Source organism: Leiobunum rupestre, chromosome 4, assembly GCF_980474605.1.
Source record: "Leiobunum rupestre chromosome 4, qqLeiRupe1.1.hap1, whole genome shotgun sequence".
Classification (NCBI taxonomy): Eukaryota; Metazoa; Arthropoda; class Arachnida; order Opiliones; family Sclerosomatidae; genus Leiobunum; species Leiobunum rupestre.
Window position 1 is genome coordinate 5,129,715 of NC_143387.1, and position 72,089 is coordinate 5,201,803.

The 72,089-nt window shown below is 36.1% G+C and overlaps 3 protein-coding genes across 4 annotated transcripts; 1 reads left to right on the top strand and 2 right to left on the bottom strand.

Annotated features, from left to right (window-relative positions):
* Window positions 1-9,097: 9,097 nt before the first annotated feature.
* On the bottom strand, window positions 9,098-11,537 carry LOC149945924 (uncharacterized). Of its 2 annotated transcripts, none has more exons than XM_090173258.1 (3): window positions 11,206-11,537; window positions 10,536-10,769; window positions 9,098-9,432 (listed from the first exon to the last, which is right to left on the bottom strand). In XM_090173258.1, exons 2-3 carry the CDS (start codon window positions 10,766-10,768, stop codon window positions 9,174-9,176), a joined length of 492 nt encoding a protein of 163 aa, XP_090029384.1. In that variant the 5' UTR covers window position 10,769; window positions 11,206-11,537; the 3' UTR covers window positions 9,098-9,173. The 2 variants fall into 2 exon arrangements, with proteins under 2 accessions (XP_090029384.1, XP_090029383.1); XM_090173257.1 differs by having other exon boundaries at window positions 10,536-10,786.
* A 4,342-nt stretch (window positions 11,538-15,879) lies between these two features.
* Window positions 15,880-47,985, bottom strand: LOC149945925 (uncharacterized). The gene is made up of 3 exons (XM_090173321.1): window positions 47,828-47,985; window positions 17,340-17,388; window positions 15,880-16,236 (listed from the first exon to the last, which is right to left on the bottom strand). Exons 1-3 carry the CDS (start codon window positions 47,953-47,955, stop codon window positions 15,880-15,882), a joined length of 534 nt encoding a protein of 177 aa, XP_090029447.1. The 5' UTR covers window positions 47,956-47,985.
* A 4,248-nt stretch (window positions 47,986-52,233) lies between these two features.
* LOC149945926 (uncharacterized) lies at window positions 52,234-55,876 on the top strand. Its single transcript, XM_090172915.1, has 3 exons — window positions 52,234-52,338; window positions 53,876-54,107; window positions 55,406-55,876. The coding sequence occupies exons 1-3, from the start codon at window positions 52,284-52,286 to the stop codon at window positions 55,617-55,619; spliced, it is 501 nt and encodes a 166-aa protein (XP_090029041.1). The 5' UTR covers window positions 52,234-52,283; the 3' UTR covers window positions 55,620-55,876.
* Window positions 55,877-72,089: the final 16,213 nt, after the last annotated feature.

A 72,089-nucleotide genomic window follows, 5' to 3' on the forward strand; every position in this document is an offset into this window, starting at 1 on the left:
GGCGAATTGCCATACTAAATGGGATGAGAATCTGCCTTTGAATCAGTTGGCCATCAATAGTGCTGTCCATCACTCAACGGGGTTTTCTCCATTTTATCTGCACCATGGTCACCTACCAACTTTGCCTTGGGACGATCGTGAGGGTGGGGATCTTCCTGAGGTGACGGAGGAGGACATTGTTGCTTATGAGCGGGGGCCTTTACTGGACTTGCAGTGCGCTCTGGATCGGGCCATCGATATTAATTTGGTGGCTAGTGAAAAACAGAAGTCGTATTATGATAAAGGATATAAGGATGGGTCTCTGGAGGTGGGGATCCTGGTTTGGAGGGTCAATCACCGGATCTCGAGGGCTGCGGATCGGATGTGTCGGAAGTTTTCTCCTCGTTGGTTGGGACCGTTCCGAGTGGAGAAGCGGTTGACTCCCCTCTCTTACGTTTTGACAGACGTGCTCACTGGCGAATCGGCAGGTACTTGGCATATTAGTCAATTGAAATTGTATTTATCGGGCTTGGACTTGGATGCGGTGGCTGGTGGGGTGGAGGTGGTTGATTTGAGTGGGACATCGGTGGGGTCGGATGGTATATTATCACCGGACCGCTCGCAGACGGAATTGGTTTCAGATGGGGTGGCTGCCGAGGGAGGTCCTTCGGGGAGTTTTGGTGGCGTATTGTTGGACTGTTCTCCGGTGTTAACGGCTCCGGGTGTTGTCTTGGTTGGTTCGGGGGTGGTATCCCTAGTTCCGGAATATTTGGCTCGAATTGATGGGGATGAGTGTGAACAGGGTTCTGGGGAGGTGTTGACCTTGCCGGGTCGTTATGGGTGGAATCGGCTGTTGGTTGCTCGGAAGGAGAGTCCTCGGCAGGACGTTTATTATATTACTCCGGGGCCGGTTCGGGAAAAGTTACGTCGCAACCTGAGGACTCGACCGCATCTGCGGGATCATCCTAGCCAGGGTCGGGTGTTGAGTTTGGATAATTTCACTTTTTCGTCTCGGCCGGTTGGGGGTCCTCCGTTTGAGACTGTTCGGGATGCCTTGTGGTGATTCGGTTGGTTTGTTTTCTTGGTCTGGGGTTTTTTTCCTCTGGTGTGTTTTTCCCGAGGCTTCCCTTTTTTGGGGAGGGGGAAGATGTAACGGGGAGCCTCGGTGGGTATTAATGAATCGGCCGGCTGAATAAAGAGTTTTTATGAGATAATTATTTGGTATTGTCGTTTTAATTCGGTTGGACTAACAAGTAACTCAGTAACCAAACCTTGGTCCCGCGTACCAATATATATGGTCCTTTTAATTGTTTGCGTTTATATATTTTACAGTTATTACCCTGTGTGAAAAGAAATTTTTGAAACACCCGTGTTTCATTTACAGCTAAAGCCATGATAGGGATCATCCTATTAGTTAAAGGGGCCAAATTCGTACTCACTGGAAATTTTAATCAAGATACTCTTGAACTTGAGCTCTCAAGGCAACGGGGAGCCAAAGGTTCCAATGAAAATCCCACAGTATACACCTTAGGGAACAATCGGGAAACTCTTCCTGTGCTTAAAAATTATAAAATTCCTGGCCATAACGTATTTGGAAACACTTCAATTGAGTCTGTGGAAGAATAATAATAAAATATATTTAGTCTCATAAAAGGTTATCACACACTATTTATTCAACCCTAACGACATTTGTTGTAGTTGCTTTCTTTGTCTGTCTTTTGCATTTGCTTTAGATTTTGCTGCTTGTCCATTGGCTATGGTATTGATGAAATTTTGAATGCAGTGATTCAACAACTTGTTTTTTCTTCTTCATTGAAATTATTCTAAAAAAACCACTCCATTTACCTAGTATGTATTCACTGCGCAACTTTAGAATATATTGCAGCAAAAAAATCGTGAGCGTCTGTTGTTAAATAAAATAGCCCTCCTCTCTCTTGGGCTTCTATCCAGGCATGTAGGTCTTGGGAGGCATTATCCTTAGTAGTGCATAATCTTTTTGATAGTGTAACACCAAAATCCAATTTCCTACTAATTGACCATAAAACAGATCCAATAACGTACATTGAAGTATCTTTTGCCTCTTCTAGTGGAATTCTGAGGTCGACTGGTTGGTTCTTTTTTGGTTCGGAACCAACTTCTACAGTTCTTCTTACCAAGGTGCTCATCGCAAACACCCTTTCTTGAATTTGCAATTCTTGGAAACCCTAGATTAGTTGAAAAAATTTTTGGTAGACTTCAACGATTTTTCAGTTTATTTATTAAGCATACAACTTATAAGCGCCCAATAAGGCAACGTTGGTAGTAGTAGTTTTGGCCTGCGGGAATGCCCCCGGGTATCGGATCCATTATGCAAGATAAAATTATCTGAAATGTTGGGGTCTAGGGTTTGTTAAAGAATTTGTGGACTCATTGTTATGTTTAGCTCCCTACTACGGATGGTACGAGGGTTCGATTTATGGAAAGAAGCTGGTTTACGAAGGGGGCTATGCCCGCACCAATAAGTTCAAGAAATACATTCCATGAATCCAAGCTGGGATGACAAGCGTTCTGGGTAGAAAAATAAAAGGTCCAATATCAGCAAATTCTACTTACTATTGTATGATTTAATGAATTGGGCAATCGCTCAATCTTCTTCCTATTTCTTATTCATTTGTTCATTTCGGTTGCAACTTTGTCCTCTATCCTTTCAGTTAAAATAACTCTTATTGCACTTTTGAGTTGAGACAGGTCTTTTAGAGGTGGCTTCAGTTTTTGACTAGGCTTTGGAATACTGCTTTTGGATATTTTCAGTAAATCCTTAACAATCCCAAATTATAATTGGAAGATTTACTTGTGTCAAGCTGCCTAAAGGGAAAAGCCGGGTGTTATTATTGATTTCTTGAAAAAAACCCATCTAATTCCTCATTAGTTAATAGTTCATCATCACTTGATACACTCATCTAAGATAAAGGAAAACATTTTAATTTTTCAAACTACATTATAAATATTATCTCAGGAGGGACGGTAGTCCCCATAGCAAGGTCCGGGAAAGTGACTAGCTTTTCGAGACCGAGATAGTTTTATCCCGAAGCAACTAAGGCCGATTTCAGCCCCTTGTATCTCCTCAATCACTCAGAGTAGCGAGAGAAGCAATATACCATGGGAAAGACCAGGCGCATACGACAAAAAAACTATAAATCTAGGGCTATTATGCTAATAATGCGACGTAGTTGAAAGATAGCCAAAATGTCAAAAACAACCTTTCCTCTTCTTCTTCTTGCAGACCGCTCTAGAGCAAATACCACTTATCCGAATTGCATAAAATTGGTGACCACCTTATCCACTTGTTATCCCCTGGTGGTGTTCCAAAGGATATGTCTCAGTGCCTAACCGTCATCGAGTTAATGAGGAAAACCTTAAGCCCCACCGCAATATTTTATGAAATTTTTTAATTGAGTCCAAACAGAACCTGTTTAATTCCGTGTTTTCGTGTCTACACTATATCTACAAATGTATTACCTAAACTATACAGTGATTTCAGTATCACGTGACACGACGTCACCTATGCTTTCTCCCATAGAGAAAAAATCCCGCACAAAAAGGCGGCCATAGCCAAAGCTACGAACTGAAACTACTCTATAGAACTCTTAAAATTAACGTGGCAAATTCCACTTAATCTGTCGACTCGGACATGACACGGGGACACTACACAAGCGTCTTGAGCAGCCAAAAATCTTGGGTACGAGTTGACGACAGTAATATCCAAAAGTGTTGGCCTGTATACTCGAAAGATCTGTATTTAATTTTTTATGAAAAAAAATATAAATATTCTCTAATAAACATAAAAAATATTATATCTATCTTCAAACTTAGTTCAGAAATTTCGTACTTTGTCCGTTAAAAAGCATGAAACAGTAATTTATTCAGACCAAAATATAATGATTATAGCTTGAAGTGTAGTTAAAACTACTTCTGTACTTATAATTATGCTTATAACTATAGTATAATTTTAGCCATAAATCTACCTGGGTGGCATAATGGTTAAGGTGGGGTGGCATAATGGTTAATAGTTCTGGAACTACAAATATATATGTAATATTTTCAAAAACTTTGAAGTTAAAATTCGCAAGGTCCTCTGCCCAACACTACGTCCTAATAACTCAGCCCATGAACGTAGTGAAATCAAACCATCTGCAAGGTCTTAAATTTTCCGTTGTCAAATCAGCAGTGGCGTAGACAAGGGTGCTTCCGTGTCAAAAACCCTCTCCTTGGATCTACCTTTAACTGTACAAAATGTTCACCAATTTTGCTACCCTCTCTTAACATTCACATACTTCGACACTCTCCTTGACGAATTTCTGGCTACGCCACTGCAAATTAGAAATATGGACTCGTTCTACATGGGCCTGTTCATAACCCTTGGTAAAGGAAAGCCCGCATATCACGCTACTTGACATAAACCCGCTAGACCTTGCACGGCCTTTTTTTATTCATGATTAAAATAGATCTTAACATTATTCCTTAAATAAATGAAATTGCAATATCACCTGAGAGTACTCTTATTTTCGCGTTTTCACGATAAGCAGACTGAACCCTGCAAATCACGTCTTCGTGTTGTGGACCCGGTGTAGAATCAAGTTACCTTTTACCCTCAAGTCATTTCTTTTATAAATTTGGTCTTTTAACTAGGAATCTAAATATTAAATCATTGCTTCAGAAAAATCCCTTCTATTCCTTATTATACACTTACTTATGCATTGCACATTTTTGTTCCTACCGATATTAACACAAGCTTTAACTAAAACCTTTCGACCCATTATGGTGTTTATTGAACAATTACAATAGCTTGTAAAGAAGTATTTTTACATTAATTTAATTTGTCTAATTAATCACTGTAACTTCGAGATGAGTTTTGTTTGCTAAGCCTAATTCTCCATTTTAAATTAAAATGACATCGCCTAAAAGTATATAACACAAAAACAGCGGCAATAACCTACTACCATCTGTATACAGTTTTTGCTGTTTTATTTAACAAATTGTTAAAAAGTAAAATAATCAAGAGAATATAGTAATTTTTGGGCAGTTCTAAAAATCCCGTTTTAGCCCCTGTAAGTTGCTTCAAAGTTCGATAGCTGAGCTGCTATATCTATCAACCAGCAATGACACAGATTCAAAGAGTTTTTCAGAAGAAACCATTCCCCAGGCAGTGGCGGATACATAAGTCTACCCAAGTCATCTGGGAACTTTTAATGCCCTTAATACAGGTGGCCGGGTTCTACTGCGTAATAGGGTGGTGATAAGTTCTTATGTCCCGCGAGCCAATAGCTCCCTACACTTAATATTGCCGTTTAACTCAACAATTTTTAACTGAGGTAGAAAACGAAGAAATCGGGGGCAAACCCTTTTAACCAGTTGGGACAGAACTTGCAACGCAGGAAAAATTGAGTTTTAATTCTGTGCCCCAAGCTGTGATCGAACAGTGCTTACCACTCCACAAGGCTAATTTGCAACCAGCAAAAATACAAAAATAATATATTTATAATAGTTCTTATGATTTATGTTTTCTAATCCGTTGAAGAGATGGTGCTCTAGACCTAAGATCAAGAAAGAACATAAAATGGATCTACGGAATAACACTGGAACAAAAACTTGAAGTTCCAGTTTTTCCTTGCGTTAATATGTTATTGTGATTTTACTAGTGAGCTAGAGGGATTGGAGGTTATGACCTCATAGAACGTCACCCAGCTAGAAAATTGTATACAAACATGGCAGCAATGGCTAAAGCTACGAAGTAAAAACGTGTGGTTGTTAACTGTATTAGCATATGTAACAATCACTCATAAGTGTCCTTCTGTTTGACATTTCCATGGATAAAACTCTCAATGAGACCTTGTTTCACACGGAATATACAATAAGCGGAATAAAAAAATTCTTCTGCAAAAAATAAAATAAATAAATAATAATAATCAGCTAGGCTAATGCCCATGTGAACACCTTAGACCTAAGCCATCAAGCGACTTTTAAAACCATTAATTCAGGTGGCTGGGTTAAAATGCGTAGAAGGTTGGTGGCAAGCCCTTTCTGTCACGCGAGCCTACAGCTTCCTACACTAATTTCCGCCTCCCGTCAGTTAAGCTGATGACGCATATTTCGTCACGCCGTTGGAAGTCACGTTATTTACGTCATATCCCGTGAACAAGGTTTAATTTAAGAAATTTTTTTATGGGTGTCTTATGAGCGATTATGTTACTTATGGTATTAGTGAGCTCACGTGGCCTGAATGACATGCGATGACCCTCCTATGCAGTATAACCCAGCCACATAAAAAATGGCATTGAAATTAAATTACTTACTTGTTTGTCCCCGAGACGATCACTATAAAATATCTATCTATCTCTTCTTGCCAGAAGTGTAATAAAGTTCTAAGTTAACATTCTTAACTAATTAAATCTTAACAGTTAAATGTTTACTGGGCGAATTCTTGGTTACAACAACTGAACTAATTTTCATTGTGAAATTCCAATATATAATATTGATAAAAACATTTAAATAAAAGGTCTTATCGTCGAATCATAAAGTTACAAATATACAAAAAAATTTACAGTGCCTTGACAGGGTGATTGTTTTTTACTAGATGTTATAGGCATGAAACATCTACCTTCGTAGACTCGCCAAAAATTTGGCGTCATCCAATGAGGTTGACTGGATATTGACAAATGGTTGACCCACGTGATAACAAAAAGAATTTGTTTTTGTTAACCGTGAGCCAAAGGCTTAGCTATGGCGTTGAAGAAAGTATCTGCATTATATTCTATTTTGAATAAATGTTTATGTAGGTTGGCGGTCTATTTAGATAATATATTTTAATGTCATTTTCTTGTTTGCTAAATATTGTAAAAAGGATAAATAAACAGACCAATGTATATAAAATAAAAAACAAATTGTAGCTCTGTGTTTTCCTTTTCTTATTACCTTCATCCAAGAGAAGAGCTATTCCAAATAACGATAACTTTCTTTTCCTATTATTATCACCCATTTTTAACCTAATCAATGAAATTCTAAAATTGAAATAGCAGACGCTTTCAAATTGGTTGCCCAAGCTCATCAAAAAACCGGACCAATAACAATTAGGCATGCGCATTTTTTTAAATTTAATTTCTTGTCGGTTAGGGTAACATGACTTAAGCCGGGAAGTGTGAGTTATATTTTGGATAACCCTGGGTACGCTTAAGCAATATTATACGTTTAGACAATGCTAAAATCTTACAAAACACGAGCTTTAGTATTAAACCAACAATTTTGGGTAATCGAGTACCCTGCTTCTGAAATATTGGAATTGATTTTATAAGCGTTCTCGATTTCTGTTAAACTAATAGCAACATTTTTTACTAAGGTAACACTGAATTTTTCAATCATTAGGTTTTGAAGCACGAAAGGTTATCCAAAATATTATTTTTAAGCAATAAAATAGTGCATGAATCACTCTTGTTATTAATGAGATTGGTTACATATATATTTGTACCGAATTACTATTATAAGCCAAAATTTTAGAAAATAATTCTCTGTTTGAAAATGAATAAAATCATTTTGTTTTTGGTAACAAAAATAATTTCAAAACTAAGCTGATAGCGATTAAAGTAAATTGAGGAATAAAATAAATTAGTAAATAAATTGAGAAAGAGCAATTTCACGAGAGAACAAAAAATGTAATTGTGTTAAATCAGTTTCTAGCTAAATATCCGATCTTGATCACACGTAAAACAATGGTCATATGATTATAAAATTAACTATTTGATATAGGTTGTTCTTCTTCTACCTAATTATCGGGCATTTACAAAGCCGAAATTGTAAGAGATGATAGAAGTGCTTCCACTGCAAACTGTGTCGTGCCTTTGAAGGTTAATTCTACATATATCTTTACAGGCTTGAAGTAGTTTGGAAAAGGAGCGATAGAAATTACATTTTTTAGCTTATATGGTTAACAGGGATATTTTAAGTAATAAAAACAACATACTGGGTACGATTACAGAATCTATGCCTGTCAAAGTTTATTAGCGAAATATGTTTTACAACTCTGGCTTTCACTTTAAACAAAACACCTGGTTTAGAAGTGGGAAATTGGTTCACGAATTTTTTTCCTGGTGAAAAAACTACCTTAGCTCGTCCTTTCTTCAAGTCTCTTAATATTTTAGGAAATAAATTGTTTTCCAAATTAAAAAACCAAAGTATCTAATTTACGATTCTGCTCCATTTCGTAAATTAAAAAAAATCCAAATGAATTTTACAAGTACACCTTAAATCAAGATTTCTCAGGTTATTTCTCTGTGCGAAGTATTTAGTGACTTCCTATATAAAGGGTGTTTTTTTTACTCGGAAAAGTGATTTTGTTATTGAGTGTACATTTTTTTAGGTGAAAATTTCCTTTTCGGTTTTCACGCTCACGATATTTCTACGTTTTCGATGACGCTCTGCAAGTTTCTAATCGATAATTAAAAAATTAAATTTTCTTAAACGTGAAAACGTTGGACAATTTCGATGAAAATTCGCTAGCAAGTGTCCATAACGTACACTTCAATTTTCAACACTCTTGAAAACACAGTTTTTGAAAAGAATCACTTTTCCATGCAAACAAAAACACCCTGTATAAGACATCAAAACTATGACTGACAAATAATAACTGGAAACTTAGCTAACATCTCAAGGCAACAATCGTTATACTTTTGTTAAGTTCATTCCTTCCCTTTTCATCCATGGGCAGCGGATATGAGTTTGTAACGCCGCTCACTGCGTTTGTATGCTCCGTATTAGCCACCCGTTTCTACCTTTCACAAGCCTTTGCTTCGTAATGGACATAATGCCTTGTGGAAACGTTGTTGTAACAATTGTTTGTTCAGACGTTTTGAGTAATTTCAAAGTTTTCGCATTTAATGTATTTTTGAATGAAAATAGTTAGGACAGGTTTTCGGTAAAAAAAGAATTTCGGTTTCATAAAATGTTTGTTAGAAAGTCGAACAAGAGGTCTTTTTAACAAATAAAATGATAACAGGTCAAGTACCTTTCGAATTTATACTTAGCGTAAACAAAAAAACCCAACAAATCAATTTTCAAAACAGTTATAGCATGAAATGACGTTCCACGAAGAAGGTACCGGGAATAACGAAAACAAATTCAAATAGATGACAATGTGGAAGATAGCGCTTATAAAAATTACAAGTTTATCGAATCCGTATTTGAACTCCTCTGATAATTTTGTGTTTCTTTCGCAATGTTTGTTTGTAGCATACTGCCGCTTCAATGCAAATGGCCATAACCGAGATAAAAACTCCAAGGACCCACAATCTGAATATTGGCCAAATAAAATGCGTCGAAGTTGCTTGCGGCGTAATCCTCAATGTCTTTGGTAGATCTTGATTTAATATTTCTCTGAGACGTTCCGTTTTAAGAAGCTGTTTAGTTTCCAGGAACCTTAAAACCCTAAGAAATATTTTTGAAATAATTAGTAATTGCGAAATGGTAATTAGTCAAATTAGAGACTGCTGTTGCAATCAGAGTTTTTCCTGACTTGATAACTAAGGGTCAAATTCTCCAAAACACCTTAAAGATATATAGCAGACCAATTCAAACTCAGGAAAAATCGTGGAAAAATAGCCAAAAGAAATTACTACATTAGGCTATAATTGAGCCCAAAACCTGACAACTAATACAGTATATTTGTCTAAAATAGCACAAATATATTTTTCCTTTCGTATGTTTTTTTATTTTTATTAAAATTTATTATTTCCCACTTTTTGGCATATTAGCCAGTAAAAGTATTATTCGCCATGTCGGTATTTACCACTTTTTGCCACATTATTTGACACCTGACATTTACCACTTCGGAACACTGAGTGACAGTCAGTGAGTTTCCTGTTCTTGGCCTAACAATGACGTTTCCGAAACAACTGTTTTGCTCAAAAAATCACTTAAACATGGCCAACACGGAAAAATACAGGCTTTGCACTTAATTCTTTCGAATACCGGAATCTCTCAAATTTTCTAACATATTTTGAATAAAGATTTCTATTTAAGCCTTGAAATGCTATAATCGATTACCGTTATTTTTTTCGAATATTGTAATTAATGAAAGCGTAGATTTATCAATTTCTTTGCCGAAGTTTATAAAATGGATCTTTTCTATTTGGATCCAAGAACGTATTGAAGTTCCTAAGTGGCGTAGCTAGGGGGTGTGGTGGGGGCCCCCCGCCATGGGTGCCACCCATTTGGGCGTGATTTGGGGGTGGCACCCGACCGTGAAAAAACAAAAACTTACTCAATCTAGAACTAGTAAGTATCACACCATGATATCTGCCCCGGGTGTCACCCATGCTAGCTACTCCATTGACATTAACATCGCGCAACAAACCGCGCATATTTATTTACAAATAAACTTAAACATTAGTTGCGATCACCTGCGTGATAAATTTCAAGAAAAATCTAGAGCAGACCAACTTTCGCTTCAAAGTATACGAGGGTAGAATTTATAATATTTGCTGTCCTAGTTTCTTAGGTACCTGAATTCATTCTTATTAAAAACTCACAGATAATTGCATCTTTTCTTTATGAACAAGGGTAGATCGTGTGAAAGGAAGAGATGTCTCGTTGTCACGAAGTAGTCTTCCCGTCCTTGGTACACCCGCTGGCAGAATTTGCTTTCTTTATTTAAAAGTAGAAAGTTCTCATTTATAGTAAATAAAACGGAACTGCTGCTAATCGCCCTATGGACATTAGGTCCCGATATCGTCTTCCTTCTCTTCAGGAATTCGTTGATCATTCTGGAACGATTTACTTCCTGTAAACGAAAGGAAAATAGTTGACACACATTTTTAACGTTTTGCACATTCCTACGATGCAGGCAATTATTAAACGGAAAGATCGATTCCATTTTAATGGTGGACGTGGTTCAATTAGTTGAACCACTGATGAAAAAGAAAATACATTTAGAATCAAGCTGAACGAAGAGAAGCATATTATTAAATTTAACAAATAAAAATGTTTACAAAGTCATCTAGTTATTGACATGTACAAAACCAAATACTTTAGAGGTGTTCTACGATTTGGAATACAGAATAATACCAAAACCTATTCTATCAAGAAAGCTGTATCTTAACTTTTTGAAGTAATCGGGCGTTAGCTATCGCGTCAGAACAAAACACACTGGTAGTGCTCGCTCGTGCAATAAATTAAATACAAATTGGCAATTGTTTTTACCAAAACATCATAGTCCCAGAAAAAGTGTTCGTATATATTTTTTATATCTGATCTAGTAAGTAGTTCCGGGATGGTGTCGATGTACTGTGCTCTGGTCGTGGCCAACTGCCCTTTCAGATTGGCCAGATAAATCCTGTTCAGGGTCAAAGAAACTCCCAGCAACCACCCGGACAGAACGAATCTGAATGCGAAGCGGCTGCTCAGTTCCTTTCCGGCTACGGAAAAAAGGTATGCAATTTAATCTTCCATTTTCTAAGATGGCGTCGGATTTCAACGAAAATCAACCTCGTTTGTTGGGTCAGCAACTTTTTGATTACTAACTAACAACAAAGTATTTTTCCCGTGATTTAAATAATAGATCTAAGAGTTGTTCTATATAAAATGGGCTGTTCCACATTTTAAAATGATTTAGTGTTTTAGACTTTATCAGTTTGTTTGGTTCAAATATCAATTATGAAGCTAGAGCGTGATCGATCAGGGTAATGTTTTTAGGCTACTCGAAGAATCAAAAATATTGAGAGATTTGGGTTAAAGGAGAATAAACTAAATCGAGATTTCTTCTGCTAACAGGCAAACGGTTTCAAACGAAAGAAGCACCAGCTAGATCAGATTCTGATAAAAACCGTAGTTTTAAAATTGCTCATTCAGGGCATTACGACCACAATATGTAGAATTCCTAAATTTTCAGAGTGTATATACCCAAAAGAAATATTCTTATTTAGAAAATTACTCAAGAACCTAATAGAAAGTTTTCAAGCCAAGATTGTAGGTCTTACTGAAAACCTACGGGGAAAATTGTTTTGTTTGATCTATTTCTTGTTCACTTATGAGGGCGCGAAACATGTCAAGTTTATACTACCACCTCTATTGAAAAATATTTGATCTTACATTTCTAGATACAATAATGCATTTTTGTATGAATGTTTGGCTCCTCTCAATGTTATGATGCAGAACCAGTTGAAAATAATTTTTCTTTCTAATAGACCTCGGATAGTAAAGACTCAGTAAACCTTTTTACCGCATTTTAATGTGTTGTTTAATTTTCCGTCAGGCGCAAAGGTCAATAATACCAATATTACATTTTTCGCCATTATTATCAGTTATTCATTAAAATTAAATATTCTCGTGAACAGAGGGTTTTTAGCTTAAATTATTATCTGTGCATGTACACCTAATGCTACTCGAGTTAGATGTGGGCTAGATTCTATCTTAACAGTAGATGGACTCATAGCACCTCTAACTGATTTGTTCGCAACTTCAACAATATTGGGAAAGTCGATCTAAGGTTTCGTGGTGACGGGAATCAAACTACCGACATGGAAGATACCTGGTTTGTCAACAGTCAATGTCTAGAGTGCTCTACACCGTAAAAACTTTCATACGTATCTTACAACTCTGCATCGGGAACTTAATGATTTAGATATGTATTGGCGCAATGACATTTGTAACTGGAACAGTAACAAGTCTCAAAAATATATGGATATACTGCGTCAAATCTTAGATGAAGGATCCTTCTCGAGAGCAGAGCCTTTGACTCGCCAAAACAACCACGTGTAAAATGCGGATTCCTTCATCACCATCAAGAACAATTTCTAGGCTTGTCTTGTCAGCCATACGTTTCACCTATATTTTATCCAAATCGTCTTGTCAAACCAATATACTTAGCCTTCCTTCAAAACGAACTAATAAACGAGTTCTACTTAGGCTGATTACCGACGACGTTGTTTACAGCATGACGGAGCACCAGCCCACCAACATCATGGCGTGCCGATTATCTAACCGCCGAGCTTTCTCAAGGATGTATTGGAAAGAATGGTCCCGTTTAATTGCCTCTTAGATCACCTGATCTAACACCGATCGAATAGTTAACCTATGGCTTCTTCAAGGAATACATGTACCAAACGTAGGCGAGAGAATTATTGAAGCTCGCAGTCTTATAATTCAGCAAGTCAAACAAATGAATTTTCGTTATATGCTTCATCGTGAATGGAATGGCGGAATGAAGAATAATAGAGCCATACGTGTAATGGCAAAATATTTTTGATTTAATAAATAAATGTGGTTTTTCTGACATTTGCAAAATCTTAAAATTGGTATTGAAAAATTCAAAATTCTAAGTTGTATACTTTTTAAGAAAAATATCTTTATCGAACAAATTGAAACACCTTTATACGAAACAAAAAGAAATGTTTGTTGAAAGAAGGAATGTATTAGTCTATATTATTCAGTGTGTCCTAATTTGATTGGCCCAGGCGTTTTTCTCAAAAACTATAGTTGCTAGAAATGTGAAATTTTGATTTTTTGAACGATAGGTGGTAGACGAAAACTTTCAATCAACAAGTTGTAGAGCGTACTCGAAAACCTTTAATGAAATTGGTTTGGTCAAAAACAAACAATTTTCCATTAAAATACGACATGAAAAAAAGTTGGTACTACCCAAAAAGGTGTACGTCTCATGAAAAAGAAAGAGAAACCTATCTAATTTGAAATGATCGTATGTTTGTAAAGATAAAAAAGGGTTGTTTTTTTAAGCCAAATCATTTTAAATAATTTTTTAGAGAGAATGCCATTTTCATAGTAGAATTCCAGAATTCGCGCATCTTATTTGGGGCAAGAAGTCCACGAAACCGTCTAATTTATGCCAACTGAATTTCCCACGTGTTTTTTATTTTACACTACTCTGTAGCTTAAAGTGTGGCTCCATTTAAGTATTTCAACAGACACAGCTTCGTTTTAAAATCATTCTCTGAACGTACTCCAGTAAAATAAAAAGATGCCTCGTTATACCACTGAACAGCGGTCCAGGATGGTCGAATTATACTACGGAGGTGGTCAACGAAATGCACGTGAAGTGAGTCGATTATTTCAAATGTTGTATCCTGACATGCGTCAGATTTATAGCCCGGTGTACTGTAAGATTCAAACCACACCACCGGAGGTCTATCATTATAATGCCCTTCGCCAGCGTCCACAAGCCCGGACAGGTGACAAAACCAGCATGGGTAGCAGAACCCCACTACTGATGGCCTCACCCTTGACGCAAGCCGCAGCAATGGGCAAACCAATCCCCACTTCGCACACAGCAGTGGGATTTAGAGCGGATGCTTTGGCAACTTCGGCCGACACCCTACCTACGAAGGTAGAGAGCCAAACCCATTGGAAAGAGCTCCTAAAGGGGAACGGCGAGCACACAGCAGTCCTAGTAACCCGGCACAGCGGGCACCGGATATCCCGGTGGGAGTCCAAAAGGCCGGGAAACAGGACCGCCGTGCCCACATACGGAGGCCCGCAGCCCCACAGCAGGCTACCCAATCCGCCGAGGCCAAAGCCCAGTATCCAGCCCACACCTGACCGAAGTTGGAGATAGGACCCTTTGGACGGAGCTAACATCTCCCAGTGCGCCACCGCCCGTATGGGTTACAAGAGCCGGACCCCGACTTTCCGGTAAAGCCACCAGTTATTGCACACCCTAACCCATTTAGGGCCTCTCTCTCTCCATGAGAGACCAACCAACCACTCCAAAATAAAGTTAGAACGAAAACTAGCTTCTCGGTAGCGGTTCCTCAACGCCAACTCTAACTATGTGCGGTCCGCGATAACCGGAGCCAGCGATCCTCGATCTCGACGGACTACGTCGTTGGACGCTGCCTTTAATTTCACTTGAGTATATTTTAACTCATAATGGCGATTCGGCGCAACTTCCGCGTTAACCACAAACTATGGTTAGCGGTGTGTAATCGGGTTATAAGCCGATAATACGGCTCCCAAAAACTTTCAATAGCCTTACAGGAAGTGTATAAAACACCTGTCACTTATGAAGAAGATCTACGGCGCAGAAGCATCGCAGCGTTCCAACTCGTAAATCCCGAGATGGTCCGTGCTTCGTTTCAAAATATGCGCACGGATTTGTGGAATTTTTGAACCTCATTTAAAATAAGACGCGTGAATTCTGGAATTCGACTATGTAAATTGTATTTTCCCTAAAAATATATTTAAAATGATTTGGCTTAAAAAACAGTCCTTTTTTATCTTTACAAACATACGATCATTTCAAATTAGATAGGTTTCTCGAACTTTCTTTTTCATGAGACGTAAACCTTTTTGGGTAGTACCAACTTGTTTGCTTTCATGACGTATTATTTCAATGAAACTTTGTCCGTTTTTGACCAAACCAATTGCATTAAAGGTTTTCGAGTACGCTCTACAACTTGTTGATTAAAAATTTTCATCTATCACCTATCGTTCAAAATTTCACGATTTTTCTGAAATTCCAAAAGAAAAGGGTCCTCCCCGAGAGAGTATATCCTGATAATTTCACATTTCTAGCAACTATAGTTTTTGAGAAAACCCCTCAGCCGATAAAATTAAGACACCCTGTATATTACTATTAAATGCATATTATTCTATAACTTATAATCACTTAATTATTTACCAGTATTAAGATAACGCGTGCAAGTACAATTATTAGCATGGTAAAATTCATATTAATTTCCTGTAATTTTAAAATTTATCTCGTCTAGTAGTAACTGAAACTTCTGAAAGTATGATGAATGAAGCAACCGGGAAAAACTTTCTTTAAATCACCTACAATCACTGCTAGGTAAGCGAGAATAGCGGACGTAGTGATAGGCAATGGCAGCAATGAGGAGCCAAAGAACAAAATCTAGTTTTTGTTTAGGGTGTTACATATGAAATTTTAATCAGATTACGGTTAATGAGAAGGTGAGAAACGAAAAAGAAGACGCTGTCGCTTATCCTGGCCAATGGCTTCTGATGACTTCCGATAATTCGGTTTAACGCGAAGGCCGTCAGAGTAGCGAGTAACACAAGAGAAAGCAAAAGGAGCGAAGAATTGATGGGTCCCAGCGCCTGGAAACGAAGCAGTACGTGGTCCTTTTCTCCGTGTGGCTGTTGGTCCAAGCAACTAAAGATATTTCCGCTGTAAAAGTCGTGGGACTGAGTTACGTACATCCTCATCAAGGTTTTTTCCAACTTGTAGGTAGATATTTTATCTTCGCACATGTCTATCTCCTGAGAATGTATTAAATTGTTAGTATTAGCGAGTACGTTCGGTTGGAAAATTGAATCAAATAAATGTAAGCACCAAAAAGTACATTTACGCTGTAGCTAATAACTGACCGGAGCTTATGATTAAAAGTGTCAAATATAAGGTGTGAGTGGGGATGTAAATCCGACGGCCTGGTAACTTTGTTAAAGCTCTGCAACCAATCTGTAAAAATTTTATGATCACTGTAGTATTTCAGTGATTACTGAAATTTTGAGGTCGTCAGTTCCTATAAAACTCAACACACCAATTTTTTAACGAGCTTAAAATTCTTCTCTCTTGAAATAAATAATGTGATATACTTTGTTAGTCATAAGATTTATAAAAAGAAGCGTGAATTAACGTTATGTCACTAATAAAAAAATAATAATCTAGGCTAATACCCAAGGCACCACCTTAGGCCCAAGTCATCTAGCGACTTATAATGCCTTTTATACAGGTGGTCGGGTTACAATGCGTAGGAGGGTGGTGGTAAGCCCTTAATGCCACGCGAGCCAACAGCTCCCTACACTAACTATTACCTATGATACACTCAGAGAATTGAACAGCCAACATAATTATCATCAACCTAATAGTAATAAACACTTCCGCATTCCAAATTATAATAAATGATCTTGAAATTGAGTAGTCAAACCATTAGTCTATAAAATTATTCCCTAAGTATGACACTAATTAAATCCTAATATTTTAAATAACATTTCTGCTTCTTCATGGTGTGTTTGTTTTTATTTATTATAAAACTCCCAGGAGTTAATTAATTACAGTAAACCCGGGTAAAAAAGAAAATTATCTTGATAAAAAAGTTTGTTATTCACAACAAAGTAACTTACTGGCAGCGCTTAACGTTCGTTCACTCCTGAGTACCTCGCTTAATGGTGATTTTCTCTTAGTAAAAATTCACCAAAGGTAATACTTATTTATCAATATTACTGACTTATAGGTAAACCATTAGTTACTTTTTCTAACATTTTTAATCATATTATAACGTAATACTTCCCCGACGTGATGGGAATTCTGTACTTTAGGTCCTATGACCTCTTGTCAAAAATACGCTTTTCTCCGTACTTACTCCTTTAAGAACTGCTGTTATTCGGTTTATATGAGTGCGATAAATTAATCTGAAAATAAGAAACACCTGGGTTTATTCAACGCATTAATTAATTCACAGACATTCCATTTTAGTAATTTGGGTTTTAACTACCTTAAAATAGAACCAACTTGATTAAAACCAAGTAGATAATTGCTAGGCACTTATTGATAAGGAATTTTTAACAATCTGGAACTACACCACTACCAACGTCTTGCATTTAGTCCTTGCATCGCTAAAGACTGATTGCAAACTACTCTGAGTCGGGACAAAAGTATTCGACTAAAAGTAGCGTTAGACGTGAATGCTTATCATAATCATAAACAAAAAAATTCAGATTCCAGTAATTGGTTTAAGTAAGTTGATACTTGTTTTAATAATGAAAGAGGATATTGAAAAAATATGAACACAATTGGTTTGGTTAAAATACGGATATTTTCCCAGAGTTTTGAGGGTTTGAAAGAAGATAAGTTGGCCGTAGGAGGCAATAGATTCTTTTGAAACCAAAATTAGCAAAGAACAAAAATGGTTTTTTGGAATTGAGGCTTCGGATTTTCGATAAAAAAACGTATAAAATATTTGAAATAAAATGAAGAATAAGAGTAGATGATTTTAGGGCGTAGTATTATTTTTTTAAACCTAGGCATATCTACCGCTATTGTTTATAATTTATGTTAAACGTTCAAGGGTTGGTTTACTGTTTAGTATTTAAAGTGATACTACTGCCTTATATAATCATTCTTCGAAGTTCCTAAATCAAATTAAGTATGCCTCGTTATTCTTTACAACATCGTGCCCATATGCTGGAGCATTATCATGGTGTAGCGAATCAGAACGTCCATTTAATAAGTCAGTGGTTTTGAAATCGTTATCCTAACAGTCTACCTAGTCAAACAACTGTTTTCCCAGTGACCAACGACTTAGATAATACCGGAAATAGCAACCCGAGGTTCTGTGGACAAGGTTGAATTAACATAGACATAGAAGATGTGAACTTGGCGTACTTCAATGCTTATACTCAATCGATTATCAGAACGGCAAGCATCTATATCATATATCCCCCTTAAGGGTCGTTTCTTGTCGTGGTGAGGGGGCTTGAGTGGGTTCGGGCTAAGCTGATGCTACTGGTGGGTCTTCGAACGCCAGTTGTCTGATGTGTTCTTTGAACCTGAGACTAAATGCGACCTGATCCCCTAATGGCCACGCCTTGTGTGTGGGGGCTTGAGGTTGTCGTTGACGTGGTGCTCTATACTGGATAGGGCTTCCCATACCAGACAGTTCGCCGTCGAGGCAACCGACCAAATGTGACCGCCTCCGTTGAGGTTGCGGACCTCGACTATCGTCCGGCGTAAAAATAGTCCCGCCTGTTGGCCATGGGTGGCATCTTGTAGCGTGGGTGAGGGGGGTCCTGGTGGTTGAGTCAAAGGATGCAGTTGCGGTCGCTCAAGGCCCAACGGTCCCTAGACAATACACTGCTTTGGCCTCCGAATCCGGCGTAGACAGGTGGTTGGTGTTGGCCGATATCAATCAATCGGCTGTCCCTCGGGACTAGGTCAACTGGGCTCCGGCTACTTTATTGTTAGTCGGGTCCGGGAATATCCGTCCCGTAACTTTGGTCTAGCTATGCTAGATCCCCTTGTTGGGCTCCATGGTGGGTGTAGAGCGGGGCGGATGAAATTCTGAACTTCTCAAACATGGATACTGAAACTCTTAACCCATCAACCTCCGAGTTGATACCCCTGGCGCCTGGCACTGATGTACCTACTGCTCCTTTGGAGAAATCTAATCTTGAACGGTTGGCGATCCTTCAGGAATCGTTCCACCTCCTTTAAGAACAAAGAGATGGCCTTATCACGATCGACTTTCGTCGTGAGATGCGCGCCACGTTTAACTCTGTCTGACTTGATAGCTGAGCAGGAATGAAAAATTGCAGCCCTGTCGGCTAAAAATGTAGAAAATGTGTCCTTCGTGGACAGATTGTTAACAGCCCAACCACGTTTTTCCGACATTGTGAAACGTAAAGGGGCCCCTCCATATGCTGTTCGGCCGAAGGCCCCTCAGCCTCGTTTACTTCCTAACGACCATGTGCTCCTGGTGAAAGCCACGGACGCCAAAATTTCGACCGCTGACCTAAAGAAGTCACTTTGTACCGAGATCGTTCCTTGGAAGCACCGCATTGCTGTCCAGTCCATTCGTCCTGGACGTACTGGTTTGGTGGTCCGCTGCCCCACGGCAGAGGACGCCACCAAGCTGCAAACTGTCATTTCTAAGTCTAAAAAGTTGACTAAAACTGTCAAGACTAGTAACCCGACTTTGGCACGCCCCAAAATAATAATATTTGGGGTTGATGAGACAATTAAAAAGGGGAACGTCAGTTCCCTTATCCTTGATCAAAACGATTTGTCATACGCTGACGAGGACCTTGAGGCCAAGTTTTGCCTGCAAGGTCGCAATGGTACTAAGAATTGGGTCTTTGAGTGCTCTCCGGCACTTTATAAGACCCTAATGGAACTGCGTAAGATCCATATTGATTGGACTATGTGCCCTCTGAAAGAGTACTTATTTGTACCTCGTTGCTTCAAATGTTGCCTCTTGGGGCATACACAAAAAACTTGTACCGCTCCAGCTCAATTATGCACTTCTTGTCGTGATGAGCAGTGTAAGGCCGCAACTAGATGTTGTAGGGCATGCCATCTTAATAATACGACTCGTGGCACTTCTTTCAAAACTGGTCATAAATCCATCGACCCGAATTGTCCCCTCTACAAGAGGGAGTTGGAACTACGTAAGAAACAGTAGTGGAAAATTACCGGTTCAAGATCAAAAGAGGTTGTGATGCAACGGAGGCTGGGAAATTGTAAAGTCTGCGTGAGGTTGGGAGGCTGGGAGGTTAAGAGCCAGTTAAAGGCTGCGAGAGGCTGGGAGGATGGTAAAGTATAAGTAGCGGGATATATCCGAGGGAAAAATCATTGTGACTAAACGTAACGAAGAAAATAAGTACTATAATGTAAGTATTTTTTTATCTAAGTGATTTTTTTCAATGCTATGTTCATAACATTTTCTTAGCATGTCTGCCCAAGTTTTGTTTGCTCTTTCGTCAGAGAAATTCGTCGAAGTTGCACCTTCGCTCGATGTACGGCTAGGCCTTCGTGATAGTGCTACGGGCATTACTCTACACGAATTCAACTTTAACGACCTTTACCGAAAGAAGGAAGAAATTCTCAGTTTCTTCGAGAACGCAAACTCTCCTGACACTTCTTAGTTCTTCACCGACTCTGAGACGCAACGTATTGAGCTGTGTACGTTTCAGGACCGCAAACTATTAGACATTAGAGAAGTGCGCCCTGGTTACGGAAAATTGTATGGCAAGTTATAACCGACCCGAAAAGGTTTATCCGTCGGATACTCCCTAGCCAAGGTGTTAAAGAACAACTATGCCGACGTTACAACGTATTTAAATGAAGCAAGGCGAGTGTATACCATTTTAAAAGACGAAATTATTGGACAGTTAAATGTTGCTACGGGTGTGAAATTTCACATCCGTCACAGACGCAACACAACTGTCTTGAGGACTGGGAAATGCGTGTTACCATGAACTTCGATACTGTGATAAAAAATTTAGATAATGTTAAAATTTATCAAATTTTCACTTTAAAAACATTTTTAAGTGACGAGTTTTGTAAATGTTTGGTACAGTGGCGTAACTACGTGGGGCAAATGGGTCAATTTGCCCCAAAGGGGCGCCATTTTCAGGGGCGCCATTTCTTAAGAACTTTTCTAAATATATTTTTGTTCTCTGAAAACAAATAGATAAAATTAAAATTCAGAGTCGTACAAAATTAAGTCAACTTACGAAAGGTTAGGTAAGTTTTTGAACAAGAAAAAAATTGCTAATAATACATTTTCCTATAGGTCCTTTAGACGCATATGGCGTTTTAACTTAATGTACACCTAGTACACTTTAAAAACACTGTCGAAGGACGGACAGATCGCGTTTTGATAGCGTTGGGAATTTAATCAATAAATAACAAAATCTTCGGTAAAACAGAACCAACGACGTTAGAAGTAAGGGATGAAATTCCAGACTCCGGTATATATTTCAAGCTCTATTTTGTTGCTGAATTAGTCACAATTGTCGAAAGATATTTTTATTATTATTGATTTTCGCCAAAATAGTATCTTACTCTTATAAAGTATTTTATCAAGAATTCAGACGATAATTTCAGGTAGGACTACTAGGATATTAATTTTCACTTCACTACCCGTTACTTTATATTTAAGTTCGTAACAAAACTAACAATCAACTTAAGTCAAATTGGATTATCGGAGAAATAGATTTAAAACTAAGTTTATATTGGAGATTTTTTTGCAAGATTACCAATTTTTATTCCATACTCGCACGTCGCTCGGCAAGGGGCTTCGTCTTCTTTTCCGTTTCTTGTCGAGGGCACCCAAAGGAGCCAGTTCGATTTGGATTTTAGTTTAGAAAATTATTACTACTATTCCAGTACGCCGCCCAAGAAACTGAGTGGGGCGCAGCGTCGGAAGCTTGCTGAAGAGAGCACTATAGCAACAGAACGTTTGCTCGCTAAAATTCCAAAACTCACGAGTATGTGGTCCCAGCCTTCAGCTTCACCCATTAGTGCCGATTCCATCGCTCAAGAGTTAAATTTTAAGGAACCTGTAGCGCGTGTGAGGGCTATTGCGGACGATGAAACAGTTGACCTAAACACAGAGTTGGTCATCGAAGCAGTGGATAGAGAGCCTCCACAGATTGATGATGACAGTAGCGCTTGCGCAGCAGCCTCTTATATTGCCGACCCAAAAGTTGACGTAGGGATAGGGATTGCTCTTGATGATCATGAATTATACAATCTAAACGCCGGGTTGATCAGTGAAGTAGTTGAGCAAGAGGCTAATCAGAGTACTGATGGTGCACAAACACCACAAGCTTCAAGTATTACGTCTCTACCTTTAAATACCGATATGGGTAATTTTGGATCTCGAGATCTCTCCAACTTAGAAATGCGATTTATTGTAGACCACGGTGCTTTCCAACCTCCTGGACCTTATCTCAAAACCAACCACCGATCATTTGACAGCAGTTTTTACAAGTGTGTTACAGTTTCAGGGTTTACCGTATCCCGATATTGGTTGTCGTACAGTCACATTTTAAACAAATGCTATTGCACATCATGCTGGCTATTTGGAAATGTAGTGCCAGCGTTTATATTCAAGATTGGAACATCCGATTGGAAGCACCTCTCTCGTAACATCTCTATCCATGAAAAGTGCCCTGGCCATGCCAATGCATGCATGATTTTTCAGCGCTGGAGAGAAAACAAAACGATCGAGAAACTGATCGATAATGAAATTATTGCACACGAGAAATACTGGCGCAAGGTTTTAAAACGCATAATAGATGTCATTATAACATTGTCCGCGTGCGATCTACCCTTAAGAGGTCACAGGGAAGACATCTTTAGTGACAGTGCGTGGTCAGGTGGAAACTTTTTGGCTATTGTTCAGCTTTTAGCCAAGTATGACCCTTTTTTTTGCGAGCTTCTACAAAAACCAAAAGGTACGACAAAATACATAAGTCCAATCATTCAAAATGAATTAATTGAAACCGTTGGAAATTGTGCGCTCCAAAGCATTAAAGATGATTTGGCAAAGGCTCCCTACTTCTCAATTATAGTTGACACAACACAAGATATATCAAAGAAAGCTCAACTTTCAAAACTTTCGTTTTGTTAAAATTATATATGACACATCTACGGGGAAGCCAGTGTCACTATCTGTGTTAGAATCGTTTTGTGGCTTCACAGTTGTCCATAGTCAAACGTCGGAATCACTTGCAAAGGAAATTATTACTGATGTTGAGTCTCTCACAACGATTACGAAATTATGCGGTCAGGGCTACGACTAGAGATACGAATCGGTAAATTACCCTGGTAACAGTAATTTACAATTTTCTCAGGTAAATTACGAAAATGGTAATTACCCTGGTAATTACCAGGGTAATTTACCATCGTACTCGTGTTTCACTTTCTCAATTTTCTTTGATCTTTCAGGCTAAAATGTACCTAAAATACGTCGCACAAGATTACAAAACTCAAACCATAACGTTATTCGCGTTTAAGTTTATGTTTGCATCGTTTAATAATGTAATTTAACTCCAGCAAGCACTAGGTCATAGGCGTAACGTACTAACTCGAAGAGCTAGGCACCGCTGCGCCACCTATATTCGTTTTGGTTGCGAATTTCCAAGGAGTCGAAGGCCGTGTTAGAATAGTTTGATACGTTTAATAGTCTTAGTCGATAGCTACGCCGCAAAATTTTCGTTTTGTAAACAAAAACATTTGAGAGAGTTGGCCGTTTTCGGTCTATCGAAATCTGGCAGCCTTCCCTGCCTTCCGGCCTGTATCTCCATACCGAAAATGGCCGACGATTACGCCGCCGAAAATACTATAAGAAGAATACTTATGTCTAGCCCTGTTTAAGAAAAATCACATTCATCTGTCGTCTGCTAAAATGTTAGTTTTTTTTACACTTGGTTATTCCGATCATCTGTGTTGGTTTAGCGTTACTTCGAAGTAGTCTAGCGAAAGAATATAGTATTCTTTCTATAATTTAATATCATTTAAATAAGTAAATAAAGTTTTATTTTGTAAAAATGGTTAAAAAAAAGAAAGTAGACCTAGTTATTCAGAAATATTTTGAGTAACAAACGGTTTCTTATTTTTATTCCTTGTTTTAATTGTAAAAAAAATATAAAATTACGGTAAATTACCGCGTAATTTACTGATTTCCTAAATTACCGTAATTTAAGAACTCTAGCCACGACGGAGCGGCAAATATGAGTGGTAGGTACAGCGGCGTGCAGAAGCGAATCAATGATGTACAACCTGCCGCTAGGTATGTGCTCTGCGCTGCACACAACGTTAATTTAGTGGTGAATGACGCTGTGAATGACATAACAGAGATAAAAAACTTTTTTGACCGTGTTCAAGAGCTGTATGTCTTTTTTGCGCTATATCACGGTGGAGCCGTCTAGAAAAGGACTCATCATCTTCCTCTCGTACACTTTAAACGGTTGTGTCCAACCCGTTGGTCGTCAAGGAATGACGCTCTACTGGCTTTGCGTACCCGATATTTTGATGTGATGAAGCTACTCACATTTTACTCATTGACATCCAAAAAAAGATGAGGTCAATGTGGCAATTGGACTAAAAAGATATTTTGAAAAAATTTCGAGTGTAGTTTTAGTTGTTACGTTATCAAAAATCTTGGGGCCTTTAAACATCGCATCAAAACTTCTGCAATCCAAGTCAAGTGACATTCAAAAAGGGGTTCAAATTCTCGCTGCAGTGAAGACCGAATTAGAAAACTTACGGGAAAACTGGGATATCACTGCCGGCGAAGCAAAACAGGTCGCCGTAAATTGGGGTATTTCCCCGGTATTTTCTGAAGAACGGGTTCGACGCGTTCGGCGCTTCCATGATGAACTATCAAATGACTCACGACTGGATTCGACCGAAAAACGATTTGAAGTGGAGGTTTATAATAGAGTCCTCGACATTATGAGAAGTCAGATCGGAGTGAGGTTTGATTCGCTCATGGAGACAGATATTCTTTTCAAGTGCATAAAACCTCAAGAAATCCTTTCAATGAGTGAGGAAGAACTCATGGAGGCCGGAAATCGACTAGTAGAAGCTTATACTTCGGACCTCACGCATGCTCTTTGCGAGGAAGTGATACTTTTGAAGTCGGCGATGTCCAAAAAACTTGCCGCAATTGACGACGTATTTCGTCTAGTTTCACTGAAATCATCACGGCATGCCTGTTGTTCTTGACACTACCTGTAACTGTGGCTTCAGCCGAGCGGAGCTTTTCCAAACTAAAGCTCATAAAAACGTACTTGCGGAGCTCAATGTCGCAATCTCGATTAACTGGATTATCTATTATTTCAATTGAAAATCAGCGAGTTGCCAGTCTGAACATATTATCCGTAATTGACGCTTTTTCGAAACAAAAGGCCCGACGAACAGCCTACTTGTGAAGTTATGATGACCTAATTACCCTTTCTTTGAAAAGTTTTCAATAAATCAATATTTTAAAATTCTTTGACCTACTTTTTATTCTGAACATTTAATTATTTTTCTTAATAACCGCCAGCCAGCGGCGGCAGAGTGGACCGAGGGGGGGGGGGCGCCTTCTGTCAAGTTGTCCCATGACGCTCACCGAAAGTTACGCCACTGGTTTGGTAGCACGTATTGTTTGTAACGCCAAACAACATTTGTATATAAATGCCCCGTGATTTGAATAAAATGTGTCATTCTAAAAATGGAATTCAGCTTGCAACATCCTTTCAATGGTCTTTTAGCGGGTGCAACTCAGTCAGGAAAATCATTCTTCATTGCTAGTCTTATCAAATACAAAGATACGTGTATTTCACCACCGCCCGAGAGAATAATTTGGTGTTATACAGAATACCAACCGAAACTGTTTAATTCAGTGTTAAATCATACACCATCCGTCGAGTTTCACGAAGGGTTACTGGATGTGAAAATTTTAGACCCCGACGTCAAGAATTTTGTTATTCTAGATGATTTACTATGCGAGATATCTAACAACAAGGATATTACTAATTTGTTTATACGAGGGTCTCATCATAAAAATACGTCAGTCTTCGTACTCATGCAAAATTTATATTATCCGGGGAAGGAAATAATAACATTAAATTTAAATGCGCATTATTTGACTATTTTCAAAACACCACGTGACAAATCGGCGATATTTCATTTGGCTCGACAGATTTCCCCCACGAACAGTAAATTCGTCAAAAACGCATTCAATCAAGCTATTGCTAGAGACTTTGGGTACTTATGGGTAGATTTGAAACCAACAACGTCAGACGATCACCGACTACGAACCGGACTTATACCAGGAGAGGAAGCTGCAGTTTTTATACCGAAATGAAGAGTTCACAATCACAAAGATTTTTTAAAGTATCTCGCAAAGTGTAATACATGTCAAAGGGCCGCAGCTATCAAATATGCAAATAATGACGCAATCAAGGCTATTATAGAATGTTGTATAAATGTTCTACTTGGGAACCTGAAACTGTCAGACACCCGAAAGAAACGATTGAAGAGACACCGTCAAACTTTGCGGAAAATATCTATACCCAATTCCCTTGCAAAACGAAAAAAGATTCTGATACAAAAAGGTGGTTTTCTTCCTTTGCTGTTAGCACCTCTTCTATATTGTAAGCAGTGCTGCGGGCGCAGCTATAAGTAGAGCTATCACAAAGGGCTAGAAAGATGATTCTAGTTCCCGAGGAAGTTTATCGACGGCTGAATTCTCAACCGAAACTCGATGAAAACTTGGATACGAAAACTGTTTTAAATAATCAGAAACTTAATCAATCACAAAAAGTGGAGTTGTACAACCATTTATTACAACGTAACAAAAGAACTAAGAAGGCGAAAATCGTTGAAGAACCGAAAAGAAAGAAAGACTGGTATTCGGAAATAGCTATCGCGATACAAGATTCACATCTAAAACCCGTCATTGCTTTGTACAAGTGGATTGAACGAAACAGAAAAATTGATTGGTCTACCAGTGGTGAAATTATTTATAAAGAACGCCCTATAGTTAGATCTAATATCATGGACATTTTACACGAATCAGTTAAAGGATACAAAACCAAACCGAAACATGAAATTGTTGGATTGGATAAATTTTATGAATTGTTGGCCAAGGAAAATGTACCCAAATCACTTGTAAAAAATAAATTCCCCTTCGAATCCGACATTGATTATGTACCTATTATTTCTAACGATCTACCAGAAAAGGTGTACGATAATTCAGATTATTTACCCCCAAGCCCCGAATCAATGTATGGCAATGGATTATTGAGTTGGATAAATTTGAAATAAATAATAAAAACTTATCTTGCGTGCCATTTTCTTTCACTTACGATTTCGATTTCAACATGGAAGGATGTAACGATCCCACTCCCACTGGGCTGCTAACCTCTTTATCAGTTTCATATTTAAAATCACCTAAAGTTATTACGGCGTTTTTATTGCTATTTATTATTATCGTTTTTGAATTATTTGATTTCGCGTACTGGTACCAAGAACGTAAAATGAACTGTACGATGAATGGATAAGCTAGAAGAAATATACTTTAGTGTAAAGGACCCTGGAAGTTATGGCGGAATACACGGTCTTTATCGAGCTGCCAGAGCAAAGGGGCTTAAAGTTTCCATAAATGACGTTCAGGAATTTCTAAAACGACAGGATACGTATACTTTACACAAACCGATAAAACATAAATTCAGAAGAAACAAGACAATCGTATATGGAATAGACGAACAATCGCAACTCGACCTGGCAGACCTGCAAGATATTAAACGACATAATAACGGTTTCAGATACCTATTATGTTGTATAGACGTATTCAGCAAATACGCTTTCGCTGTAGCTACCAAGGATAAGAAAGGAACGACAATACTTGAGGCTTTTAAATCGATCTTGAAATATGGTCGAAAGCCAAAGATTGTTCAATCAGACCACGGGAACGAATTCATATGCAAAGAAGTACCTACAACGAGAATTAAAACGACGTGGTATCAAGTTTTTCGCTACTCATTCGGAGGTGAAAAGGAGCATCATATAACGGTTTAATCGCAACTTGAAAAGTCGTATGTATCGTTATTTCACGCAAAACAATACACATAAATACATTGACGTTTTACCAAATTTACTGGATGCTTATAACAACAACTATCATAATTCTATTAAATGCAAACCAGTTGAAGTGACGAGTGAAAATTCAAAAAAAGTGTGGCAAAATTTATACGGGAAAGTTAATTTTTCCCCTCCCGTTTCATTCCCCTTTGAAGTCGGAGATCTGGTTCGAATTAGCAAGAATAAAAAAACTTTCGAAAAGGGTTTTAAAGCGAACTTTACTGAAGAATTATTCAAAGTAGCGCAGTGCATACCGAGAGACCCACCAGTATATAAACTCGAGGATTTGAAATCCGAACCCATTTCGGGTGTGTTCTACAAGGAGGAAATACAGAAAATCGGGAAAGACCTCGAAAACTGTTTATTTAAAATAGATAAAGATCTAAGGAAGTGATCAAAACCGGACGGAACTAAAGAGCTACTAGTACGTTGGCGTGGTTACGGTCCAGATTTTGACTCTTGGGTGCAAGAAATCGTCACATTATGAGTTTCTATATTAAGCTACGGTCCGACTCTTCTCTGCTTTATTTCAAAAACAATACTATAAGCAAGTTCAGAACGTATTTACCGGAACCAATTAAGCTAGAGGGTGCTTACGAGGTCGGTCTTGCAGAAATCAGTTATCCTAGGACTTGGAATAATGTTAAAGAAGAGTGTATTGTTAGAATTTGGAAAACTATATCCCATCCTGATTCTTTAGAAGAATCAAAGTCTAAAAAACCTAAGACACAGAGTAAACACACCGACACGGGAAATTACAACGACGTAATGGATTTCGTTAATATAGTAATTCCACCAGGATATTACGGAGTTGAAGATTTACTGGAAATCATGACTACTGATGACGACGGAGAAAATATTAGCTCTCGATTCAAACTCCATTACAACAAACCAAACCGTCGTGTAATTGTTAAACTTTATGAAATGAACCAAATTTATGTCCCCCGTGAAATCGCCCTCATATTAGGCTTAACCAGACAAAGATGTTACCATGGTTACCTCAATGACGGCTCCTTTCAGTTGCGATATGGACGCAGGTTTACACTCCCTGTTTATTTACTCGGACATTATACAAAGTCGATCGGTTGGCGACTCTGACGTGCCGCTGTTACGAATTATAAGTATTCAAGGAAAAGACGGAGACACGATAGAAAAAGAGTTTTCACGTCCACATTATATGCCTATAGTTAGCAACAACTTTCAAACCATTGAAATTAAAATTATGAACGAAATGGGTCAACCCGTACATTTTGAACGAGGAAAGGTGCACGTCACTCTCCATTTCAGACCTCGAAGAACATGGACTCCACTATAAAACTAATCAACCGCCGTTTCATTTACGTCAAGCGAGTCAAAGAAACAACATGTCTCCGGATAATTTAGACTATTACTTAAATCAAATTGGACACGGATCTTTTCTGGTATATCGAGGTGTAGCCGTTCAAAGAGGCTACGGTCTCGGAAGTATATTGGCTTCAGCGTTTCGATCAGCCATGCCTATACTTAAAAAAGGAGCATCATTCCTTGGACGAAATTTTTTAAATGCTGGTGCTAAAGTTGCATCAGATGTCTCAAGCGGGGTTTCCCTGAAAGAAGCATTGAAAACGAGGGGGAAAGAAGCGGGGAAAGACGCTTTAAGAAAAGCAGCCGAACACGTTATGAAACTAGCTGGGAACGGTAAAAGGAAACGCAAAGCCACAAAAATTATCAGTTTTGTACGAACCAGGAAGAAAAGTAGACGTTCATTGCTTCACTCCGATATATTCTCGTAATAATGTCGTTGCAACACCCAAGTTCGCAAAATAGCATCAGCTCAGAACTCGATTTATTCCGTATACTCAGACTGGTATAATCGGAAGTCAATGGGTTGAATATAATCCAACGTCGAACGTAAATGAAAATCAAGCAATTATCTTCAATATCGCTGGAAACTCAGAAACGTACATTGATTTAAAAAACACCTTATTGCAAGTTCAAGTGAAGATTGTGAAACCTGACTGAACTTAACCTAAAGCTGAAACTACTAGCGGAACAACAACAACGCCTGCAGTTAATGTCGCACCAGAAAACCTATTTTTGAATAGTCTATTTGGAGAAGTTCACGTATCACTGGGTGATAGATCAGTTACATCGTGCGCTCAACAGTACCCCTACAAGAGCATGATTCAAACACTTTTGACATTCGGTGGCCCCGCAAAAGAGAGTTTTTTAACAGCTTCACTGTTTTACAAAGATCAAGCTGGGAAATTCGACGGCTTTTTTGATAACGATGGTTTCAAGAAACGAGCTAAATTCGCGCAAGAAGGCGTTATAGATATGATTGGAGTTGTTCACGCGGAAATTTTCCAACAAAACCGATTTTTCCCAAATTTGATTGACGTTAATTTCAAATTTATTAAAAGCCCCAACGAATTTTGCATACATTCCGATGAAACAAAATGTAAAGTCGTATTTAACCACGCATCATTGTTCGGCAGAAAGGTGAAATTGACTCCAGAAATAGTGATATCTCACGCTAAAACCTTGGAATTGGCAACCATGAAATTTCCAATTACCAGAACCGAGTGTAATTCATTCTCTATATCGGCTGGTAACAAGATATGTGTCAAAGACAATTTATTTAGCGGACAGTTACCTAATAAGGTAGTTATAGGATTCGTAGACCAAAATGCCTTTTTAGGGGACTATAAAATGTCACCTTTCAACTTTAAAATTTTTTCGCTAAATCAAATCGCATAATACGTCGACGGGTCAAGTATACCACATAAGCCTTTAAACCCAAACATTAAAGATAATTTGTACATGCGAGCCTACACCAACCTGTTTCTTCAAACTGGTCAATGGAATATTGACGAAGGAAATTTCATCGACCATGATGAATTCGCCAATGGAAACGCTTTATTCGTGTTTGACCTATCGCCTGACCTAAACGGGAGCTCGACTCAAAGTTTTAACCTTATAAAAAACGGCAGTGTTCGATTGGAATTAATATTTGGAGAATCTTTGCCGACCACAGTTAGCGTTATTTATTATTCCGAGTATCAGTCGTTGGTAGAAATCGATAAAAAACCGAGCCGTGTTGTTCGATCAAATCGCATAATGAACTCTCGTCAAATTGAAAAAAATACTCAAGAGTGACCCGTATTCCAAATATTTATTCAAAGGAGTCTTCCCTGCCGATAAACTTCCCGAGAATGTGAAAACGTACCGATCACTATACATTGCGAACACGGATACTGGTGTCTGAAATATATATCAAGAAAATTTCATTGGACCTTCTTCTAGAGTTTTGGAAACAGTCCGGATTTGTTTAAATTTAACTATTTTATAGAACGAAATAGCTTAACTGTAACGTTCAATTCCGTTCAATTACAAGGTGAATCTAGTAAAACTTGTGGTGGATACTGTATATACTTTGCTATTAACATGTGTCGGGGAATAAAATTATTTCAAATATTAAAAAGATTTTCTAAAAATAAAAATGTAAATTATCGTAAGATTGAAGATTTCATGTATAAGAATTACTCAATAAATTTGTTATGAAAAAAATATATTTTATTAACCATTTATTTTATAATGCCCATGGGCGAGTGTGCTTATGGCATCATTTAGAATGTATCGTTTGTCATCGCATGGATTTAAACACAATTTGTTCTGTCGTATTGTCGACAGTTTGTGTTTGTTACTGACAATTCTTGTCATTTCCGCGATTGTTACGGCGCGGTAAACAAACAGTCGCGGTATTCGGCGTGGCGTACGCGCTTTTGCACTACACGACGACACACTCCTTTACACGTCTTTTTTTCTCCTTTTGTTGACAAAATGCTGTACATCTTGGGCCTGAGACCTACGAACGGAAATATTGGGACACTGTCAAGTTCGTCCTGGAATTTACCTAATTGTTTTTTGTTTGTTTCATCGAACAAAAAGTGATCTTTGGGGTATCCGGAAAAGTCGAATTTATCTTTGGCCTGTTCAAAATCTTTGTACAGATCTGGGGTTTCAATGTGGTAGGTAAGACTGTCTGTAAACCAAAATAAAGTTAGAATACTAGACAAAGAGATGATAGGGGGAATAAAAACCAAACTAACCGGTATCGGTGAACAAAAGCTTAGCTTTTTCGCCGTATTGATGTTTTATGGTTTTGAAGTGAAATTCATACATAAGCAGCTTCGAAAGGTCTAAAATTGTGAAACCTGTGTATATAGGGCGATTTAGAAGCAACTTCTTTTTCACTGAGTGGATTCCCACCAAGTCATTTTGGAAGATGGTGAACTTTTCGAACGCCGGGGAACTAGCTTTCTTTACAGCCTTTTCAGCTGTGGTTACTAGTTTGAAATCGATACGGTTACGTAAGTTTTCCATAGTTTTCCCTGAAAAACAAATAATTTAATTTTTAATTTAATTTTTTAATTACAATTTAATCACTTACCGAAGACTGCGTTGTTCATTAATTTGAAAAAGTCCTTTTCAAAGGCATTAGCAGCTTTTTTTCGTTTTTCCGTGTTGAATTCAATATATGGCCTCAACCAAGCTCCTTGATGAAACTTCAAAATTCGGTGGATTTTGGTTACTTTTAGACCTTTTGACACATAGTACTTTAAGTTACGATAGTGAACTACATATCGTTCCTTATTATTTAAGTTAGGGAGACTCTTTTATTTTAATGTTGAGTTTTATCAATTGGTCCTTTTGGTAGTGGGATAATGCCTCCGGTTTTATAGTGGTCGATTCCGGTGCCAAGGGGTAACAATTATGGGCATCATGAAGCTTACTGGGGTTTTTTAAATCAACCTCAACTATAAACCCTTCTGGCGCGTTGTCTGGACAGATAAGGATTTCGTCCAGGCTATTTGGTACAGGATCGACCCATTTGAACCCTTTCATTGGTAGAGCATCACACATCACGGTACCGTACAGGTTATTACAGTCTGTAATTAATATTAAAATTAATATTTAAATAAAAAAAAATGTGAGATATTAAATTTACCGAGATAGCAAATGTAACTTTCAGGTTTTTGGGGGTTGTACGACTCTAGATATTTGTTGTTTGCTTCAGCGAAGCGATGTGAAATCGATGAAACCCCGCCCCTTCTCAATGAATAAATGCATATTTTCATCTAGAAGAAGATCTAAGTGTACCTTGGTCATGTACAGTGCAGCCTGCCAGGCGAATCCTATAAATATACAAGTTTTAGATTGGAATGAAAAAAAGTGAAAAAAATATTTGTTTACCTGGTCCCGTGAAAGCATGCATAGGGTCTAAGCGGTAAAAATTCATACAGATACTCCTAAAAATTCTGAATAACATCAGCTAGAAGTAATGTGTCAGTCAAGACATATAAGTCGTGATATTCAAAAGTTAATTTATTTTTATGATTTTTTAATAAAAAACTTACCGAGATTTTCAATATTTAAGCTTCGCCAAACAATTTGAGCGTGATTGTAGTCTTCTTGACTTAAATGCTCTTCGGTAAGCGTATTAAAAAAACACTCAATAGGTGGTTTTTGCGTTTCGTTGAAACGTTCTCCACTACTAAGATAATCGTTGGGATAGGCACCTTATCTCAAAAGTAATTCTACGTCCTCGGGTTTAAACACAGAGTTCATAGTAGAATATTTCTCCGGTCCCTTTTTGACTAAGTTCCCAAATAATGTTACAAGACTTGCTGGTAAGAACCTTACACTAGCCGACACCATACCGTGTGACTCAAAAAAAAGAACCTTACACTGTCGATGAAACGTAATTTACCTAAAGTGAAGGATATATATGTTTCACTATTTGTTGGTATGCAATCGATGTCCTTGTTTTTAATATTGTGGATTTGCTGCATAATTAAGTGCGCATCATATCTAAAGTTATACGCAAAATGTATAAATTAAGGGATATTATCATACAGAACTTACCTCGACAAATTATGCATTACGCATGGTATGAATCCCGGTGCTTTCAATTGAAGATTACACCTTTGACATGCGCTACCACGTAATATTCCCGAATAATGGTCGTGGTCTCTAGTTTTTATAGACCCCTCGGTAAACGTTTCCTCAGCGTCCGTTAAAGCCATGGGGATATTTTTCTTCAGTTTTTTGAAAATATCATCCGCTTCATTTAAAAGAAGCTTTAAAAATTTTAGAGCAGCGTCATCTCCTCTATATGCCACGCGATTTACGAGTTTTTCTATTAATATATATATATATATATATATATATATATATATATATATATATATATATATATATATATATATATATATATATATATATATATATATATATATATATATATATATATATATATATATATATATATATATATATATATATATATATATATATATATATATATATATATATATATATATATATATATATATATATATATATATATATATATATATATATATATATATATATATATATATATATATATATATATATATATATATATATATATATAAGTTTGTCTTATGAAGTAAAATAGGATTAAACTCACCGTCAGGTCCTATTATAGCGTATGAAAATCCGCAAGTTACATGTAAAGACAATTTAGTTGTGGAAGATAAAGTGGAGTCTGGCAGACATGTAGAAACATGAGACTGAAATGTTTCAAAGTCCGCCAAAATGATATACGGAATCTATAATCAAAAATTTAAAATGTCATTTTCATTCAATATTAAATTAGAGTTTCAATTACCATTTGATGCCAACTGAAATTGGAAAATTTCAAAATTGGTCTTTCACCGGCATCACCACTCGTTGCGGATTGTGAATATTACAGTCTTTAATATGTTCTTCGTGATTCTCTCTAGCTCGAACTCCCGCAGTCCTCTTCAAACATCGTCGGCAATAATATGTCTTATGATCGTAACCGGTCATGTCACCGAGTAAACGACTAAAATGGCGGATAAGGCAATAATGCATTGTTTGTCCATTTGATAGCAGTAAGAGATTAATTTCTCTTTCCTCTGGTACGTCATTTTCGCTTATGTACAGTGGAAAAACTCCCTTTTCATACGCGAAAATGTTTATCGAAATGTTATTATTTTCTTCAAATCGCTTAAGTTTAAAAGCATCTAACTCAAATGGAAATGTAATTCCCGTCAAGTTTAGTTCATTTTCGTATCGTACGTAGTGTTGTAAACGGATGTAATTTCGCCAAAACACTCCATAAAAAACACTTGCCGTCGTCTGATTTGATATTGATTAGAGCGTGTTTCTTTTTTAACACAGGCGGTAGATCAAAATACGTTCCCTCGGCCAATGGTTGGTATTGTATAATGTTTATTTGAAGAAATAAAATTCTGTCTAATACCCAACCACTTCCCATCGCTTCAAATTGTTCCATGGCCTCGGAAATTTTGTCCCTACTGAAATTTAATTGGTGAGTTATTGTCTCGGGAGTTAATGACGTATGAGTAAATCCGCGAAAATACGGCAGCGCTTCCACTTCTTGCCCGGTATCCGTCAGTTCACGGGTAAACCGGGCTTACACAACTAGGTACCATTTAATACCCCTCTTAGCTGTAAGTTTGTTTTTTATATAGTTTTCTAAAATTTCGCGATGATGATTTATGAACAGAACTCGGTCCGTAACGCCATCTGGAGCGGATATACGCGCCGAAAAAATAGCGTCACCAAGCGCTTGAACTTCTTCAATAAGGTTCGCCACAACACCAACTTGTTGATTCAGTGGTTGTTCATTCTGCGGTGAGGCTGCCAGTTGATGATCCGGTGGCAGCTGTGGTTTTTCTGCGGTGGTGTTGCCAGTTGTTCAAAATGCTCAAGCATCCATTCATCACCCGGAGCGTTCATTAAATATTCGTAATCGTTTAAAAAAACGTCCAGATAAAGACATGACCGGGTCATTTTGAGAAAGAGGGGGAACCAATTCGTCATTTTGGGGAGAATGAATGACGTCATTAAACATATCTTGGAGCGCCCCTATCACCCTATCATATTGGGTGTTGGTGATTTCTGGATTGGGAGTAATTACAAAAAATCCTTAGAAATATCCAGATTGGAATTATTCCCGTTAACGTCTTTGACGGAATCATCAATTAGTTCATTAAGTGGTGGGATAACATTTTCTCCGGCCGGGTCACGATGGAGAAATTGCGGCTGCTCGACTGGATACGCGTCGGTCGGTTGAAGGGTCTCGGTCCGTACAGTCTGCGCAACGATTAGCTGCCAAACTGACGGTCGAGATAGGGTGACCGAAGAGGGTGGCTGGATGAGGCACGGCGGCGGCTTCCGTGGGTCTCGAGATGGATGCGGCCGCTTCCGAGGGACGTGGAGCGGGGACGACTTCCGCGGGTCTCGGGACTGAGGCGATGGTAGTGGTCAGATCATTTTCGGTTATGGAAGCTGTATCTTCTGGTTGCATAACAACCTCTAATGGTTGAGGAATTGTACCTAAACACGTTTTTATTTTTATTTCTGTATTTATAAATTTTCATAAAAATTAAATATTTACCATTTTCGGTTCTAATCTTTTTTCGAGATTGCGGGTTTTGCGACGCAACTCTCTTTACGGAAGTATTGGTTAGGGATGCCCTATGTGAAGGACCGGGCGATACCGGTCTAACTACGGGTGTACCGTCCGGATGAAACTTTCGTTTATGACGAAGTAGATTATCATTTCGCTTAAAAGACTTTCCGCAAACAGAACAAGTTAAATTTATATTACCGTGTATAGAACTAACATGGCGAACCAGACTTTTTTTTATGGTTGAAACCAGCAGAGCAAATTGAACAGGAAAACATCTCGAGGCCGAATGTGACCTTAACGGGACATTCTGACCCTTTTTATACTGTCCAGTATGCTTATTACAACATGATGCTATTTTTGGTTACATAGTTTTCATAAACTTTCATTGGCTTAAGCTTACGTATGCATAAACTTTGACATGGTCGGTGAGGCTCGGAAAAACCTGCGTAAGGTGTCGCAATACGGTGGGGTTAGATCTCCGATTTTCCCAATAAACCAAGTGAACAATGTTGTGCAATTTTATGCTTTAAAGTTGAACATGGTATCTCCCATTGAAAATAACGCAAAATAACTTAAAATACCCCGATTTATACACTATAAAAAAATTCTTATATTTTATGAACAGTAAAATATTTATATAAAATAATTCTTATATTAAAAAAGTTAACGTAATAACATTTTATTCAGAAATCGCACGTGTGATGCTAGTTGATTGACATGTTTTCGAAGAATTGAACAAAACACTCTCAGGATTGAGATATTCTGTCATTCCCATTACCTATAGTACGTACAAAAGTAAGGCGAGGTTTTCCCGGTGAATATTCTCGGAACCGTAATGGAGCTCAGAATACCCTCGTTTTTACCCCATTCGAACCCGAAACGAATTATACCAAAAGATGGACCTTTTTTCTTCGCACTTAGTACATCTTCTTGCAGAGGGGATACAAGTTTAATCCCTTTTTCTGCATCTGGTAATGGAAAACACCTGACGACGCACCTGATTTTTACTTTCTCCCGTAATAAATTGAGCTGTTATAAAGAAACCGTACTTTTCATTCTAAGATTCTACCTAACTTCTTTGTAAACTATGGTGTCGCTTGGGTTTTTAATGTACGTCACTTGCTTATTCTCTGGACATCCTGGAAAACCCATAGGTTAAAAGATCCTTTCCTACTATTTTTGACCCCTATGGCTCGACCCGCGCTAAGATCATTACAAAATCATTTTCTCGAATAACGAACCGAAGAAAAAAAATGAATCTGGTACGATTAAATTCGAACGGATCATCGGAATTTTCGGACTCGGACAGTACGCTGCCATTAGAAATGGAATGGGAGGAATATCTACCCGAACTTGATGTTTATGAAATGTAAGATTTTTTATTACCTAAAATTGTTTCATGTTATTTGATTTCATTGATTTTATCATTTTAGAGAACCATTAATTCCGGCTGGAAATATAATTCCCGCTGGAAATGAGACGCCACCACCTTCACCCCCAATATCGCCCATGCAATATATCCAATTATAATTTTAAACACAAATGGATTAAAGTAAGATATCTTTTGTTAAATGTTACTATCGAAAATTACGAATATATTTTTATATTTAGTGTCATTGAGGGTATCCATCAAATGCTGATCGATTACGTACAGTTAGATGGGGACGCGGTTTATCAACTGATGATAAATTTAGAAGACGTCGTGTGTATGAACATCACTTTTTTCCCTCAAAGAGAGGCAGATGGTAACTATTCTATTCCGGATGGATATCCTGAAGTAAATGCGGATGGGATGATGTAAATATATATTTTGAAAAAATATATATTTATTCTAAATTTATTTAAAATACGTTTTTATTTCTTTAGGATATTGAACGCAATTTACGCTTTCTTTTTGAGCCGTAGAGACGTCAGAGAAGTGCTACCCCTCGAACAAACCGTAGTTGTGACTGAAATGGAGGAGGATCTATTCCACGAAATCACACATTTAATTCTAAGTGAAATTTGGGCACATTTTTTAACAGCCCAACAAACTCCTTTATAATACTTTTTATAATTAATTAATTAAAAATGTTTTTGTTAAACATGACTTTTTATTTATGAGATATCAATTTTGGAATTAACAAGATCTTTGTGGTAATAAATCCATTCGAAATACAAAATACTTTTTCTAAAGCACAAGTTCTTTTCTTACAAATAGATTTATGATCAATTAAACATTCAAACATTGGGTCGTCTTTCATATCGACAGCTTTTGAACACCCCACTCCATTTAGATCTATAACTTCATGATTTATTATTTCCAACAAAAATATACATTTTTCGTCCCCTTTACAAAACACACGCTGGTAATCTTTCACAGCCATTGTAATACAGTCTTTTAGTCTGTCGTAGGAGACATATCCAAATTCCCAACTAAACCCATGGTGGAACGTTTCTAGCCAGGTGTTCTGCCGTTGTATACTACGGGAAAGTTCGTCTCGAGAGTAAGGAGGGAGGAAATACCACAAAGCGACTCGTGGAGCCGTTTCGACTGACGTGGCTGCTATCTCTTTTACAACTTTCTCTCCGTTACGTCCATTTAGAAATTCAAAGTCAATAACAATAGATTTTTCAGTCCTATAAAAATATATTTTAGTACGTTCACTCTAGTACGGTTTCGGAAAATATAATTTCTTAATTAAAATATACTTACGAATAGCTTGTTGGTTCCATTTTCGAATGTTTTTCTCAACCTGGTTTCTTCACTATTTATACTATTACATTACACAATACATACTGTATAACTAGCTCACACAGCCTCCTTGTAGCCTCTTTGCGGTGGTTCCCACAGCCTCCTTGTAGCCTCTTCGCCATTTGTTTAACACTGGCGAAATTAGCGGCTCAAATTTTAATTTAATTAGCATATTAAAATACTTATTATTTTTTATATCGTAGTTAACTCTATCCTCGTAAGGAATAATATATATTGTTGTACTGGAGAATCTAACGCGCTTCCTGTCAATCAAATCCCCCTCTCCTATTCTTCGGGTGTTCGAAATCGGGGTGTGTCAATCAGGATTAAAGCCCTTCTTCTTTTCTTTAGAAAGAGGGGACCGTCCGTACAAAACCATTCTCGAAGCACCCCGACCTCTCGCAGCCTTAACCTCCCAGCCTCTTAGCCTCCCAGTCTCACGCAGACTTTACCGGTTTCCCAGCCTCACGTAGCCTCTTATTTCCTTTGTTCTTGAACCGGTACTTTTCCACTACTAGCAACGTACCGGGTATGTGGAGCTTTCTGTGTAACTCCTCCACTGTCGGTACCCTCACTTCCGCTTTGTACTAACACGTTCTTTACTCCTTTTATCTCCAATCCTTTGCTCTAGTTTCCCCATTTGTACCTGGGTCCTTTCGACCCTTCCGGCTCTCTTTCCTATTTTTCTTTTCTGTACTTCTCATTATGCCGTTTTATTCGCCTTTTTACTTCTCATTACATTAATTTATAACTCCTGTAGTATGGAAGCTTTTATAGTTTTTTCCGTGGAATTTGTAATTGTATCTATGATACAAATTAACACTATTGCACCTTGTTTACTTGGGTTTTTTCACAGATGTTATCCCATTGACTATTAATTTTCTATAATCGCTTTCACTGCTCTTTTTATCCCCTACATAATTTCAATTTAAATATTCTAACATGTGAAAATTTAACCACTTGAAAAATTAAAAGCTTCTTCAGTAGGATAAATTAAAATGTTATGGGTTTGTTTGTCATTCGAATCTCTAATATCTTTGGGCATTTTCTCACTCCCTTAAAACTGCTCATATTTTATATTACTAGCTTCCGAGTTTTTGGGATTTAGTAACTTATGAAACATGAATCCAGTGGTTTAATATACACTTTCACAGTCCTCCTTGACTCGGTTTTTTAGCTTTTATATGCAATTTCTCCTTTAACTCCCTCAATGAATTAAATAATGTCCATAAAATGCTTTAACTCCAACCTCTTTTTCTGTTTCACTTAAATCAGTCTACAATCTTAGTGAAAAATTTCAAGCCTAGTAATTCAATAATGTTTAAGAAGTTATCTTACATCACAATTTTGATCTTCTGACACGACATTTCTCAACCGTGAAAGGAAAATTGTTTTGTTTCTCATAAGTGCAATCCTCTCGGGTTTGAGTAAAAACAGCTGTATATAGGATTTTCACTTTATCAAAGATAAAATCCCCTTCTTTAATGCCAGGCTTGCCAGCTACCCATTTCAATATTTCCTATTGACGCTTTTCAGTATTTAGAATCATCATTGATTCGACAGATTTTTGTACTTTTTGGTTGAAGTTTTCAAATTAGTAAGCAAAGCGCGACGAAAAATGATCAAGCCATCTTCATAAGAATATCAGCTAGTTTAATTCATTACAAAATAAGTTACATTAAGGTACCAATAGTTCACACACGCACACTGAGTAAGACTGAGATAAACTATGTTTTCTAGAAGGTTGAAATTTGTACTGTATAGTATACGAGTCGGGGACACTTTCTACCAAAATTGCATCTAAATCAAAAAATATTTTCACGTTTTTTGAAAATTTAAATTTTAACCGCCAGGTGCTATAAGAAAAGTGTCAAAGATAAAATTGTAGAGCGTCACCGAAAAAGTACAAATAGCGTTGGCGCAAAAAAAAAGACGTCTTTTTCACTGAAGAAATATGACTTGAAAAAGTTGTGCAAGCTAAAATAACTTTTTTTGAATTCCATTGGGAGAGTAGTGTAACATTATGAAAGTAAGAAATTTGGTAATCTGTTGTTTAATTCAATAAAATCATCTAAAACCAAAATATTTTAATCTCAAAACAAAATAAAATTTAACACAAGGCTGGTTGAAAGCCGTGGTAAATACTCACCAGAAGATAAGTCTTCATAAATTTCCTCTTCCCTTTTTACTTATTTTTTAGTTGGAGAGACAAATAATATCCCTTAAATTCATATTTTAAAATTTACTTAATATATCTAAAAATCAAAACGTAAATGAACCGCATGATTTAAAAATAAATTTACCGACAGACTATGCGATTGTTGACTGGTCACAATTTTTCTCCCCTTACGCTTACTCCCCCCACCCCTGTTTAATAATAATAATAATCAGCTAGGCTAAAACCCAAGGCACCACCTTAGGCCTAAGTCATCAAGCGACTTTTGAAGCCATTAATTCAGGTGGCCGGGTTACAATGCGTAGGAGGGTGGTGGCAAGCCCTGCATGCCACGAGATCGAGCCAACAGCTCCCTACACTAACTATTACCGTTAACCTCGACAAAAAAAATTTACAAAAAATCCTAATTTTAGATTTGGAGTTGTATGTGCCAAGTATGGAACTTTATTCAAAAAATGCCATCTCTTGAAGATATATATTATTATATTATGCTATTTATTATTCATATATAAATCTCTAAAGAAACCAAATTATATTGTGTTTTCTATGTACAGTTTTGAATAACAAAGTGCTTTAAAAATTCACCATCTAGTACAAATATCAACCAAATAATTTTTTAAAAGGTATTAATCTCTTTCAATTATGTGTCTATACGAACTCCCAAACTTGTACAAATTTAAGAAATTGGTTCGGAATTTATTATTGAAAAACTACGAACTAAATAAACCAAATATTCAATTTGGACTTAAAAACACTATCTTTATATATCAAGGTATGAATGCACTCTTTTGTATCTTAGAAAACAAAAAATTAAAAATTACCAAATTAATTATTGTTATTACTAATATGTTCAATTATTTACAATAACTCTTAAGGCCGGTTACCCACCCACAACGCGCCCCTACACTGCAAACTGAAAGATCTTTGTTAAATCTCAAAACATTTTATTTGAGAACGGCAAATAACGTAGTCGGATATAATCATATACGCTTTAAGAAAACGGGTATTCCCCAAACGTACAACTAAATAATTTTCGTAACCAGATGGAATCATTTACACCGGCTGCACTGCACTTCAAGAACCTCTTAATGTAAACAAAAGTAAATATTTTAGAGATATTACTAAACTCAGTGTAGTAATGAGTATTTATCTACAATAGATCGATGAATAATGTGGCGTCGGTAAGTCAACTAATCCCGAGTCTCTTCCAGCAGCAACGATTGCCAAAAAGTCGTGTGAGGACGCGCTCCATTTTTGGGTAATGACAAAATTTTATTAATTAAAGAAATATTAATTATAAGGCTAGTGAAGTAAAATTTTTAAGGTTTTTTTCAGAACATTCGGCGAACGTGAATCAACACTAGTCTATCTTGGTCACATGCATTTCAATGGTATTTTTCGAGTCTTTAAGAGCACTGAAAGATCTTTCGGAAGTGGCAGCCGTTACTGGGATCGTAAGCAGTATTCTCGAAAAGGTTTTTAACCTACGGCAATATGTCTTTTAATGGTAATCGTTCTTTCAAAAAAATAATGGCATCTATGGATGATGATTTTATAATTCGGTATTTAAAATATAAACTTTTACGAAAACATTGATGATCGTTTTCAAATGAAATTTCAAGTCGAATTTTTGGATTGCTCATTAGAAGTAATTTTTTTAAGTGTCATCGAGAAATTTTAATAAAGTTTAATAATTTGTTGACAGTGTTTTTCGAGATGAAACGGGGACGCACCACAATTGAGATCAAACGATAGAGGTTAGAGGGCGGTCATCGTTTGCTGGAAGTTTTTGATACATTACCTTAGTTGTTTTCGCTGAAGCTCTATCAAATGTAAGTAATTCCTTAGGAATGTTAAAAAAATTATAACATGAGTAATTTTTTCTGGTCTTATCTTGTACTACAAGATTTAGGTTATGGGCGGTGCAATGCACATACAAGGCGCAGTTTTAGCACTTCAGTTACTCTTGCTCGGAGGCTTGTGAGGTGTCCATCGCATTGTGCCCGACAATTAGAAATATATTCATGATATTCTAAGTTTCCGTCAACTACTCTTAAACAAAAAGAAACTGGTTTTATATTAAAATATCTGTGGTTTCATCAATAATAATATATGAAAGCGAATTTTTAAATATCAGAAGAATATTTTTAGTAAGAGATCCAGAACGCAACGACTGCATGTTTTTGACCACATCATAGGAAAGTCACTTCTGATACAAGTTGAAAGTCTCGTTTGTAATGTTCCTCGAAAAACGAGGCCTAGTTTTGACAAGTATAAAACGGACGAAAAAATAACCTTTAGCACTTTTGAAAAATCCTTCATTTCTGTTAGTTTCGCTGATGATATTAGGGTTGAAACTACTGACTTATTGTTGGCCAAAGAAAAACACAATGCAGCACGATGTAAGGTACTAGTTTCGTGAATTTTCCAATTCGAAATTCCCTCTTCGAAGAACGCTTTCTTAGTTTTCTTATCGCCATGCGTAATTCTTCCAATTTTAATAATATTTTGAACCCCAAACTCTCCATGTGAATAATTTTTACAATGTTACTGGTACTTGCTGTAGTTTTCCGATAACGGACGTCATAGACTTAGAGCTACTTTCAACGGGCTCATTTGCGATTGAAATGTCCTCTTCAGGCTCCTCTTTATTATTTACCGTTTTACGTGTTTTGCTACTGATACTGGGTTTGTTTGGGATCTTTCCACTTTTTTTGTAATAATCAATGATTTTAAGACTTTAAAGAACAATAAAAATGAAGGCTTGAGCCTTCAAAAACGCTAACATAACAATGTATAAACAGATAGTCAAAATCGATAAAAAAAGAAGTTCTTAGTGCGATTATTTTCTAGTGTACGGAATGCTAGCTATAACCGATCGGGGATCTCGGCGATGCTTATGCACGCCAAGTATAGAATTATCAATGGATATTTGATATAACTCAACTCGTTATTGGCATACACAAAATTATTTACATTAACACTAACACTTTGGCAAATCAGGAGGTGAAACTTATAATTGTCTTTACTTAATGTTCATATATTTACACGGCACTTTAACTTACAAAAATAGAGAGAGAGAGATAGAGGTTTCTTTCTCTTATCTCGATATCTAAGGATCAGGTCTCAAACTCTAAATTCTATCGGTAGAAAGCTTCGCTACGGTTAGTTATTTCGACCCAAGAGAAAGAGGTTAAGGAAAGGTTTCTAAGTTACGATTAACTTCAAGGGATCGGTGTCTTAAATATCTGGGTATCTCAAACGTTTTTGGATAAGACGGTACCAGATGAAGCGTTGTCTTGACGAGATGTTCAAGCTGACGATTTGGAGGATAAAATTGGGATTATCTTCACTTCATAATCAGACAGTCTTACATGAAACGTGTCATAATTCGAGTCTAACTCAATATCAAAACTTTCTCATGTGCCAAATTGCATCTTTTAGGGGTTGATAATTGTGCTTTTCTTCAAGCACGGAACGATTGGGAAGACCTGAAACTACAGCCAAGTTTCTGATTCGCTGTTGAAGATCTTAGTTCGTTTGGGTCGGAAAAAACTCTATTGGGCCTCGTGTCCTCTCTTGAATTTGGGGTAATATAAAGGAAGGCTGCAGAAACGCTAAGGTTCCCACCAAGGGGGTGATGTAAGGGAAGTTTTAATTTCATGAGAAACTTTCTACGCGCGCTAGGGTTGAGAATTGTGGTAAGTCAACCTGCAGTCCATGATAGTCGACTATTTCTTTCTTTCGCGGGTGCCAGTTTGTCGAAAGGATAGACAAAGGCAAGAGTCTCTTTAATGAAGCCTTAGCAAGATAAATACTTAACTTGGTTATTTAATGCTAATTTCAGGTCTATTTAATAGGTGATTTAAAGGGGATTTTAGGTTTACCGAATATCAAAAGGGCCAAATTATCAGAAGGGGTTCAGTTATAAAATGTTTTTAACACATTTAAATGAGCTTAAGACCTTTCCATAATTTGGGGAGTCAATCTGAATTGGTTAATTAGACGTAACGCAAAGAAACATAAACACAATGGTATAACACTGTCACAAAACCAAATAAGCACAGATTAAGAGGTTCTTAATCTTCTATAATGGAAAATATGTGCATTGAGAAAAAAAAGAAAATACGTATAAAACACTGTTCATTTTAAACAATTGTTTGCTCTAGGTGTACTATCTCTTTTTTAAACAGATGTCACTAGCATCGACATAAAAACAATATACTTCAGCTACATTTTGAACCAAAAAGCGGGACATAAAAGTATCCCTCACATTGATTGGCTTGTTTGTAAATTTTATAATAACTTAAATTATACTGAAAGTTGTCTAATTATAATACTCTACAATGCTTTTCTGACGATGTTTTCCATAATTAACTTATCATGACGACATCGTTTCCCTATTTTGAATTTTAGCTTTGTGCCATTTGAAGATGGCACCACTCTCTCCAGTAAGTCATTTTTTAGAAGAATCGGCTATATTCATTGACATCTCCAATAAAAATGGCAATGATAGAGTCGACAGTTGCTCTTAGTAGTAGCAGAAATACATGAACCGAAATTATCAGTGACCTATTCCTCTAACGCTAGACCCAAATTCTCTGTTTTTCCCCTCTTAAACGCGCTATGTCATCCCGCCCTCCCCAAAAACGAGAATTTCCTTCTCCAGGGTGAGCGTTTGAATACGCCACCTGGTGTTGATAAGGTAAACGTTTGAGTTAAGACTAACTAAAAAGCTCTCCTAACTTCCTTCCTTCTGAAAAATAATTTACTGTTCTGATCTTTAATTTAATTTTCTTCCACATACTTTCACATTACTAAAAATAACTCTCTTATTTCCAAAATAAACGGACGCCTAAGGTTTCCCAAGTAACGAATTAATTTCTATACGCTTTCCATTATTATTAATTCACAGACATTTAGCTTACATACACTAAACCTCGGTTGACAAACGACGTTTCACGTAGTTTTTATAAGAAAAATATTTTAACTGACTAGCTATTCGGATATTTTCCATGCGTTTTGGTTGGACGAAATAAACGAAGGTAAATTTTCCGCCCTCCCCCTAGCGTACAAAGAAAACGAATCCCCCGAAAAAAGCGCTCGCTGATAATTTCGGTTAATGTATTTCTGGTTGTAGGTATAGGATTTAGTTATATATTTTATCCCATTTCTGGGTCGCGGTCGCATTGATAACGTTTTATAAGGAATATCTGTTATGAATTATCCTTGGAAAACCACACAAATATGAAAAATAGAAAAGTTGTTTCCGGGATATAGAATAGATAGAGATTGTAGCAAAGTACCTGACTACGAAAATTTGATGTTTGGACAATATTAATGACATTTGATTGCTTATTATGTTTTCAGTAACAGGTTTTATCAGTTTCGAAACATTTTATCTTTAAAGGGAATATAACCTCAGGTATTTGTTGTGGAACATCAACGTTTGCAGCTCTGGCCTTTGGCTTTAGAAATGTTTGGGGCCACTGCACAGGGTAATTTGAAAAATTGAAGGGGAATTCCATAAATATTGCTTTGCAGGTTATATTCCCTTTAAAAAACAAAATCGGACCATTTTGAAGGAATAAGTTTAATATTTTCGAAGGGACTCTAGATCACCATTATGGGGGCTCAGCACACATACTTTTAGAAACAAATAGAACAATTTCAACTTTTACAAAGAAGTAATTCTTTTGGGGACCATCATTTACTCTATCTCTTCAAAAGTAACATGCACCACGAAATTTGAATAAAAATTGATTTTTTTAAAGGTTTTGTTTACATTTAAAAAAATTTAAATAATTTCCAAAGTGAGATATTTGTCTGCTGTTGAAAATCATTCTGGTGGGAAAAAGGTCGGCCACAATTCGGTTAAGAAGCGAAAAAACCCTTTTTCTGGCAGTATGTATTTTACGCATCACAGGCTTACATTAGATGTGTAAGCTACTAATTTTCTCAAAAGTGGCTTAGTGCCCCCATGGACACTGGCTTATTTTTCACAAAAATGTTCTGGTTCACCTCATGCTCGAAACCAGATTGTTTAACATTGCACTCGATCACATGTAGACCGCATTCAGATCAGATGCGTTCTCAAATGATTTAAATCAGTATAGTCTTCTCTGAGCCTTAGAAGGACCGACTTGTCCTTGGATTGTTTATTCTAGCTTCTCTGAGCTCCTTAACTTTATCTGTCGTTCCGCCTAATATTTGTATGGAAGATTTTACTAAATCATATTTTAACGATATCTTTTCACTTGTAGTGAGCTTAACGGAAACAAAAAAACATTTAAATTCGGTATTATTTACGTTACGTTATGCAGATTGTCCAAGATATATTTTAGAAATCCCTCTTTTCCACTCATAAAAGCTCGATCTTCCCAGAAGCGTTCCAACGTCACAAATACAACAGTCTGCGAAGAGAAGTTTCTTTCCATGATTACAAGACTTGGTAAAGAAAAGAGTAGTGTCTGCGTTGGAAAGTCTGCAATAATATAAATATTTTTCCCAAATTACCAAGAAATAAATAAAGTTAGAACCACTTCGAGAAACCAAAAGGGAAAAAATACAATTTAAGATGGCTAGTGAACGCATTCGTCCCAAGCTGTGTTTGGACTTGCGACTTCATTGTTTAAAAAACTACTCTTGACACAAATATATTGTCAAAGCTGGAGACATTCGATGTGACTTTTTATTTTAGAAATTAAGCTTTACGTTACCCTAACCTAAGATTGCCTTTAAGGGGTTAAAATATCATTTGACCCGAACTAAAATCAAAGTCTGACGCAACTGATATTACAACGATACTGTGCCATTTTAATCTAACCCTACCTATTTTTAATCAAATTAAACGTAACCGTAACATAACTTTACCTAAATTAACCAAATCACAAGAACTAGCAATCAAATCATGCAACCACATAAAATAAACGAGACAAGGAATTCGATGCCAGTAATATTGGGAACCACAGCTACCTACGGCCGACAGCCACTCGTAATTTTAAGTCTTGAAGGACATTTTTCCTCGAATGATGATAGTGCTTTAAAAGCACTATCATCATTCGAGGAAAAATGTTAATTAATGTTAAATGAAATGAAAAATGTTAAAATTAATAACTTGTACAGACCAAAAGCACTGCTTTTGGTCAGTACAAGTAATTAATTACTACTAAAAGACTTCAGCTCTAAATTAATTGCAAAGCCATAAATTCACGGCCATTTTGTGCAAACATTTTAAAAATGGTATCCAATTATATATAATTGAAAAATCCCTCCAAAACACAAAGGGAAAATTAAGTTAGAATTTTATACCACTATGAAAAGTGGTCAATGAAACAGGAGGCCATTGTCTGATATAATGAGATGCTGAATTTGGGCTTTCAATTCTAGGCTACTATAAATCGATGAAAATTGTACTTTATATGCAGAAACCGGTGTTATGGATATTTTTTCAGGCACGCCCTTTGTCTTTCAAAAAGTTTTTTTAATTTGTTTCTGTTTTAAACACTATGTTCTATTGAAAAGTTTACTTTCTAAGGCAACATTCATCCGGTTATTGATTTTTACTTGCTGCTGAAAGTTGACACCGTTATGTGTAGTATTACAAAAATAATAGTAATCATTCAAAGGAAAATGTATTGTCTAAGAAAGTAAAGAAAATCATTGTTCCAAAATGAAGTTTGTGAAGGTTCATGTACATGTACAATTTATACTCTTAAAAATGATCGATATGACATTTACAGCTTAGCTTCTCACTCACGTGAAAACCTTTTTAGTACCAAATTTTTAAATTCCCACTTTTTTTATTGGTACCCCAACAACGTGATGTTGAGTATACATAATAATAAATTATGTTTTCTGAAATTCTAAAAAAGACATTTTAAATATACTAAAATGTTTCTGTTTTCGTGACTGAATATCAAAATGAAACACCAACATATTTACAGATATAGGCAAAAATTTTAACGGTTTTGGGAAGTGCATTTTTTCAGGGGTAATTTTCCAAAATAATGTCTGAACTACGTTCGTTGGATTGATAATTAAATAACTTGTCACTAAAATCATTAAAACAAATTAACATTTTAATGAGAGTTGTTACAAAATGTTTGAAATACAGGGTGTTTCAAAAGGTAATGCAAAAAATTTAAGGAGCAGGGAAATGCGAACATTAAGGTTTGGGTTAGTGTGGTAAGTAAAAAAGGGATTTCGAACAAATTGAGGTAACCAGCAAAAAGAAGTAAACTTAAACAGTATTTAAAGTCCCTGCTGCTTGTCTGGCGCTCTTTTAATTCATCTAGTAAAATGGGGGAAAAAGAGGCATACTTCTCCTTAAACATTTTGCATAACCTATTAGAACAACCTGTTCATGTTTTTACGTGTATTTTATCATTTAACAACATGTAATGAACGATAAAAATAAAAGGCTCAGCAAGATAAAGCATATTAAGAAAGGACTTGTTTATCATGTATCATATCTGGAGTTAAGAGGCTAAATCCATCAATGATTTTCTGAGGTACATTTTCTTGGCCCATTAAATGCGCGAGCTATACTTGTTCCTTGATAAACCCTACAAATCTGCGGATCTTGGAGGCCATTGAACGGTATTGTTCATCTTAATTCAGCGATGAGAGATGTTGATATGCTAGTGCGCCGTTAATCTGTAGCCGAAGCCGTTGTACGCACAGAAAGTTACAAGAAAAGGCGCCATTAGGTTGATCCCTAAATCCCAAGGTCCTCAAGGGTGGACCGGTGACCCTCGAGATCATAAACCCCTATTCAACTACTAGACGAACTGACCCCTAAAGGAAAATTGTTTCGCAATCCTTGGGTTTTTGCTCACCTCCTCATCTGGTCAATATGTTCCTGCCTGCTCAAACATTTACTCCAATTTGTACTTTGTGGTTATGAGGGTCTTCTCTCTGAGGTTTTCCTTTATAACACATGTGGAAGACTTTGTGGTCGTCATTTCGAGTATAATTTCTGCTGAAAATATACTCCACTATATAAAATATATCTCTACAATTATATGGATTATGAGTTTGTTCAAATATATATTCTGACGGTAAAACGGTGTAAGCTATTTCGATCAATATAATATGGAAGAAAAGAATCCCGAGTGGACAGATAATATTATTTCTAGATGCATCAAATACCAAAACGAATAATTAAAACAACGAATAATTTGGTCGAATATTTTTGAATAATAACTGAATATTATTAAGAGTATGAAATAATTCACCCATAGAAAACGGTTTTTACCACGGTAATTGTTTCTGAGCCTGGATGCAAAGTCCATAAGTTGTAGAATCATTCTTGTGCGGTGGGGTCTTGAAATAGTTCCGCTATGGCAGGGGCAGCCAACTTTTACTATCTTGTGACCACTTAACGAAGTTTCCGCGGATGCATTTTAATTCTGAAAGATAACATAGCTTTCCATTATATCAAAAACGAAGAATTTACAATCTAAGATTGCACTAGAAGCGTCTAATTTATATCTGACAAGATACGTATCCCTCTAGCTAAAATTAATACTGCTAATACTATTTGCTTGAAACATGTAAATTCGCTGGCTACCATGTATTATTCAAATGACAGAAGGAGGCATTGGGATTTCTAAAATTATCAGATAGATAAACTTTGTCAAAGAAATAGTGCATTTCCCTACTTTGTGTAATAGCAAGAATGTATTGAAGTTTCTAAGAATATTGGACTACAGGATTCTGTTTCCCATCCTCGCGCCTTTGTAGCTTAAATTCGTCTGCTTTCCAATTCAAGTTTGCTATATGGTATAACCTTGAATGCGCCTTAAATGCAGACGAACTTTCTCCACAAAAGCTGTGAGGATGGTACCAGGGGTTAATGCTATGCTCAATTATTCTTAGTAACTTCAATACATTCTTGGTAATAGTAACATTTTATATGGTTAGGCGAAGTGAAATAGGCGGTAGATTTCAAGTCGTGGTGGGGTGTACGTATCCGCAGTTTCGTCGGACATTCACAACCAAATACACTTTGAACCTTTCACCGCGATATAGCCCTTTGAAGTTCATTTAAATAGAATATAATGTAGTTTAGTGTTTAGCATAACCGTAAAATTATAGAAGCAACGGGTGGACGAACACGAGGAGTGTTATTCTATTTTTCCTCTGTGTAATTTATCGTCGGTGTTGTAAAAATGGGTAACTTTGTTTTAATTAAACACAATTTTACTTTAAACTGAGAAAAAAATATTTTATAATGAAATCCACGTAACAATTAAAAGTCGTAAATTTCGTTGTCAACAACTGAATACAAAAACTATTAAATTAAGAGCTGAAATTGAATGAAATATATACGGATAATATTAAAAACCAAAACAGAGGTAGAAGTTGAAAATTTAATAAGATAGGTGGAGAAATAATTATTTGCTTGTTAATAAGCTTGTTTTCTAAAAACTAGTTAACATTAAAACCAACCTGATATTTATTTATGTGGTCACACTGAAACCAGCCCCTCTTTAAGATGTTATGATGTTCACGAAAGACCCCTTATCGCGTACTTCGATATCAACAAGTATTTTGGTTCTAGCCTTTACATAAGATTTACTCAAAATCTTATCATCAGAGCTTCATAAATTAACGAAAGCTGATACTCTTATCTATTTCAAGACACTATTGCCAATACAGTTATTGAAACATTTACGCTAAAAATATTAGCTCAATAAATTGACTACGCAGTGTACGGGCAACATTCGAGTCTTTCTCTGAAAGTTGAAATAAAAAATATATGATAATGAACGGTTATATACAACAATGCATAGTTGTGATGTTGATGTTAAGCAGTAAGTTCAATTATACGTTTATGTGATTAATAAGGTTGATGATATTACTATTAAATATACTAACTTTGATAGTGGCAACGAATTCTTCGTTTTTCAAATAAAATACTTAAGAGAACGACTATAGCAGCCTCGAAATCAACAGTGTTTGTCCTGTTGCGATAGCTCACTCTAAATTTCTCCAAAAAATTGGAAATTATACCAATACATCAATTGATATATTTTAGTTTATATTTTAATGCAATAACATATTTTTGAAAAGCTTAAATAAACCTCACGTGTTTAGCACCAAATAAATGACTAAGTATATTTTTTTTTATAATTTTCTTCTTGATCGTTTGACAAAGATAAAAGTGTCGTATGTTTTGCATCAGATGTTATGAATATCTCGCTGAATAAAACATTAATATTGGATCAATAAATACTCTCCAATTATATTTCGTTGCTTTTCTCAAAATTAGTTATAATGAAGCTCCAACGAAAACCTATTCTTAAAATATTACTTTTATAATTAGAATAAATAAAAACAACGTATTTGAGTGCACTATAAATTTTTATTTTCATTTTAAATATTAAAATATGACTCAACTAGTTTCAGCCTTGTGCCTTACGCTGCCATCATCAGGAGTGAAGGAAACACCAACATTATAAGCAAACACACTGAATCTAAAATCACCTTTCACCCCTTAAACAAAATTATTCATACTCAATTCCTTGCTCTTATATATATATAATATATATTGGACAGACTAGAAGGTGATTAGAAACCAGAATTAACGAACAAAAGCGTGCGATTAAAAATTATGACCTCTGTTCGGCCCTTGTACAACATATTTATAAAAAAACTGCCAACACAGCTGATAAAAAAGAAACGCATATATTGACTGTCAAGATGTAGAACTTCTACACATTCATTGGAATTATAAAGCATTTAATTTTTAAGAAACAATACTGATGGTGGCAGCGTAAGACGCAAGGCTGAAACTAGTTGAGTCGGATTTTAATTTTTAAAATGAAAATTTATAGTGCACTCAAATACGTTGTTTTTATTTATTCTAATTATAACTTTGCACTAATGATGGGTATATATTTATAATTATCTTTTATAGGTTGAATATTTAAATGAACAAAGTAATTTGCATTTTCAGTTTACGTAGAGCACTCGTAGTGGATAACGCCAAAAGCTCCGAAAAATCTATGCAGGCACTTTGTGATTCAAAATCCCCTTAGCAGGTGAAAATCTATAGCTTATGGACTTCTCACGTTGGCCACTACGTGGCTCTGTGGAATTTGGAAAGACCAATAAAATTTATTTCAGATTATTATTATTTTTTGTGTTGCCAAGAATATGGCAATTTTAAGCCTTTCTTTCAATCACACCCATACAGGATGCTTCTTCCAGCTTAAGAAAATCAATTCGGGGCTGAATATCATTGGTTCCCTAAGCCTTACGTGACGCGGGGGGGGGGCGAAATTCAATCACGATGCCCGCAGATCGGTTCTAAGTGTGAATAAATATATAATGGTTTTTACTTCTTAGTTCTACGAAGCGCTCTGGCTCAAGATAGTAAAAGATGCGATGAACAAACGTATAAATGCCAAGACGAGTTCGTGGCCTCCAGCGGCCTCATGGGTTCCGAAATGATAGAAGTCTTCCAAGTGATGAGTGGAAAAACGTCGGAAGAAACTGCGGAATACAGCGCCAAACGCTATATACGACCTGCACGAGTCAAAACCAACCTGAGTCCTGCAGAATTGGAGAAAAGATGCAAGTAGGTTGGGTACAATGAATACTTGAAATGTGTGATGCATTTTTAAACGGATTGTGTTTTACGAACGTATAAAGCCGCGTTTACACTTGCCTTGATATCGATTTAAAACGTTTGGAAGGAGTTGTGTGATCCAGGCTAAATCGATTTAAGCCGATGCAAACCGTTTCCTACCACTTACGTGTTAAAGTAGCTTAACTTCATTTTGTGGCGTTTCGTTACCGGCTCAAAATGATAAAGCCGTGTAAATAATGATTAATTTATTAATTATTGATTAAGATTAAATCGTAATAACATTTTCAATCCTTTAAAAATGATAACGAGGACACCCTTAAGCATAGTGACATCATCATCCGAGTTTCGTTGTAACTTATTGTGTTTTAAAGACAAAAAGCGTTTAAGGTCATTAGCCACAACTGAACAAAATTAAAACAGAAAAAACCCATTGTTCATAAAACCATACGTTTTGGGGCACGTGCAGCCCTGTGCCCTCACTAACTTCGCCTCAGTTAGCAGTTTAATGACCCATCAAGATTAAAATTAAAAACTGAAAACCGATAGTCTAACAGCTTCTCCGTTACTGAACATAAGCGTACACTTGGTATTTCAAAGGGTCCATTGCCACCGTGATCCAAAATAAAATATAAAATCAACGTCGAATGTAAAATGTAACGGGGTTTTTTTTTTCAAATTCATTGGCTGTATTTAGTCGGTAACAAGCCGCACCGCTGAAGGAAAATGGCGGTCACTCACTTGGAAAATAGACTGACCAGAAATTAAATTTATGAAACACCGATTAGTTCTCACACTAATGATCTTGGAAAATTTGCCATGTTCTTAGAAATACTGTTCTGGTTCCGCGTAAAATAACGTATGTAAATAGTTAAAAAAAAGCACAGAAGGCAAGTGAGCTTTTAATCAAGACAGGCTTAATGTCGACTAAGTTCCGAGCTTAGCTTAGCACGTCGCGAGCGACCCCTCTGCTGTAGGTAACACCCGTTTCTATTCACATCATCAGGGCCACCATAGTCAACCTTAGATATTCCAAATGTATACATATAGTTTCCCGGAATAACCATTTACAATCTTTTGACATCTACAAGGAGATTTAAGTAAATCGCCGCGGTTGGACTTTAGAAATAACGCGCAAGAGATTTTGAATATCAATGTGATTCCCTAAATTCACGCATCATAATTTGAGAGTTTAAAATAGTATAATATCGTGCTGATTTTAAAGTTTTTAAGCTAATGCAATTGAGCAAATCCTACACTAACAAGACAATAATAATATTTTTACGCAGGTTTGTGAAAAGTTACAAAGAGTGTTTGCTGAAAATTAAGGACAATTGTGAAGGTGACTATAAAACGCTGGTCAACGCATCTCTGGATCAGACTAAAACAGCCCATAACTTCTACAAATGCGATTGCGCTGGTGAAAAGTCGTCCATGCTTCTCATCTTCGCGTCCTTTTTATTCTACCACTTCTGTGCCTTCGGAAAATTTACAACTGTTTAATAGCTGGCTATTGATATTAAAGAACACGCATTTTTTAAACTACCATTTAATGTAAAATAAGAAAACCCTAAAATACAAAGATGGCGATAGTGTTCTGCCATTGTAATAGTTGAAATAAGAAAATGAACTTCGCGTGTCACACGAAACGCCTTTCCTACTCATTAACCGGAACATTTCCTGTTGCTCAATGTAAAGGACCTTAAGACACCATTTGTCGGTTTAATCAATGCAAAGAAATAAATCTTGAAATTCGTAAACGTAGGTGTTTTTATGTGGGTGATATTAATTTCGGAGGTTATTACTGAATTCCCAATCACTTTTTTACACTTAGCCCAAGCTTCATTCCGGTATATTACGATCTAGTATCTTTCCCCAAATTTACGCAGTGAGTTGTTTGTAAAACCACCTTCCACTAAGCTAGAAAGATTGAAAAAACGGCTACTAGATAGGCACACATATCCGAATTTTTCATAAGGTGGTAGAAATAGCTCTTTTCGAAATTTCACAACAGCGCTCCAAGCGGCATAATCAATAGTAGAATTATTCAGATCCAGCGATGTACTCGAGAGTTAAAAAAATCACAAATATTAAAGCGTCAAGTAAACATTAAAGGCCTTCTCACACAAGCCCACAATAAAGCCCTAAACATTCTTGGTGAATGTAGCCTCGACTCTTGTTCTTAAAACATGCAACGTTGTGCTTCCCACAATCTCAGAAAAGTTGTAGAAAAACGAATTTACGTAAATAAAGGTATTTAATAATATTATCTTTTAGTTTTCTGAAATCAAAAGCATGGGCACGAAAATTATTAGATTTAAATATTTGAAGCAAAGCCGGCCGTTCTTTAAAACTTGACCAATAAACTAGTTTCCGTGGCTACCACGTTGTGTAAATGTTTTGTCCATTCATATAATACGGAGCAGCTTGGTTTGTAGACGGTGTTGACCATCAATGTTTTACAAAAATGTTCTATAAGTACAACCGTTTCCTATGTTTCCACGTCTACAAGGAGATAATAGTCAAGAACGGAATTGACAGAGTTGAGCTTTGCATGCGTTGTGTAGGTGATTTTGAATCCTAAGGGGATCCTGGACTTAATATTTTGACGTTCTGATAGACGAACAGGAAGAAGAGTTTTCAATCTTGCTAAAGAAACTCAGTGGCACCAAAACGTTCCTATATTAATTGGTCCAAAATGTGATTCCTTTAAAGGGAATATAAACTCATGTATTTTGTGTGGAACACAAACGTTTGTAACTCTGGTAGCTCTTGCCTTTAAAAATGTTAGGCGCCGCTGTAAAGGGAAATTGAAAGGGTTCTTACATAAAGATAACTTTGCAGGTTATATTCCCTTTTATCAGAAATAAAGCGTTTTTAATATTTTTTGTGTTGATTTATGAACTTCACTTAGAATTTTGAAATTGCATATTTTTGACAGCGTTTTAACTAAAAGCCAACGAAGAAAACATTTGGCATTAGCTTGATAGTTAAGCCTTTGCAAAATAGAATAACTAGTTCAAAAGCACTTGCAAATTTCTAACCCATTTCGGACCGCGGTATTTTTCAATGTCTGAGTCCCATTTTTCAGCAGCCCTTTTACGACTACTTGGAACCAACGCCGGAGACTACAGATGTTGGTTACCTAAGAGGAACTGGTCACCGCACAGCAACGCTTGTTTATATGTAGGGTCTTTACCGGCACTATAAAAGGCGCTTCGCTTAAATAAACATTTACTAAGAAGTATAAATACACAGAACCTGGACGTGCAAACTATATTTTATACGCTTCTTGCCACTTTTGCTTAAAGCAAAGCCTGAAATAAAAGCTGGTTTTCACTACTGCCAAAACGTCACCACGGTAAGTCTTAAGCTTATTTTCTACTAGCGCATAACAGCGCGTCTCTTAATTTTTAGATGTTCAAAGGTTTTTAGGCGAGTAAACCAAAAAATTTTAACAACCGAAAATGTTTTGTAAAGTCGAGACTTCGTTGCAAAAGCGAGATCAACGATGGCTTAAAGAGATATGGTCTTATTGGAACTTTTTTTTTAATTTCAATTATTAATTTTGTAATTATAAGTTATAAATAATATTTTTAGAGCAGATGATACAAAAAGATGTCAATTTAATAAGTGTTGATAATAGTTATGAGAGAACCGCTGTAAAACACGTTGATTTCAAAGAAATAAAGGTGCTAGCTATAGTGGGCTGCAAAATTAGAATGGGTTAGCGTCTAATAGATAAATTATAACCAAGTTGAGTATATTTCAACGATCAGGTAAAATTGAGAGCTTACTCCAAGCACTCTAGAAGTTTGAACGACCATGTCTGTATTACCCAAATGTTCGCAATGAAAAATTCTTTAAAATCGGTTCAGCGTACTTTCAGTTCAACGGCTAATAAAAATTAGTACGGCTTTCCTTAAAAGCTTGTTATTAGCTTGGGTATTAGGGGCCGATTAAGTTGGCCCCCCTTTTTTGATTTCCCAGAAAATATCTCTATCAATTTTATGCACCCACAATGCGACAACAAGAAAAAGAGATGCGACTTAACCATTATCGAGATATAATTAAAATTAAAATGGGGGCTAAATTAACGTCAGCCCCCATAATTTCGATATTCAACTAGTATACAATATCATAGCCACTGCATGTCAATGCGAAGAAATGCGACAGATATAATTTTGATTGCGAAAATATAGTTTCTGAGAAAATTAATAGAGAAGGGGGGGGGCTAACTTAACAGTATCCCCCCATATTAATTCATAATTTGAATTAACCTTAATATAAAGAGACGTCAATGCGAATTAATGCGAAACTATTTTTAAAGAATGCCACAAATTAGGTTATGAGATAATAGACAAACGAAAAAGGGGGCTAATTAAAAGTTAAAAAAATAAGTTATAAACAAATTTAAATTACCGTCGTTAACGTGTACCAATGCGACAATCATTTCTTCAAATGCGACATCAATAGAAATAGTTCTTCCTAACCAGATTGTTATGGGACCAATAATAGATTAAAAAGGGGGCTAATTTAATGGCAGCCCCCAAACTATAAAAAAATAAGTTAAAAAAATTACATTACGTCCTTAACGCCAACCAATGCGACATCAATAGAAATAGTTCTTCCTAACGAGATTGGAATATGACCAATAATAGATAAAAAAAAGGGGGCTAGTTTAATGGCAGCCCCCAAAATATAATAAAGAAGTTTAAAAATAAAATAATTTGCGTGTTTAACGCGACAATCGTTTTTTCAAATGCATCATCAATAGAAAGAGTATTTATTAAACAGAAATGTATACTATCAGAATAAGAAAAAAATCAATCTACACTATTTTTAACGAATGCAACAAATTTGGTAAAGTAAAAAGGGGGGCAAATTTATTGGTAGCCTCAGAATATTAAGAAATGAAAAATATATTAAATTATATGTTTAACGGGGACCAATGCGACAACACCTTTATTAATTGCGACAACATATAATACCTGCGAAACTGACTACTATATACACTCCATTAGTGTTTTAGAAGCGATAGTTTTATTCAAGAAAACTGATAGCACCGATTGCATATGATTACGAATCATCTCGATTCGAAAGCGACATCCGGGTGACAGCTTGCGACATCATTTTAAGTGAATGCGACATCAATATAAAAATGCGACATCAATAAATATGAATGCGACCCAAATATAGATGAATGCGACATCAATATAAACGAATCCAACATTAATATAAACGAATGCGACATCAATATAAACGAATGCGACATCACTATAAACGAATGCGACGGCTGACGTTAATTTAGCCCCCTTTTAATTTTAATTATATCTCGATAATGGTTAAGTCGCATCTCTTTTTCTTGTTGTCGCATTTTGTCGCATTGTGGGTGCATAAAATTGATAGAGATATTTTCTGGGAAATCAAAAAAGGGGTGCCAACTTAATCGACCCGGGTATTAGCCTAGCTGATTATTATTATTTTTGTGTATGGCTGTAAGCATTGTTTAAACAAAAAAGTTACATATCGTGTACCCTGGTTTATCTCAAATATTCTTCTTTTATAATCGTACAGTCTGTTACAAAAGTCTTCGACAAAGGGAGTTTTTGCATTTTTCTTAAATTTTCTCGAAACGTGTAAACAATAGAAAAATGACACAATAAACAATTTTTAATATTTTTTTGTTTCCTTTCACGTGGAGTTGTCGGTTTTTTCAGAGCGACAATAGTTTCGGCGCTAACGCCAGATTTTGTTTTTGACAACTTTTTTAATAATGCAGTTACGCCCCTGTAACCGGAATTTTCGGATTCAGGGTGGTCGATTCATCTCGAAAGTGTCACTGTCATTGCTCTACCACCAACGGTAAGGAGCTATAGCCGGTTGCAATTTTCGATTCCATTTGGGAAAAACTAAAAGACGTCAAATATCACTTGTGGCATTCCCCCGATAACGCAGAGCGTTTCAACAACATTTAATATTGTATAGGAAAAGATACGACAAAGGAAGTAATGAAAGTAGAAAATATGTGTAGAAAACTGTAATCACTGGTATAGCCAAAGATTTCCGCCTTTTAACCCCTCAACCGATTATGCCAAATTCGTTTTTACCACAAGTAACATAAATACTATTAGTATGACACTTGCCATTGTTTCAATGTTAAACCTTTTAGTCACTGTCCATCAAAATATTGTAAAAAAAGCCATTCACTCGAGGAAAGGATGCTAAACCAGTAGTTACAGTTTTCTACACCTATTTTCTACTTTCATTGCTTCCATTATCATCTATTTTCCTATACAATATTAAATGTTGTTGAAACGCTCTGTGTTATCGGAGGAATGCCACAAGTGATATTTGACGTCTTTTAGATTTTCCCAAATGGAATCGAAAATTGCAACCGGCTATAGCTCCTCAACCGTTGGTGGTAGAGTACTGACAGTGACACTTTCTAAATATGAATCGACCACCCTGAATCCGAAAATGCCGGTTTCAGGGGCGTAACTGCATTATTAAAAAAGTTGTCAAAAACGACATCTGGCGTTACCGCCGAAACTATTGTCGCTCTGAAAAACCGACAACTCCACGTGAAAGGAAACAAAAAAATATTAAAAATTGTTTATGGTGTCATTTTTCTATCGTTTACACGTTTCGAGAAAATTTAAGATAAATGCAAAAACTCCCTTTGTCGAAGACTTTTGTAACAGACTGTACTAACAGTACGGTCGTTTTAGGGTATGACCCAAATCTCTGCAAATGATAATATTTTAAATTTTTGGGTAAGGTAGGTTAGCTATTTAACACACAAGTTACTTAGAGGTGTAACGTAAGGGAATTTGTTTTTACGCCAGTATTTTTGCGTGTTCCCAAATAAGGTTTTCTAACGATTACGGCAGTGGCGGAAATTTTGCTATGAGCTACTTTTAAGGATAAGGATTAATAGTGAGTTTACGGTTTTTCAAAAAACGGTTATGTAACGTCATAAATTCAAGTGGCGGCCATAAAATGACCCCTTACATATTTCTGTCACCAGTAGGCGCTTAAAATTACAAAACGAGAAACGTTATTGTAAATTATAAGTAGTTTCGCACTAATCAGGGAAAACCGTTAATAAATTAGCTAATTAACGTCGGAGATATGGCATGTTAAATAATACCCCACGTCATGTTTTTAATCGCATTTGATTTTCATGTGAACAGGGGGTTAAGTAAATTGTCGGCCTTCCTCATGACGTTAAATCGTGCGTGTTTCATTAATTAGAGAAAATAAATCATAAATACAGAATGTAGTGTTAAATATGTAATAGAGGGGTTTTTTAACGATAAACATTCTAAATAAAATCTACTGAAAATTCTTCAATTTCTACATAATCACATTTTGTAGAATTGGAACAATCTTTCCCGGACCAGTTCTTGCACACAGCTGAACATTCCACGCCGAATTTCCGGCAAGAACATCTCAACCCACAAGGTTCATCACCAGTTGCTTTGCACGCACATCATCTTTAACAGTTTAGCACATACTGGTCCCATATCGGTGGCTATTGGGATTAGTTGATCGTTTTGGTCCTTCCAACCCCATAGCAATTAATTCGGTAGTCCTTCATTAAGGGATCTCCAGGTGATGCATTGCAATTGCACATGACATAAACGAAATATGCCGGCGTTTTCGGTGGCAATCGAGCTTTATCCAACTCGTTTTTGGTAGTCGCAATTTTCTTCATGTACGTCTCGTAACGAAGGGAATTCAAGTTATCAGATTTGTAATTCCTTGTTAAATTAAATACAACGCTTTCAAACCAAAGTTTTATAGTTTATCTAGTTCGGTATTTTCAAACCCGTAAGTTGTTATAATAGGCTTTTAAAATCGGATTTAGCGTGTTCCCGAAAGACTGCGGATTTACTACGACCGAATAAGGCACTAGCTGAATCTAGTCCCGTAAAAGCATGGCCAAATAAAACAACGCTACAAGCGTTTTCCCCTAATTCTTAATTCGGGTTCTTTATGTCACAGATTTATCATGTATTTTAAATGATTTAAAACTTATTTTATCCGAGGTATGGTAACAAAGCCGAATTAAAATATCTGTATCATCAGCGACTACGGTGACATGGTAGGTTTCGGCCGTCTTCACCAAAACCAGATCTACGTCTGAATGATCGTGCATGACATAAAGGCCATTGCACTTCAGATGGTTTCCGAGAAGTAAGAGAAACCTGTACTTATTGGTTTTGTTAGACAAAAAAGGAGCTTATCTATTTTGTAGCTTAGAATTTTCATTAAAAATGACTAACTCAGGACTGTTTGGATCTTCGATTATGTTCGTTGTCCTTTGTGCTGGACTGACCATATCCATCGAAAACTATTATTACCTTTCCATAATACTTTTCTATGTAACTCTCATATAGCAAAATGCAAAAAAAATTATCTAAAACTCAAAATGCAAAATTTAAAATGACAAATTCTTTCTTGATAAATCAAAATGCAAAATAAAAATTCTTTATGAAAATGCTCTGTTTACTTTTGCCCCTAACTTTGTGCGTAATTTTTAAAAATATGTTACAGTTAGTTTTTTATAATTAATAAATAATTAGTAATTAGTAATTAATTAGTAAATCATTATTAATAAATAATTACTCATTAATTATTATTAATTAATAATCATTACGTAGAGATTTCAAAAACATCCTCGCAGCCAGCGTGTGAAATAAAACGGTGGCACTGTATACGAATGCTTCTGAGAAAGTAACTGAGTATCGTCATCTATTATAACTTGGGTGTAAATAGCAGACGAACTTTCCCTACACGGCCAGCTGCTGCGATGATGTAACCAGAGTAAAAACATTATGAAAAAGCATTTTGTAAATGTTTTCCCACATATCAAACCCACAAAATGGAAAATGGTCTCCTAGAAACTCGAAATTGAAAATGGTATTTTGCATTTAGCATTTTCAAAATGCATTTTGAACAATCCGTTACACTTTGTCATTATTCGGGGGTGAGCTACCCCGTCAACTACAATACCTTTTTTGAAAACCTTCATGGTAAAACACTGATTTGAATTCGAGAGTACTACTTTTTTAAATGATTTTCCTGATAACTTATCTGGAATAGCTCTGCCTTCGTATTCCAAATCTTCAACCGGGACTTTATTTTGATTATGCGTAATACCAGCAAAGTCCAGTTATCGATGACACAAAATAAATGACCTTTGGTGAAGTCAATGAAAGCTCTGGATATTCTAGCATCAGTCCAATCAACATGTTACTCGGATCCACCAAGTCAGATTGCTTATAGCGTTGGACCGTCCACTACAAGTGGGTGGATCAATATCCAATTCGCTCATTGGCTTTCTGTCATTCCTCCTCAGTGTGACATCCCAGATTTATTTTTGCTAGACTACACTGGAGTCTGTTCAATAAACGTATAGGTCCAGATACCAGCCCACATTCTATTTTGCCTTCTTAGTGTGAAATTACCTTCATTGAAAATGTATAAATCAGGGTGCTTAGTTTCAAGTTATATCATTTGTTGTAAATATAGCCTAGCACATTTAGCTTAGTGGTTGTGGCCAGAGCTTGCAAAGAAAAGTAACATGTGCTCAATTGCATCCAGCTGCATTTGAAAAATACCAAATCATTCCGCCCAAATAAACTACTTTGCTATGTCTATCATAAACATATAGTTTAGCAGCCCTGCTTCGATCTTTTAAAACAGTTTTCTGGGGTTTCTTTGTAGAGTCTTAAATACAATTCCATCGAAACAGATATTATTAAGAGCTGTTCCTACATCGGTACTCTTGCTTTCGACGAAAAATCGACTGATGTTAAGTGGCTTGGCAATCTTTGAAACATATGGTTCCTTATTAGTGGTTGAAATTATCTTTTATCCTGGAAGTGCATAATATTATCCCCATCCCATGAAAATTATCTTGACAATATTGTGATCGACATTATCAGCAACCCATTGAGAAAAACTACCTGTCGTTCATATTCTGGTCGACAACTACGGACTTAAGAGTTTTTGAACATATGAAACGCTAAACCCCATATTGTACAATTCTATGACCATAATACGGGACAAAAAGTCGGGGTTAATTTTTACATCTTTACTTAAGGGTATTGGGCAATTCATCCATCTGGGTCTGATCGCTTGCATTATGGCTTAACTTAAAGAAAACAATTTTACTTCGGAATTTTGAAAGGGTAAATGATTTCGCAAGAAGTGTATCAATGTTTCTTGGACATATTCAGTATTTCTCGTGGCGGAGCCAATTCCAAGGCGGATGGGTAATAACTTCTATAAAGCGAAGTCTTTCCTCGTCGGCGTTTTCTATGGCTTTGTGATAGTCTAGAATGGTAATCATATTGGGAAAAATGTTTTTAATGCAAATAATAATGATGGTATTTCCAAAGTAACTTTCTAGTCTTTTTTTAAGGTGGTTGGGGCCATAAGGCTTAGAGGCCTCGTGCATTTAAGACTGCAATTTATCTGACTGAGAGGAACGACTCTTCGTTTTACACACTTTAAGTAATGGAGAATTTGGCTCTCCGTCGCATTCGGGAAGGCGGTCAGGTGATATGGCTGTATGCTTTTTCGGAATTCCACGTCCAGTTTTAAAATTGATTCTGCAGACTCGGTGATAAAATGCTTCAGCAGCTGCCAGATCAATCGTTGCCAGTATTCGATCCTTTTATTGCTGCGACAATCAGAATTTGTTATCGCAAGTCTTGAAAATAGTGTCTTGAAATTCTAAATCCGAACACAAAACAACCCTTCTTTTTCCCGACTTTATTTTTCTTTGATAAAATTTCCGCAAAAGAAACAAGAGTCCAAGTTAGAGCAAAAAGAATCCTCTCAAAATTAACCATCATTCCAAAAACGTAACTACCATAAGTGGCATAATTACCCTAAATGTGTCAATAAGAAAAAATTTTAAATGATACCTTCTTTAAGAGAAATGACGTAAATGACGTCACGACTGTGTTCGCGAAGCGGCGTCTGCGACTCTGCAGCGGGAATTTCTTATCCTAGGCTTAGGGCTTAAGATGATTAATTATGGATGTAGTTGCTGTAGTTAGCGCAATTCATTTATTAATAATTAAAATATTTGGTGAATCGAGCTCGAAGGAATGTTTCCATAGACGAATCAAAGATAATGGATTGGTTGTTCCCATCGTTAGTGAACTTTTAAAACAGTTTCTAGATATTTTTGAACGTCACAAACCAAAAAGAAATGCATCTGGTAGTGTAGGAATTATAAATTTCAAAGTATTAAAGCTGTGTTTCAGTTCTACACTTTTATTTGAAAATATTATTCTGACCCTTATGCCTTATGACAAGGATGATTTATTTGCGTTACTGCAAACCTATGGCGAAGAAGTTGTTAAATTCTGTTGTACCAAAAAAAACCAACGATCTGATAATAAAGGAAAATACAATTAGTTAAATCTTTGAAAATATTCACCAATACTTAAATTGTTATATTTTGAAAATAAATTTTTAAATACAAATAGGTAACTGAAGAAGAATCTTGTGCCAGGTCCTTGTTAGCAATCGGAGGTGGTTGCATCGGTGAAGAATTGCGTATGGGAATTCTAAAAATATCTCAAAAAATGAAATCGCAGAGTCTAAAATCCTGTGTGACGCTGCTTTAAAAATTAGACAGACCACTTAGGAAAAATCGGGAATAAAAATTCAGGACCGAGGAGGACTATTCAAACCTAAAGCACAGCTAAACGAATATTTTGATTTACTATATAGAATAGTAGGACGGTTTTGTCTGAAGATGGTTTAAAAAACCCGGCCACAAAATATTACAGGTATGATTGACAACAGGATCTAACCTTCTTGTCATTAATTAAGCATCTAAATTTTAGGTAGTCAGCGATTTTGTGATTAAAAACAACCGTATTCTGGAAGACACATTTTTGAGATATGCTGAAAATTTAGTAGTTGGAGAAGTAGCTGTAAAAATTTGCAAGGAATTTCAAAGAAAGTTCACCCATGCTTTGTGCAACGAGTTTATCACATCGCGTGAAGAGAAGATGAAAGGTGGAAGTGGTTTGAGAGACGAACTTTTCGTTCTCGCAAAGAAAGGACGCTCAAAACGTATAAAATCAAAACCATTAAAAGGAAAACCTCGGGGTTAAGGAGTTCCTAGAAAAATAAATAATAAGCAAAACCAAAGTCAAAAACAAATTTCAATAAAAACCAAAGTTCCTAAGAAATGTGATAAAAATAATTTTGATAGCAATTTATTTGCTCAAGCAAATACTAGTCCCGTATTTGATAGCCCAACTGCTGGAAGTTTAAAACCTAGATCTCCTAATGTCCAAATGATTAATAGTACACCTAAAGCTCAACGCACGTTCAAGAAACGGAAGTTAAATTTTGATAAAGTAGTTCTACTCAAAAAAAAAGTTAGGCTGTAAATTTTCAGAATAATGTTGTTTATCTAAGTCAGAAGAAACCTGTGATGTTTTTGAACAGAAAATTAGAAAGCGAAGCAAGAAAATACCTGTTCACCTTTCGTATGTCTAATTTTTAATATATTAAAAAAAGTTTTTAAATATTGGAATAATAAACAAATTTTAGTAAACAACTGTTTAATGTTCTGTTCACACTGATATTTTTTAGATTCAAATTTCTTATTAAATGCGTCTCTTACATAGAGAGGTACATCCCTATGGCCCCTGCCCCTGTGGTGCCCTTTTATATCCCTTTTTGTTAAAGCGTTTTTTATTAGTGTTGGAAAATTTACACTTCTAATTTTTCCACCCGCACTATGCTTATACTGTTAGAAGAGAGTTTCTAGCGCACTTCCGTTTATTCGGATAGGACAAAGATAATAATCACCATCTTGATATGTTTAAAAAACTCCTTAGCAAGGCCCTTCATTCCAAAAATCATTACTCTTAACAAACCCCATTTCTAAAAAAAAAAAAAATATTAACACACTCAGGTAATTTTTTTAAAGGTAAAAAAACCACTACCCTGCCAAGACGGAAATTGTTTGGATTGAATTCATCATTCATGGTCCTTATCTAGAAATATAAAATTTGATTTTAACCAAGAAACCAAAAAAATTATTAAACCAAAATTTTTTACCAATAACATCAGAGATAAGGGAGTGTGTATACCGATAAGGGGCCCCTGCGGGCGGGGGAAATGGGGGTGAAACGGACCCCTACAGGGGCCCCCCATTTGCGGCAATATTCGGCGGGGTCAATAGGTTAGATGATTTACCCTGGGTCAATAGGTTATCTGCCCCTCTGGCGGTGTGGACAACGATGTTATGCAAACAGCCGTTAAATAGGGGAAAAGGGGGGGAACAGGCCCCTGTAGGGTACCCATTTTGCGTACATTTTCGGCAGGTCAAAAGGTTAGCTGATTTACGATGTTAGCTGATTTACAAGGTTATACCACCTCATAAAACCTGGGTCAATAGGTTATCTGCCCCTATTCGGCAGGTGGTGTGGACAACGATGTTATGCAAACAGCTATAAACCGTCATAGTGAATGTCTGGCCCCCCTGTCTTTCGAGTTGGTAGTTCAATGGGTTTTCGCCGACAAACACTTTCAAACTTTTTCGGGCCCCCAAGGGTACCGTAAAATAGCGGGTGGTCATCGGTGAAAGTGTTTTGGAAAAAAAGAGCAGAGTGTATACAAACTATAAGGTTTTATTATTGCTCCCAATCACTAGAAATTGGTTTTTTTTTTCCCATTCACTATAAATCGCAGCAGTTTGCCAGAATTAGTTTTATCTCTCCGAAATAATTAATGTACCCAAAATTGGACCGCCAGTTTATTATTCTTTTTAGGGGGATCTCTATGGGCGTTTAACATTACAATAAAGCTAAAAGGTCCAGTTTGGGGTACATTTGGGCCAAAATGGGGTACATAGGGGCGAAAATGGTGACTTTGGTCGTTTTTAGGGTACATTTGGTCCATTTGGGTCCATCCGAATTGCAATTGGAAAAACGAAGAGCCGTAATTTGTTCCACCCATCCCTAAACTCCTTAAATTTATTGCTATAATTTATTTATCGCTGGCGAACCCTAGAATATAATTAATAAGGACAAGTTATTTAAATTTAATTTAGAACTTTTGTTTACATGATTACGACTAATCCGATATGATATATAATCCGTTTAAATCGTAATTTATCTATATAATTGTAATTAATTCGACATTTTAAAGGGTTGAAACGAACTACCTTCTGCCACTTGTATAAATAATGTAATTAAAAGTTCTAACTCACGTATTTGTAGTGTCTAGCCGCAGTATCGTCTGACATACGAGGGACAGCGACTTCCCACCCCACAGTCGCATTCGAATCTTCTTTAACTAAGAACTCTCTGCATAATTAATTTTTATAAAGTAAAAAAATAACCTTATTAATAGTTAATTAATAAGATATATAAATAATTATGCTTTATATGCGTTACGTAATGTGTTTACTTCTATATTAAGCTATTTTAAATACCATTATTCGCTCAAGTACATACCATAAATATAATATAGCAAATTTGAGGGTGTGTATTGACAATATAAATACCAAAACAGTAAAAAAAATAACCTTGTTTAGCGTTTTACGATTAGAAATTTATTATCAATGATCGTTATATAGTGATATACCATTTCTTATCTTGATAAGTTTACAGATAGATGTAACCATTATTACGTTACAATGCAGTTTTTGTTATGGAACCAATGACAATAAGCTTTAAAATTTGCTCATCTTTGAAAAAAAGTCTCTTATTTCCAAGAAGTTGTATAATTATCTAGAATGTACTAGAGCTATTAGATATTTTGGATGAAAGGCGATCTAAAATTTAAGCTTGTTTACTTAATTATTTCATTTAACCTCATTTTGGGTATGATCACTCTAGTACAAACATTGATCATAATCGATATCCTGAAACAATCATCAAATTGATAATATTATATTTTTAATGATTAATTAATCGCTTGTTTTATTTTTTTTATTACCTTAAGACATTTTCTCGTTATTTAATAAATTAATTGTACATTATTTATCGTTATTTAGTTTTTCGTTTAGCAAAGTTTTTTGTCTATGATTATTTGATAAAAAACGTCTCTTATTCACAAGAACTTGTATATTTATCGAGAATGTACTAGCGCTATTAGATATTTTGGGGGAAAGGCGATCTAAAATTTATGTCTATTTACTTAATTATTCCATTTCATTCTAGCCTTAACCCAACCAGTGTTTATTCTTTATATTTAAATAAAGCATATGATGTTTTTTATATTTACAACATTCAGATTAAACAGAAGCGAAGATATAAGAAAAGGTTTTTATTGGAATATCCATTTCAGAAGACCAACGTCAGTGAATGAATTGGGCTAAATTTGGAATGATGTAATGAATAAGGGAATTATACATAACATAAAACTGAATTGTTGGAAGATACAGGGTTATATCAAATGAAGGTGCTGAATAAGTAAACGTTATCTGAAACACTTAACTTGGAAGAAAATCAAAATAGGGCTGATATTATTTCTACCCTCAGAACCCACATTTTATACTTTATATACGGAGATCCCTCAAAAATCGAGAACAGTTCGAAAATAATCAAAATGGGTCGAAACAAATATATTCAGTGTCCAAGTTGCGAGAAACGAATACGTGGCTATAGATTAAGAACCCATAAATGTAAACGTACATCGTGTACAACATGCAATAAATCGTTTAAATCACAACTGAGTCGGCATATTAGACGGTGCAGTCTAAGCTCTCACAAAGTAAACTTAGGTAAAGTAGAAGCGGAAATTGATAAACAACGAGTCCGCGCAGAAGCCGTTGCTCGATCGGGACTACCATCGCATCTTTTTGGAAATTTGACAAGTGCTTGGGTGGAACAAATGAAAACCCCTAAACGAATAAACAAAGATATAGAACTTAGACCATGGCAGAAAAGTTTATTGGAACATTTAATTCTCTCAGACAGAAAAATAATATTTGTAATAGGGAAAGATGGAAATGAAGGAAAATCGTGGATGTTAAATTACTTGAAATCCCGTAAGCCCGACTTTGTACATTGTCAGCAAGTGACAGTTTCGAGGAGTGAAATGCTTTTTCAATTGAAAAAAGTTTGCTCTGGTGTGAACCACTTTTTCTTTAACACCTTGAGAAGTATAAAAATATGCGACGCACACTTGGCAGTATTTGAAAGATGGTGAAATTGTTAGTACGAAATATAATTGTGTGAGTATAAATATTAGTACTCCAAATGTAGTTTGTGTTTTTGGAAATTATATGCCTGAATCTTACGGTTTAAGTTCTGATAGAGTTGTACGATTTTATATAAAAAATAATTATTTATGTAAATATTAATTATGAAATATGTATAGTAGAAATGTTAATATAAAATTTGCATAATTGAGGACGTGTTAATATAAAAATAGTAAACTTAAGGTTGTTTGTGTTTAATTCCCGATTTTTTTTGGTAGTTGTTCATATTATAGCCGTCCTCAGGTTATCTATATAAAAACAAATGGTTGTATAAAAAAATGAAAAGAAAGAATAATAAAATTGTTGATTTAAACCAGAAAAGGTATGTCGGTCAAATGTTTGCGTTTTCTTAAATTTATTTCATATACATTTCTACATGTTTTTATTTCACTGTAATAAAGTCTCTCACACTTATGAATAAATAATTGTATAATTGATTTACAAGTTATTAGAGTTAGAAATTTAGTCTTAGCAATTGTTTTTTCACGCTTTATTTAAGTCAAGCAATAACATTTTTAAAAATGAAAGCTGTTAAACGAAATAAAATAAGCATTTCTGAACTTTTTATATTATGTTTTATTATTTATAACGATATCGATTTCAATACATTTGAAGAAGCGAGTAAACTCAGCTTATCAGACATGGGCAAAGTGGTTTTTAATTGATGGTTTTAAATAATAAAATATACTTCAGCTTTTGAATAAGATTTTTTTCTATCCAACCGATATCCTTTATATAAAAGCTGAAGTAATTTATCCATTCAATTCAACAAGCATTAAAAAACCCGGTTCAAGTCAGAATAGCTGTGCAAAGTACTAATAACCTAGAAAATGTTTTTGGGGGTTCCATTGACCTGATGAAAAATTTTCATATGATAAAGTTACTGGACTGATGGAAGCTTCAGTGTTTTCAGAGCGAAGTCTTAATTGCATATTCTAAGTTTTTTTCTAAAAATGAAAAGGACATGTTTTATCGGGGCAAACTTTTTCCGTGTGAATGGAGAAATGATAATTAAAGAGTTAGCTATTTACGATGCGGAAACGGAGAAGCATAACGTCTGGACTTTTAAACCACCATATCCATATTCCAGTCTTACGGAAACGATAAATGGCATTGTAGATGGTTGTATTGGAACATTTGCGATGGAAGACTACAACAGCCTAGGAGCCCTCGCGAATTATATAAAAGAACAAGGGTTAAAGTTTTTTTGGAAAGGTTTAGTAAAGGCCAAAGTTTTATCGGATTTCATAGGAGTTAACGTCAAGAACGTCGATGATTTAGACTGTCCTAAATTATCTACCATTCTTTGTATAAGTGCTCCTAAACATTGTCATTTTCACCGTGACCATAATAATTGCGCCGTTGTGAAATCTCACAAAATCGATGTGTGGTACCGAAAAATCGTGTGTAAGAAAATATAAGTCGTTTTAATATTATTTTTGTTTCATCACATTGGTTTTACGTTTCTTAAATGGCGTAACGTATTAAAGTTGAATAAAGAGTTTCATTTTATTTTAATTTTAGTGTTTTTATAATATATTTCTGACTACATGTGTATTGTTTAACTTCTTTCATTTTTAAAAATGTAATTGCTTGATTTAAGTAAAGCGTGAAAATTATTAGTTTCTAAATGATATTTACAAATCTTATCCAATCTAAAGTCCATCGTTCGGGTATTAGTAAGTATTTCATACAAACTAACTTAATTAAGAGAA

Bases quoted from the DNA above. Each gene is read 5' to 3' on its own strand.
- LOC149945924 (XM_090173258.1), bottom strand. From the start codon at position 10,768: ATGATCAACGAATTCCTGAAGAGAAGGAAGACGATATCGGGACCTAAT. The intron at 9,433-10,535 runs GTGAGTTTTTAA...AATATTTCTTAG, and splicing joins AAGAAAAGATGCAATTATCT to GGTTTTAAGGTTCCTGGAAA.
- LOC149945926 (XM_090172915.1), top strand. From the start codon at position 52,284: ATGATAATGAACGGTTATATACAACAATGCATAGTTGTGATGTTGATG. The intron at 52,339-53,875 runs GTAAGTTCAATT...TTTACTTCTTAG, and splicing joins TGTGATGTTGATGTTAAGCA to TTCTACGAAGCGCTCTGGCT. The intron at 54,108-55,405 runs GTAGGTTGGGTA...ATTTTTACGCAG, and splicing joins GAATTGGAGAAAAGATGCAA to GTTTGTGAAAAGTTACAAAG.
- LOC149945925 (XM_090173321.1), bottom strand. From the start codon at position 47,955: ATGGAAAGAAACTTCTCTTCGCAGACTGTTGTATTTGTGACGTTGGAA. The intron at 17,389-47,827 runs GTAAATAATACC...TCTTATTTTCAG, and splicing joins GACAATCTGCATAACGTAAC to ATTAATTTATCGCACTCATA. The intron at 16,237-17,339 runs GTAAGTACGGAG...ATACATTCTCAG, and splicing joins TAACAGCAGTTCTTAAAGGA to GAGATAGACATGTGCGAAGA.